This window comes from Salminus brasiliensis, chromosome 15, assembly GCF_030463535.1.
Source record: "Salminus brasiliensis chromosome 15, fSalBra1.hap2, whole genome shotgun sequence".
Classification (NCBI taxonomy): Eukaryota; Metazoa; Chordata; class Actinopteri; order Characiformes; family Bryconidae; genus Salminus; species Salminus brasiliensis.
The window spans coordinates 36,280,771-36,352,859 of record NC_132892.1 but is presented as its reverse complement, the minus strand read 5'-3'; the positions used below and the strand labels follow the sequence as shown (position 1 = coordinate 36,352,859).

At 43.1% G+C, this 72,089-nt stretch overlaps 1 protein-coding gene across 1 annotated transcript; it reads left to right on the top strand.

The window, feature by feature from the left end:
• Window positions 1-12,196: 12,196 nt before the first annotated feature.
• LOC140535620 (uncharacterized) lies at window positions 12,197-69,703 on the top strand. Its single transcript, XM_072657016.1, has 81 exons — window positions 12,197-12,252; window positions 12,768-12,837; window positions 13,138-13,284; window positions 13,442-13,579; window positions 13,726-13,775; window positions 14,009-14,141; window positions 14,414-14,496; window positions 14,646-14,769; window positions 15,385-15,537; window positions 16,474-16,594; window positions 16,687-16,868; window positions 16,966-17,121; window positions 17,330-17,463; window positions 17,623-17,756; window positions 18,044-18,138; window positions 18,225-18,331; window positions 30,682-30,765; window positions 30,850-31,006; window positions 31,089-31,297; window positions 31,389-31,489; window positions 31,682-31,800; window positions 31,922-32,077; window positions 32,576-32,781; window positions 32,920-33,005; window positions 33,118-33,245; window positions 33,455-33,580; window positions 33,777-33,970; window positions 34,068-34,162; window positions 34,302-34,432; window positions 34,542-34,666; window positions 35,747-35,864; window positions 37,278-37,490; window positions 37,717-37,887; window positions 38,025-38,162; window positions 38,309-38,358; window positions 38,592-38,724; window positions 39,000-39,082; window positions 39,264-39,387; window positions 39,560-39,750; window positions 40,954-41,044; window positions 41,387-41,596; window positions 41,700-41,855; window positions 42,064-42,197; window positions 42,357-42,490; window positions 43,286-43,380; window positions 43,467-43,653; window positions 43,963-44,034; window positions 49,549-49,662; window positions 52,300-52,415; window positions 53,750-53,820; window positions 53,904-54,060; window positions 54,143-54,351; window positions 54,444-54,544; window positions 54,734-54,852; window positions 54,974-55,129; window positions 55,630-55,844; window positions 55,968-56,053; window positions 56,166-56,293; window positions 56,503-56,628; window positions 56,825-57,018; window positions 57,116-57,210; window positions 57,350-57,480; window positions 57,582-57,706; window positions 59,400-59,517; window positions 59,614-59,826; window positions 60,409-60,579; window positions 60,701-60,838; window positions 60,968-61,017; window positions 61,198-61,330; window positions 62,043-62,125; window positions 62,391-62,517; window positions 63,154-63,344; window positions 63,483-63,573; window positions 64,673-64,682; window positions 65,135-65,316; window positions 65,511-65,666; window positions 65,894-66,027; window positions 66,224-66,357; window positions 66,717-66,811; window positions 69,137-69,365; window positions 69,624-69,703. Exons 1-81 carry the CDS (start codon window positions 12,197-12,199, stop codon window positions 69,701-69,703), a joined length of 10,578 nt encoding a protein of 3,525 aa, XP_072513117.1.
• Window positions 69,704-72,089: the final 2,386 nt, after the last annotated feature.

Below are 72,089 nucleotides of genomic sequence, written 5' to 3'. Positions count from 1 at the left end.
GATGTTGGCTAAGAGACACTTCCTCACACTGATTCACCATAGAGAAAGAATTTGTTCATGTGAGTCAGATACTTATCAAACTGATGACAGAAAAAAACTCACACTGGTGTTTTCAGATTCCAGGCCTGACAGCAGCACAGCATCATTTCAGACCACAGTGACGCACAGCACCATGTTTGCGTAGATGGAAGAGTTTCAGGCCCTGCAGTCTTTCCTTTTAAATTACAGTGATCTGGTAGACAGAACCAGAACAGAACCCCTCACAGGTCTGTCTACACTGGAATGAGATGTGGTTCCTCAGAGCCATGGTACAGCATAGAACAGCAGTGCTTTACACACAACCACATAATGCAGATATCGTCCTGCCCCTGGCAGACTACATCTTTCACCTGTAAAAGCTCTGGATGAGGGCATCAGATAAATATGGTGGATGTACACACATGGACAAAACTGTTGATACCTCTCGGTTAATGAAAGAAAAAACCACAATGGTCACAGAAATAACTTGAATCTGACAAAAGTAATAATAAATAAAAATTCTATAAAAAAAAACAAATGAAAGTCAACAGAATGCTTCAACAGAATTATTTTAAAAAGTAAACTCTAACAGGACTGGACAAAAATGATGGTACCCCTGAAAATAATGTGACCAAAGGGACATGTTAAATCAAGGTGTGTCCACTAATTAGCATCACAGGTGTCTATGGTGTATATGGTGTATATGGTGTATATGGTGTCTACAATCTTGTAATCAGTCAGTGGGTCTATATATAGGGCTACAGTTAGTCACTGTGCTGTTTGGTCACATGGTGTGTACCACACTCAACATGGACCAGAGGAAGTGAAGGAAAGAGTTGTCTCAGGAGATTAGAAAGAAAATTATAGACAAGCATGTTAAAGATAAAGGTTATAAGACCATCTCCAAGCAGCTTGGTGTTCCTGTGACTACAGCTGCACATATTATTCAGAAATTTAAGATCCATGGGACTGTAGCCAACCTCTATGGATGTGGCCGCAGGAGGAAAATTGATGACAAATCAAAGAGACGGATAATTGGATAATTGCACCATTTATCATTGTTTGAGCCAAAGTGGACTTCATTGGAGACGACCAAGGAGGACACCATTGTTTAAATCAAATCATAAAAAAGCCAGACTGAAATTTGCCAAACTACATGTTGACAAGCTCCAAAGCTTCTGGGAGAATGTCCGATGGACAGATGAAACTTTTTACCAAGGCACATTAGCTCTATGTTCTCAGACAGAAAAATGAAGCATATCAAGAAAAGAACACTGTCCCTACTGTGAAACATGGAGGAGGCTCTGTTATGTTCTGGGGCTGCTTTGCTGCATCTGGCACAGGGTGTCTTGAATCTGTGCAGGATACAATGACATTTCAAGACTATCAAAGGGTTTCTAGAGAGAAAGGTGCTGCCCAGTGTCAGAAAGCTTGGTCTCAGTTGCAGGTCATGGGTCCTGCAACAGGATAATGACCCAAAACACACAGCTAAAAACACCCAAGAATGTCTAAGAGGAAAAAATTGGACTATTCTGAAGTGGCCTTCTATGAGCCATGACCTAAATCTTATTGAGCATCTTTGGAAGGAGCAGAAACATGCCGTCTGGAAAAGGCACCCTTCAAACCTGAGACAACTGGAGCAGTTTGCTCATGAGGAGTGGACCAAAATACCTGCTGAGAGGTACAGAAGTCTTATTGACAGTTACAGGAATTGTTTGATTGCAGTGATTGCCTTAAAAGTTGTTCAACAAAATATTAGGTTAAGGGTACCATCATTTCTATCCAGGCCTGTTTCATGAGTTTATTATTTTTTAAAAAAAATCTGTTATGGTTCAAAATCAATGTCGGATTTTCATTTGTTCATTTTCATAGATTTTTTATTTATTATTACTTTTGTCAGATTCATGTTATTTCTGTGACCATTGTGGATTTTTCTTTCATTAACTGAGGGTTACCAACAATTTTGTCCATGTGTGTAAATATAGATGAGTTGGTGTATGTATGGATTGGTATAAAAGCAATTTCATAAAATTTTATTTGAATGATTACATTCAGGGTGACCCTTTTTAAGAGTGTAGCTGAGTTGATACCTAAAATGCAGATAAAACAAACTAAAAGAAGGAATTTATGTGATGTAAAACAAATATGAATAAATCATATTAGTCAAAAAAGGTATAACTATAAAAAAGACATAGAAAAACATAGATAATTTTTGCAAAGAGCAAAAACATAATAATAAAATAATAAATACAATAGTAAAAGTATACAATAAACAAAACAAACAGTAGTTAAGCAGTAGCTAAAATAAATGTTCAGATAAATAAAAGAATCGTAAAAAAAACAAGACCAAAATATTAAAGGTCAAATCAAAAAACAAAATCAAATAAAACAGTTGCCAGCTGATTGGGGTTGGGTAGAAAGCAACAAAAAATAATTTTAGTTTGTCTGTTTGTTGGTGTTGTGAGGGATGTAGGCTCTGGTCCTGCATGACTAGGATATACCATGCCATGACTTGCCATGACCTGCAACAGTCCCTGTCCCTGAAAAGGGGGGTGGTGTTGCGCCCTTGGTGTGGACCTGGGCTAAAAAACAACAACAACAATATCATGCAGCTAGCACCATGCTAATTGGTGGGGTATAAGCTTCCAGGACTTCATAGCTATATGAGCCTTGTTGCTTCGTTGTAAATCTAAAGAAGCAGCTAACATGAGATTGTCTTCATTTGGGGTAATTAGAGGAAACAACTAGTAAACTAGTTTAAATTAGAGTTTCTTTACCAGAATATTGCTTTACTCTCAGTTCTGCGGGCCTGGAGGGATATGTGTTTAGCTACATTCCTGTACAGGTGACAGGTGCAAGTCAGTGAAATTCCATCTAAGGTGCACGTAATTGTCACTGTACAGTGTGGACTGTACAGCGAAATGGGTCCTCCGCATTTAACCCATCTGGTAGTGACACACACTCACACACACACATATGTTAGGGGCAGTGAGTACACACACACCCAGAGCGGTGGGCAGCCAACTCCAGCGCCCGGGGAGGGTAAAGGGCCTTGCAGAGAGGGTAAAGGGCCTTGCTCAAGGGCCCAACAGTGGCAGCTTGCCGAGCCCGGGAATCGAACCCACAACCCTGTTATCGATATCCCGGCACTCTAACCGCTGAGCCACCACTGCCCCTACCACTGCATCTATTTAATTAATTGGTTTTATTTATTCATAAATTGAGAGTTTAGCAGATGTTTTTTTATCCAATTTTAACCTTCACTAATTAATAAGAAATCACTACTTATTAGTTATTATATTTAATAAGATTAAACATTTTTAATGTTATGTTACTTTTTTACTCTGTCAACTTTTTTATGTAGTTTCAGTGTGAATTTCATAATCAGGAATTGCAACATAATGACATGAAACAATCTGAGTCTCTGCCCTAAAATACTGGGCGTGTTCTAGCTTGTCAGTTTTAATTGCCTACCCCTCTGTCATAGTGTGCAAGTACAGAATTTGTATAAAAAGAGTAAGAAAGTGAGTGAATGTGAAACAGGCTATTTGATAGGGGTGAAATTAAAGCTGATGGACAGCATTTTTTTGCTCCTCATGAGGAACCTGTTTAGCCAGGAGCTTGAGGGGGGGGGGGGGGAGTGATGAGCAGGATATGGACATCATTTATTTTAATGATACATGATATTAGATCTCACAGTCATGCGGACACTCTGAAACACTAGCATCCATCTGCTCCACCGTCCACAAACCTGAATGATCGCATGCAAGCAGTGAGACGACAGATCCAGCATCTCAGTGTACTACAATTCCCTGTATCCGTGAACCCCTTTAGCTGCAACCTTTAAGAGTCCAGCCCCCTGAGATCTAAGTAGTCTTGATGGTTCATAATATGTAATAAGATCTGGCAGGTACTCAGGAGCGAGGCCATGTAGGGCTTTATATGTTAATAGAGGAATTTTATAATCAGTGCTGAACTGAACTGGGAGCAGTGCAGTGCTGACAGAACTGGACTGATATGGTCAGATGTTCTAGGTTTAGTAAGAACCCTGGCTGCAGTGTTCTGAACCAGCTGAAGTTTATTGAGGTTCCTGCTGGAACAACCTGACAGTAGTGCATTACAGTTTTTGTGCTGTGATTGGGTCTGAAGGGCTGTTTTTGTGCTGTGATTGGGTCTGAAGGGCTGTCTCTGGGCTGTGATTGGGTCTGAAGGGCTGTCTCTGGGCTGTGATTGGGTCTGAAGGGCTGTCTCTGTGCTGTGATTGGGTCTGAAGGGCTGTCTCTGTGCTGTGATTGGATCTGAAGGGCTGTCTCTGTGCTGTGATTGGGTCTGAAGGGCTGTCTCTGTGCTGTGATTGGGTCTAAAGGGCTGTCTCTGTGCTGTGATTGGGTCTGAAGGGCTGTCTCTGGGCTGTGATTGGGTCTAAAGGGCTGTCTCTGTGCTGTGATTGGGTCTGAAGAGCTGTCTCTGTAATGTGATTGGGTCTGAAGGGCTGTCTCTGTGCTGTGATTGGGTCTGAAGGGCTGTCTCTGTGCTGTGATTGGGTCTAAAGGACTGTCTCTGTGCTGTGATTGGGTCTGAAGGGCTGTCTCCGTGCTGTGATTGGGTCTGAAGGGCTGTCTCCGGGCTGTGATTGGGTCTGAATGGCTGTCTCTGTGCTGTGATTGGGTCTGAAGGGCTGTCTCCATGCTGTGATTGGGTCTGATTGGAGCTGTCTCTGTGCTGTGATTGGGTCTGAAGGGCTGTCTCTGTGCTGTGATTGGGTCTGAAGGGCTGTCTCCGTGCTGTGATTGGGTCTGAAGGACTGTCTCTGTGCTGTGATTGGGTCTGAATCCAGATTGAATTTCTCATACTTGTCATTTTTACTCAGGTATAAGTGAGTTGTTGAGTTGTTGGGCCACAGCTTTTTCCAATATATTGGATATAAATGTGAGGTTGGAGATGGGTCTGTAATTAAACAATACACTAAGATTTGGGTTCTAGATTGAAGGTTTCATGACTGCCAATTTGAGGGTTTTTGGTACATGCCCTAAGCTATGCGACAAATGTACTATTGTTAAAAGAGGTCTGATTATAATTGGGAGAAGTTATTTTAGTATTTTAGAGGGAATTGGGTCGAGTGGACAGGTTGTAGAATTTGCTGAGGAAATAATTTGTTCTAGTTCTGGCTGTGGAAGTGGGTAGAAGGCATCCAGCCTTTGTTCTACAACTTGTGTTGTAAGTACTCAAAACATAAATCAACTAAACCAGCAATAAGCAAGGTTGGATTTGTTGTAATATTTTCTAATTTATTATTAAAATAAAAACATGTTTAAAGTGGCTGGGATCTGGGGTTGAGTATCTGCCTGGCTTTTAGTAAGTTTAGAGATCTCAGTAAAAAGAACTCTGGGATTGTTTTAGTTTTTCTGGATCAGCAAGGCCAAATCCGCTGAGCAAGCTTTAATGAGTGCCTTTCTATACTGACTAAGGCTGTCCTTCCACACAGAGTGGAACTCCTCTAGTCTGGTTGTTCACTATTTTCACTCTAGTTTGTTTTAAGGAAAAAAAATAAGCTTAGAAAATCCTGCCACTTTGGCATCAATCGCAAGAACATTAACAACCCTAGAACTGTATGGATCTACATTATTAAATAGTTAAATGGTTTAAATAGTTATACATCTCTGTCTGGACACATCCTTACTACACAACTACACTTCTACAGTCAACTCAGAAGCATCTCGATTTTAAACGCCTGCAGTGGTGATTCACTTCACTCAGTCCTCCAGCTTCATCAACACAATGAAACCGTCCTTATAACACTACACTACAGCATAACCAGCTGAATATGGGTTCTGACACATATGCACATGTACATATAATAAGCTGGTGCCCCAAAGAGATGTGGTGGTCTGTTTCTCCTTTAATTAATACAAATCAGCCCATCAAAAAGTATTTTTACATTTTTATTTTCACTCAAACGTACATTGAAATGTTTAATGTAACCAATAATTTACAGTAAAATTACTAACTAACTAAACTAACTTACTAAAATAAAATATTAAAAAGAATAATATGAATGATAATTAATAAACAAATAAAAAGGTATATAATAAAACAACTAAAAAATGAAATAATCAATCAAAGTTAAAGGTATAATGGGAACACTGCAATTTCCTTCCACCTCTTTAAAACACACAAAGTGAGTGAAATGGCTGTGCTAAATTGCTCCTACAGGTGTGAGAGAAAGGGTGTGTGTCCAATATGTCCAATGACTATTAGTTCTATGAGTTGGTAAAGGTTCACATCTCATAGAACATCTAAAATTTTTTGCCTGGTTAAAGGGCAAAGAACTGCGTTGGAGGCTGTAAGGGCCAATGACATGATATTATTATTCTCTAAATGCTGGTGATTTGATACAGGTTAAGAGCAGACAAGAATAGATTGAAATAATTGAGTCCAAAATGTCATCAAACAGAATCCCAAAACCAGTCCAACGTTGTGAGGGATGGGTCAGCATTACCAGAACATCACCGCTGAGATAGTTGAGGTGGAAACACCACTAACAAGACTGCGCAAAGACTGACATGCAAACCACATTTTAAATGTTAAAGCAATTAATCAAGGTGCAACATGTGTGAGCATGACGTCAGTGCTGAAGCGAGAGTGACCTCCTGAGGAGGGGAGTGGAATCCCCAGATATTCCGGATAGATGTTTAGCCCCTCCTGCACACTCCACATTTTTACTCTGCCTCTTTTGTCTCTGTGACTTTTCTCCACCCACCAACCCCAGGGCCTTTGCTACTTCTTACTTTGCAGCAGATGCCATTTCTTTATAGTCTGCCTGAACAGATTTGTCAAAGCTGAATTAGAAACACACTATACATCCATCACTCATCAATAGAATTCAGCTTCTAAATTTAACCCAACCATGATGGTGAACAAACACAGACACTAGTGGATACACACATGGAGCGGTGGGCAGCCACCTTGACAGCCTTGGAACAATATAGGTACTTAGGGTTAGTTGCATTGCTCATTTAAATTTAGCAGATGAGTTGAGGGAGAACACTCTCAACCCCTCACATCCACACTCATAACTAAGCAGCAGTACTTTACAAATGTCACTCCATGTCAAACTGCTTTATCCAGATAATTCTGTCTGACATCATTTTTTTAGGAACTGACATACACAATTGCTACCTTCCAGAGCTTTTCCCTAAAAGACTAAGGAAGATCTAAGGAAGGTCCTCTCTGTCTTACATTCATGTACCCCTTACCTGTGCTTTCATATCCAAAACACTCTGTGGTGGGGTCACATCCTTTCAAGGAGTTGAAAGACAAGGGAAGATTAATTCCCCTATTGAGTGCTTAGTTCCTCTTATTGCCTCAGGGGGTTTCCACTGGTTCCACTGGTTTGCTCAATTTTTAGCAAGTTGATTGCAACATGGTTGAATTGGACCAATCCACTTCCATTGTAACCATCCTCTCTGATTTCACCAACCTTGCTTTTGAAAATTTGAAAAGTTCAGCTCTTTACCTGCTCAGGCCACTATAACGATGGTTGTCAAATGCTGCACATTTTAGCGTTTCTTCTGTCATGAATACACCACAACAATGGCTTAGTTGAATAAGGAGAGTAAAATGCCTATATAGAGCTCACATGGGTGGAACATGGGCTAGGTGGGTTGCAGGTAGGCATGGGCTCTGAATGGGTTTGTACAAATATTGTTAGGTACTCAGTTGGGCTTCCCAAATGTGCTCCATTGTTAAAGCTCAACCTATTACCCTAATCTCACGTGGATCCCATCTAGACCCCATGTATAGTGTACTACCCAGATGAGGCCCATCTCTGATACATATTTGGGGACAATGTGGAACCAGAGAAGAAAACTTTCTGCTGACCCCACATGGGTATACTAGCTGGGGTGGAACCATTGCTTTATAACTTCAGTACATATGGGCTAAAATAATGTCAACATACTGTACACTTGAAACAATTCATAACAATAATAAAAATATGTATAGAACTTTCTAAGGTTTTCTACTAATGTGAAGAACCCAGACAACAGAAGAAGAACCTTTTCTTTTAGAAGTATAATCTTAATATAAAGGACTATTCATCTGCATGTCAAGTGTGAGAGCAAAGATTCATGTAATACATCAGTGGAATGTAGTTGTTGGCGTATGGATCATCACTGCTCATGAACTTAAATTACGTGTTCATTTTTTAAAAAAATGTTACTGCCATAAATTACCTACGTTATTACAGGGCTGTATCGGGACTGTGGAACACAATGGCATGACAGAGGAAAACACCCTAATTAAGACAGGTTTTACCTGATCTACAGCCTCTGGCTTAAATTTTTGACATACTATGGATGTTTAGGTTAGACAGATATTTCAAAACTATATATATATATATATATATATATATATATATATATATATATATATATATAATATTTACTGAGCTCCTGTGGAGCAGAGGGTTAAATATCTGCTGAAATATCAGCAATTTGTTCATTGACCTGCAATTAGAAGTAATTAATGTTCTACTGCTCTGTAAAGCTGATCTAGATGGGTTCAGTCCCAATTTCTACACTTTAGAAGTGTTTAGGTATCTTCAGCTAAGGATATTTACATCAACAATTTCAGATATCAGCATCTGTTCACAATTATTTTTGTATCCATCACAGACACAGACGAACAGACAGTGGAAAAACACATAACTCAAGTGTCAGAATCACACCTGGTTGACAGAACTGAGCTCCTGAGCAGGTCTGGAGTGACGTATTAGAGATAATGGCCTGAGATCTTCATTCCTCTCACTTTTCATTGATTTTTTAATTTTGTTATTTTCAGTTTTAGTTTTAGAAGTTTTTTCAGCTCATGATCTGGGGTAGACACACTATCCCCTCACCTGTAGCCTTTTCTGAGCTCTGGAGACACATTTGTAATTTTGTTTTACAATATGCAGATTTAGAGTTTGTTATAAAATTCATATATTCATAAGATTTAAGAGCCGAATTGACCATGGTTGAATAGATTTGGGGTTCTCAGTAAAAATACTATTAGATTTAAGCAAATGTATTACTATTTTATGTAAATTATATATATATATATATATATATATATATATATATATATATATATATATATATATATATATATATATAGATAGATATAGATAGATAGATAGATAGATAGATAGCATGTTAACCTAAACATTCAGTCAGTTTTTATTTATTCATATTGTTTAAATGGGAAATAAATTCAGTATTTAAAACAATTTAAATGTGACCCCACAAATAATAAATATTGATATTGTATACTATAATTCAGTTCAGATTGAAATGACTTTAAATGTGTACAGAAATCAGAGCTGCAGCAGTAGCAGTGAGAATCTTCTGGGATTGTAAAACAGCTGTAAAAGTCAAAGTGGGCGGTGCTGTTGAGTGAGTACTGATAGGAAAGAGGGTGAGGAGATCCAGCAGGGCGGACTGACTGATACTGTCCCACTGCAGCCCTGCCCAGCCCCTCCCTGCACATACTACAGCATCAGATCCACAGCCTGCATCACACACACCTGTACCTTCACACAGGTAAGCACTGCATCTTCAAACTCTACACACACTCTGTATATGTAATATATTTGAGGTGCTCCCAATTTATAAACACAGTGTCTCTATACTGGAACCAGTGAGTGGAGCAGAGCTGAACCTGTAGGTGTGTGTTTTTAAAGTGTTTAGATACTGGGGTGAAATAATACTGATAGGAAACTGGGACTGTGTTAATGAAATGTTTTGAGAGAATCCGATATTTTTCTTTGATATTTAAATAACTTCATTATTATTAAAAATATTATGAAGGAAAGTTTACAGACACTCATAATGTCATAGCAATATTTGACTTTCAGTGTTTTTTTGTTTTTCTGGGGCAGAATGAGTGACACCAAACATCTATCATAGAAACAAACAAGAATTTGATCGCAAGTTGATTAGGATAAGTAAATTTAATAAATCTAATTGAATTTTGAGTGGGTTCTTAAAACATACACAGTGTCAAAAATATACAAACAACACATCTAATATTTGATCAATTATAGAAAATTGGATTTTGGGAACTTCTGCCAGGATTCTGGTTGGATATCTGACTCTTCTTGGCAGAACTGGTAAAGAATAAATGTTGGTTTTCTGGACAAAGCACAGTCCACATATTTCTTAATAGAGTTGAGGTCAGGACTTTGAGAAGGCCATTCCAAAAGTTTAATGCTAGCCTGTTTTATCCATTCCACACCACTTCTGAGTTTAGGGTCACTGTCATGTTGGAACACCCAACTATGTCCAAGTTTCAAAAGTCTAGCTGATGGTTTGAGGTTAGTGCCGAAGAAGTCTGAGGTACTCCTTCACTGTAGTCCATCTTGAAGGTGTTGATTTTTGGAGGCGGAGTAAATTTCTTGGTCTCTCCGTCTATGATCATGTAAAACTGGTTTGACTGTAGACAATGATGCTGGTGTTCCAGCATCTTCCAGCTCATGGCAGGCCTGTGTCTTGATGGTTTTTAGGTTGTTCCAGACCATCTAAACCTTTTCCTCTTATGAAAGATGAGGGGGATGAGTTTCCTTCCATACAAAAATAAAATCTTGTGACCACATTCTTGTTTGTGTCTATTTAAGATGTATGATGTCACTTCTGTCACAACATTCAAGCAGTATATGTAAATTTCTGACTAATGTTAGCTATGTTGATTGATAGCACTGATGTAAAAGGTGACTGCAGGTTCGACCACATCAATGCATGAATTTAGCTGTCATCTAGACTGTAATTGCTAAGGTAATGGAATTTAGAAGGGTTGTGTTTGTGACATTTGTGATAATTATGGGGTGAGCCTGCTGTCAATCCAGCATTGAACTGGTTTAATGTGAAATATGAGAGGCATGTAACCTCTCACACTTACAAAACATCTGAAGTCAAACCTGAATTCCTTTAATATACAAATATGGATTAATATAGAACTACACTGGATATAATTCTCTAAATTGTGAGGAAATTAGCACATGTTTCTTTTGTTTATTTTAAAGACTAAACCACTATAAACCTGTATAAATATATTTTATTGACCCTATGTTCTTCACAGATAACCAGGAGCTCCTCTCTACTCACTACTACATACACTAATTTCTATAGAATTGATGAATAAACAAGTCAAAACAAGCATTGTGTTCCTTAAGGTAACATGTATAGATACATGCATGCATTATTAATTATTATATTCATTATTAATAATAATATTTATTCTCATTATTATATAAACAATGCATTCTGGACCACATTCAGCTCATGTTGTGATCTGTGCATTGTGGGAGATTGTAGTGCCATCAAAATCACACATTTGAATTCCACTTTATGATTCAGAAACGATTAAGAAATATAACTGACACTCAATAGTGCTCTAAAATGGAAATAAGGAGCCATTTTGGTCACAGATCAGGGCATAAAGTACATTTTAAAAGTAAAAGCAATAAAACAATTTGTTTACCATTAGACTATTAGACTAAATGACTGGTTGGATAACGATCTTCCCAGTGGAAAACATCATGTTTTACTATCTGTGCTGGACTAAAGCTCAGTCTAAGCTGTAGAGCTCTTTTAGCTTGATCAGATGTTTTCTTGATCTCCTTCTGTTGAATCTCCTCCACTGTTTCCTTCAGGATTAGTGAACGATGAGCTGGTGAACAAACTCAAACCAAAATGAGAGGAACCATCATGAGCTGCAGAGCGCTCGTCCTTTCTGTTCTCTGGACAGGTGAGACATCCCAACACTTCATCAATCAAACAGAAATGAAGATGAAGATCTGCAGTAAACGTGTTCCAGACAGAACCAATCAGATCAGGAGATTTCTCACACATGTGAACATGAGGATGTAGAATCACAAACAGCTATCTAATGATGATGTCATTGTTCTGATTAGGATGCTGGACAGCTGTGGTCAGCACCCAGGTAAGAGCATCTCTCTGTGTTTCGGAATGTGTCCTGAAAATCTGACCAATTAACCCTTTTGTGTACAAGAACTAAATCTAGCATAATATGGAAAACCTTCACTTTCAGTCTGAGATTTAGTAATCACTGGTCAGGTTGACTACAGAGTGGCCAGCTAGTTAAATTCCAGTGATTTTCCTCAGTGGGGACTGAATGAAGTATGGAGGTGGTGGTGGTGCAGCATCATGCTGTGGAGGACAGAGTGGTCCTGGTGCCGTAATGTAAGAGCACATTGGTTTGCAGAAGAAATTAAAATCTGTGTTGTGTGAAATCCAGTTAATCTGATGTTTGAAGGGTGTGTACCTTACCCAGTACCTTCCCCACAAATATTACCCTACAGCATACAGGACATTTTCACATGTATTGAAATAATACTTCTACAAATAAAATTATATAAAGTAAAATTTTACCAACACAGCCTAAAACCAATTAGTTGAGCAGATCCACAACCTGTAGAACTAACATTGTTGATTTTCTTTCAGTGCAATTCAACCCAACTCAATGGTAAGAGTGGTTCATCATCTTGTAAAGCTGCTGATGCTGCTCTGACTCAAACACACTGTTTTTATTTTTATTTATGTTCTTTTTCCCCCCAGGTACATTGACAAAACCATGTTTAAAAAATGGGTAAGTTTTGTACCCCAAAATGTATTTAGATATCCTTCTGATATAACCATTACTGCTAGTGACACCATCACCACTCTCATTAACAGCACTTTGCCTATCCCTAGTACCATTAAAGGCTGGAACGAAGGTCTGGCCAATGCCCTCATCCAGAGCATCACTACTGCAGGCTTCAATGTGAGTGAACACAGCACACAGATTACCTGGATAAGTTATAACTGATCTAACCAGGGGACCTCTGCTACATTTGTTCTACATTACTACAGAAATGTGCATCAAACTTTTGCACAAACCTGCTGGTCTTCAGATTATTTTTTGCTGCTTCAGTAATTGGCTGTATCAACTGATGCTGTAATTGGCTGTATCAACTGATGCTGCTCTGTGGGCCAATAAAGACCTTTGACAGCAGGTTAACATGCTTCCTACTAGGTAATTTACATCATTACCAAATCTATTGTCTCATTGGATGATTGACAGATCAACAGTGCCTCTTCTCTGGGGACTCTGGGCACACTCGTCAGCGGTGTTTCTTCTGCAACCATCAACCGCATCCCAGCCTCTCAGCTTCTGACTGTATCCCAGAATCCAACATTCATCAACAACATTCTGACAGCACCAGTGATTGTACAACATTCATATGTTCAGAAGGTAATCACACACACACACACACACACACCAGAACCAGGTACATAGATAATCCCATATTACACCAGATTTCACTGTAAAACAAATGAACACAGCAGAGCAACATCAGAGGTTCTTCCTCTACTCTTTGTTCTAGATTGTCTCTGTGGACAAGACCAAAGTGGTGGAGAACGTTCCAGATAAGCTGGCAGCATATGTCCCACCTGTTCTACTGACGAACCTGACATCTGTTGATGTTTCGCTGATCAATAAGAAGAGCTGGACTCAGACACAGGTAACAGATGACTCACCTCCCCATTCAGTCCAACTACTAACCTGTAGAAACCACAAGTCTGTCCCTGACTGTCCCTGACTGAACCTGGTCATGCGGCTCTCTGACTGATTAGATTTGCTTTGTTTGTGTGTGTTTTTATTTACCAGGCTGGTGTGCTGTTTGGAGCAGTTTCTCGAGCCACAGGGGATACAGAAGAGTGAGTTCTCAGATAATATTAATCACAACAACATTTTTCACCGTGATAAAATTCCTACAATTTACATTTCTCTGACTAAATGATTTGGACTATCTTGACTAACTCTGACTAACTCAGCTCTGACTAACACTGACCCTGGCTAGTTTTCAAACAAGCTACACCAAACTCTGCTCTCCAGAACTGGATCTTTATAAGTGAATGACTAAAAATTACTGATGTGTCTCCCCCTGCAGGCTGTCAGAGTCAGTGCTGCAGGGATTCACATGCAGCTCGGTTAAATCTCTAACACTGCAGAAAGTCACTCAGCTGGTAAAAGCCTGTAGACCACGGGCAGACAGGAACAAGCTCATCCTGAAGGAGTCTCAGGTACACACTCTAATGCTCAGCTGATGTTAATTAGTGTGATAATTGATTAGTGTCTGGGCAGATGCTACACTTTACTCCATCAGCAGATTATCTACTAATATACTTATTAATGATTTTCTATAGATTATTATAGATTATTATAGATTATTATTGTATATTATTATAAATTATTCCATAGATATATTATTATTATTATTATTATTATTATTAAATGAAATGAAAGAGTAAAGCTGATGTAACTCTGGTGTAATGGTTGGTGTTCTGTGTTACAGCTGACCTGCATGTACAACTATGTGAAAGACGACTCAACTCTGAGCTTCACTGATGTACCTTCTGAAATGCTCCTCTACTACAGGTGTGTAACTAAAACACACACACACACACACACACACACACACACACACACACACACACACACACACATTTCCATAAAAACAATATGAATGACTCCCTCTAATTCCCTCTTTAAAGTGTTAAGCATGTGTGTGTGTGTGTGTGTTGCAGCTATGAGAAGGTGCAGAAGGACTGCAGGTCATACTTCAGTGCTCTGGGTGGAGCAGATTTCTCGGTTCTCTCCAGCGTTCTCAACAGACAGTCCATCTTGTTCAGGAACGCTCAGAACTGCCTGGTAACACACTTACATATTCACTCTCACTGATATGCATCCAAAAAACTATCCTAAATAAAGACTCACACACACACACACAAACACACAAACACACACACACACACAAACACACACGCCACCACCCATGGCTCACCCGCCAGCCGCTGCTGCCTGTTTGGTGGCCGTGCTGAAACCTAGATGGACTCGTGCCTGTCTGACACTATTAATATCACAACTATTAACTTTCTGTTGTACCTGGTTTGGTAATTTTTATCATTAATGTTTAAAACAGTCTGGCCAGAGGAGGATGGGTCCCCCTTGTGAGTCTTGGTTCCTCCCAAGGTTTCTTCCTCCAGCTCTGAGGGAGTTTTTCCTTGCCACTGTCGCCATTGGCTTGCTCACGGGGGTCTTTGACGCTTCATGTTATTTCTTCTTTCTTCTCTGTCTCTGTTCTTTATTAATTAATAATTATGTAAAGCTGCTTTGTGACGACAACAGTTGTAAAAAGCACTATACAAATAAATCTGACTTGACTTGACTTGACACACACACTGATACCTAGTAAAACACACTCTACACACTAACTCCCACTCTTTCACTCAGCCTCACACACATCCATGGTCTGTGTTCCTGTAGGGTATATCTGGTACGAGTCTGACTAAGGATCAGGTGGAGGTTCTGGGTAATATGGTCTGCACACTAAACTCCTCCTACATCCAGAACTCTGACCCACTCATCCTGGAGAAACTGAAGAACTGTGGAGACCTTTCTGACTCTCAGATCACCACTGTACAGGCACTGCTGTTCTCTGGAAATACTCAGTATGGGTGAGAAGGATGTTAAACAAAATGTACTTGTGGTATATTGCTGCAAAAAAAAAAACAATTTTTAATGTCAGCAGACATTTTGTTTTAAAGGGGTTACCGGTAACATTCAGCAGGAAGTGAAATGTTACTGTATTATTAGATAGGATACTAAACAAAACAGAACAACAAGAATTAATTCATTAAATCATTAATGCAAATTATCTGTGTTTCTTGAAAGAATTGCATTGCATTATAAAGATGTAGTCAAGAAGGCAAAGTAAAAGATCTGTGGCCAAAGAGCAGCCCAAAAAGCACAGGCTGTCAAAAACACAGGGTAAAAACAAAAGGCAAAAGTTCATACATGAAAAGGCAGCAACAGTCAATAAATGCAGTTTGGCATTTATTGTTAAACAGACCATAGAGCAACACTATATACTCATAGTAGCCAGAAGTGACATCTTCTTGTGTTTCTATGCTCTGTGTATTTAATTGATTTTTTTTATCTTAATTGTCTGTACAGAATCTGAAACCTCTGCCTTTCAATTTGGTTAGGTCTTGTAGATCCTTAAAAAGTGGACATCTGCAAAAAACATGAGCATGCTTTTCACCTTTATAGTAATGATTTCTTTAATAGATAAAGGATAGTCATTAAGATTAAGAACATTAAGATGCAAATTTTGGGTTTTAACAGAGATGATGCATTAACCAGGCAGAGAATCACAAAATAACATAACATGTTTTCTCCTCAGTTACCCCACAGCATGGAATCTAACGACTCTGCAGAAGCTGGGAACCCTACCCCTCTACTTCAAACAAAACGTCTGGGAAAAAATTAGTTTTGTAAGTTTCCTTCATTCTCTTTTCTTGTTTTCTATTGTTGCTGTTTTACTGTTATAAATGAACTTGTGTGTTGTTTTAGGCTGTAAGGAAAACGTATCTCAAGACATTCTTGCCATTCCTGAAGAAGACGAAAATCCCAAAGTGGAAGTTGAGGAGATTGATCAGAGCATTCACAATGGCCAGATACAGACGTTCTGCAGGTATCCAGAAACACCTGTGTAACTATGTTGTGAATGGGCTTGTGAACATAGTGTATGGGTGTGTGTAATGCATGCATGTGTGTGTTCATCAGACTGTACTGTTGGCAACATCACATCCGTGACGATCATGGATGAATTATTTCCTTATGACTACGACTCCACCCAGTTTGACTTGTGTCTGGACATCACAGTCCTGAGTGATAACCTGGCAGCTGTCACTGACAAAGTGGTGGACACCAGCATGCAGATGGTCATTCTGGACAAACTGAACCAGGTCAGTGAGTATTTGTGTGTTACTGGAACATCTCCTGGTATTGTAGATGATGTCCACATTGTTTTATCAGGAGTTTGAACTGTTTGTGTGTTTTTAGCTGTACCCATCCGGCCTTCCAGAGAGAGTAGTACAGCTACTGGGCTCCACATCCCGTGTAGCCAATATTAGTGACATCAACAAGTGGAGCATCACCACAACTGACACACTGTCCTTTTTGATGGACGCATATAATGGAGAGTGGACTTCAGAGCAGGTAATGTGTCTAAGAATGTTTATGTGAAGTACTGCAATTTAAGTATTTTACTGTGGACTAAAATATAACCAATAATATCAGCTGACGATATTTGCTGACTGACTTCACAAAAAACACAAGGTGGTGCTAGTAGCATGGAGGAAGTATCTGAAATGTGTGTTTCTCATACACTCTGTTTGCATCATCTGTGAATGTGTGTGTGTTGTAGAGTAAAGCAGTGATTATGAAGTATCTCAGTGTGGAGGGAAACACTCTGGGAACCACTGAACTAAATGCAATTGGACCCAATGTCTGTTCTTTGGACGTCAGTGTCCTCGAGAACATCGCTGCTGCTAGTCTGGAGTAAGTACACAAGCATGCACTCACTTAAAGACACCTGCAGATATACATACCAAAAGCACAGGATTTAGCTGGGTATGCCAGTACGCTGTATACGGAGTGTGGTCTAGTCCATGTTGTTTAGGTGGAGAACTCATGCAGTGTTTGTTTGTCTTTGTGCAGAACCGCAGATCCTTTGAGTATATCCTCATGCTCTATTGCTCAGAAATCAGCTCTGTACAACGTCGCCAAATCCTCATACAGCAGCAAGCGCAGCAACCCCATAGCATTCTACCTACTCATGAGAACTTACCTGGGTAACACACACATCTATAAACACACACACATAGTGATATACCTTTACTAGTGTTGTACTCTAGGCCATTAGAGGTGAGTTTGTGTCAAGACCAAGACTTTCAATAGCTGAGCCAATACTGAGCCCAGATGTGGCTAAAACCCTTAATAACACTTAATGTATCTTAATTGCAACTGAACTCTAAGCTGAATGTAAATGATTGTCTGTTGAATGTAACCCTTCTTCTAACCCTAACCCTAACCCTACCTTTTAGGGTTAATCATGTTACTGGTTTATGTGTGTGTATAGGTGGAGCTCCACTGGAAGATATAAGAGCTCTCTCTACTCAGAACATCAGCATGGACATCAGCACCTTCCTCAGTCTGAACACTGATGTTATCATGGTATGAAATTTTTTTTTTACTAAAATTGAATCGGAAATAAAATCTCCTGATATGGGAGTTTTGAGCCGAAAGTGTTTGTGTTCCAGAACCTGAGTGTGAGTGAAGTGCAGGATCTGATGGGGGTGAACATTGCAGATCTGAAGCTGTTTCAGGACTCTACAGTAGTTCAGGACTGGGAGACTCAGCAGAAACAGTCTGAACTGAACACCCTGAATATCGGCCTGGTTCGGGGTATAAACGACATCACCAGCTCTACATCTGCTCCGATCACCAGCAGTTTCATTACCGACACTGACACCACCCTTACACCAAGTGACACCACCACCACTCCTACTGACACCACCACCACTCCTACTGACAACACCACTCCTACTGAAAACAACACCACTCCTAGTGACACCACCACTCCTAATGACACCACCACTGCAGTCGACACCACCACCACTGCTATTGAAACAGAAACCACCACTATTGACACCACCACCACTGCTATTGAAACAGACACCACCACTGCTATTGAAACAGAAACCACCACTATTGACACCACCACCACTGCTATTGAAACAGACACCACCACTGCTATTGAAACAGAAACCACCACTATTGACACCACCACCACTGTAACTGAAACAGACACCACCACTATTGACACCACCACCACCACTGCTATTGAAACAGTTACCACCACTATTGACACCACCACCACCACTGCTATTGAAACAGACACCACAACTATTGACACCACCACCACCACCACTGCTATTGAAACAGACACCACCACTATTGACACCACCACCACTGCTATTGAAACAGACACCACAACTATTGACACCACCACCACCACTGCTATTAAAACAGACACCACCACTATTGACACCACCACCACCACTGCTATTGAAACAGACACCACCACTGCTATTAAAACAGACACCATCACTGTTGACACCACCACCATTGCTATTGAAACAGACACCACCACTGCTATTGAAACAGACACCACCACTATTGACACCACCACCACTGCTATTGAAACAGACACCACCACTATTGACACGACCACCACTGCTATTGAAACAGACACCACCACCATTGACACCACCACCACTGCTATTGAAAGAGACACCACCACTATTGACACCACCACCACTGCTATTGAAACAGACACCACCACTATTGACACCACCACCACTGCTATTGAAACAGACACCACCACTATTGACACCATCACCATTGCTATTAAAACAGACACCACCACTATTGACACCACCACCACTGCTATTGAAACACACACCACAACTATTGACACCACAACCACTGCTAATAAAACAGACACCACCACCACTGCTATTGAAATAGACACCTCCACTATTGACACCACCACCACTTCTATTGAAACAGACACAACTACTGACACCACCACCACTGCTATTGAAACAGACACCACAACTATTGTCACCACCACCACAGCAGCTGAAACCACAACCACTGCTGATGAAACCACCACCATTGCTGCTGAAACCACCACCACTGCTGCTGAAACCACCACAACAGCAGTTGAAACCACAATCACTGCTGCTGAAACCACCACCACAGCAGTTGAACCCACATCCACTGCTCCTGAAACCACCAGCACAGCAGTCGAAACCACCACCACAGCAGTTGAAACCACAACAACTGCTCCTGAAACCACCAGCACAGCAGTTGAAACCACCACCACTGCTGCTGAAACCACCACTACAGCTCCTGAAACCACCAACACAGCAGTTGAAACCACAACCACTGCTTCTGAAACCACCAGCACAGCCGTTGAAACCACCACCACTGCTACTGAAACCACCAGCACAGCCGTTGAAACCACCACCACTGCTACTGAAACCACCAGCACAGCAGTTGAAACCATCACCACAGCAGTTGAAACCACCACCATTGTTGCTGAAACCACCAGCACAGCAGTTGAAACCACAATCACTGCTGCTGAAACCACCACCACAGCAGTTGAACCCACATCCACTGCTCCTGAAACCACCAGCACAGCAGTCGAAACCACCACCACAGCAGTTGAAACCACAACAACTGCTCCTGAAACCACCAGCACAGCAGTTGAAACCACCACCACTGCTGCTGAAACCACCACTACAGCTCCTGAAACCACCAACACAGCAGTTGAAACCACAACCACTGCTTCTGAAACCACCAGCACAGCCGTTGAAACCACCACCACTGCTACTGAAACCACCAGCACAGCCGTTGAAACCACCACCACTGCTGCTGAAACCACCACAACAGCAGTTGAAACCATCACCACAGCAGTTGAAACCACCAAAACTGTTGCTGAAACCACCAGCACAGCAGTTGAAACCACCACCACTGCTGCTGAAACCACCACCACAGCTGCTGAAACCACCACCACAGCAGCTGAAACCACCACCACTGCTACTGAAACCACCAGCACAGCAGTTGAAACCACCACCACTGCTGCTGAAACCACCACCACTGCTGCTGAAACCACCACAACAGCAGTTGAAACCACCACAACAGCAGTTAAAACCACCACCACTGCTGCTGAAACCACCACCACTGCTGCTGAAACCACCAGCACACTAGTTGAAACCACCACCACTGCTGCTGAAACCACCACCACAGCAGTTGAAACCACCACCACTGCTGCTGAAACCACCACCACAGCAGTTGAAACCACAACCACTGCTGCTGAAACCACCACCACTGCTGTTGAAACCACCACTACTGCTCCTGAAACCATCACCACAGCAGTTGAAACCACCACCACTGCTGTTGAAACCACTACCACTGCTGCTGAAACAACCACTACTGCTCCTGAAACCACCACCACAGCAGTTGAAAACACAACCACTGCTGCTGAAACCACCACCACAGCACTTGAAACCACCACCACAGCAGTTGAAAACACAACCACTGCTGCTGAAACCACCACCACAGCAGTTGAAACCACCACCACTGCTGCTGAAACCACCACCACTGCTGTTGAAACCACGACTACTGCTCCTGAAACCACCACCACAGCAGTTGAAACCACCACCACTGCTGTTGAAACCACTACCACTGCTGCTGAAACCACCACCACTGCTCCTGAAAAAGCCACCACAGCAGTTGAAAACACAACCACTGCTGCTGAAACCACCACCACAGCACTTGAAACCACCACCACTGCTGTTGAAACCACCACCACTGCTGCTGAAACCACCACCACAGCAGTTGAAACCACAACCACTGCGGCTGAAACCACCAGCACAGCAGTTGAAACCACCACCACTGCTGCTGAAACCACCACCACTGCTGTTGAAACCACCACTACTGCTCCTGAAACCACCACCACAGCAGTTGAAACCACCACCACTGCTGCTGAAACCACCAACACAGCAGTTGAAACCACAACCACTGCTGCTGAAACCACCACCACAGCAGTTGAAACCACCACCACTGTTGCTGAAACCACCAGCACAGCAGTTGAAACCACAATCACTGCTGCTGAAACCACCACCACAGCAGTTGAACCCACATCCACTGCTCCTGAAACCACCAGCACAGCAGTTGAAACCACCACCACTGCTGCTGAAACCACCAACACAGCAGTTGAAACCACAACCACTGCTGCTGAAACCACCACCACAGCAGTTGAAACCACAACAACTGCTCCTGAAACCACCAGCACAGCAGTTGAAACCACCACCACTGCTGCTGAAACCACCACTACAGCTCCTGAAACCACCAACACAGCAGTTGAAACCACAACCACTGCTTCTGAAACCACCAGCACAGCCGTTGAAACCACCACCACTGCTACTGAAACCACCAGCACAGCCGTTGAAACCACCACCACTGCTGCTGAAACCACCACAACAGCAGTTGAAACCATCACCACAGCAGTTGAAACCACCACCACTGTTGCTGAAACCACCAGCACAGCAGTTGAAACCACCACCACTGCTGCTGAAACCACCACCACTGCTGCTGAAACCACCACCACAGCAGCTGAAACCACCACCACTGCTACTGAAACCACCAGCACAGCAGTTGAAACCACCACCACTGCTGCTGAAACCACCACCACTGCTGCTGAAACCACCACAACAGCAGTTAAAACCACCACCACTGCTGCTGAAACCACCACCACTGCTGCTGAAACCACCAGCACACTAGTTGAAACCACCACCACTGCTGCTGAAACCACCACCACAGCAGTTGAAACCACCACCACTGCTGCTGAAACCACCACCACAGCAGTTGAAACCACAACCACTGGTTCTGAAACCACCACCACTGCTGTTGAAACCACCACTACTGCTCCTGAAACCATCACCACAGCAGTTGAAACCACCACCACTGCTGTTGAAACCACTACCACTGCTGCTGAAATCACCACTACTGCTCCTGAAACCACCACCACAGCAGTTGAAAACACAACCACTGCTGCTGAAACCACCACCACAGCACTTGAAACCACCACCACAGCAGTTGAAAACACAACCACTGCTGCTGAAACCACCACCACAGCAGTTGAAACCACCACCACTGCTGCTGAAACCACCACCACAGCAGTTGAAACCACAACCACTGCTGCTGAAACCACCACCACTGCTGTTGAAACCACGACTACTGCTCCTGAAACCACCACCACAGCAGTTGAAACCACCACCACTGCTGTTGAAACCACTACAACTGCTGCTGAAACCACCACCACTGCTCCTGAAAAAGCCACCACAGCAGTTGAAAACACAACCACTGCTGCTGAAACCACCACCACAGCACTTGAAACCACCACCACTGCTGTTGAAACCACCACCACTGCTGCTGAAACCACCAGCACAGCAGTTGAAACCACAACCACTGCGGCTGAAACCACCAGCACAGCAGTTGAAACCACCACCACTGCTGCTGAAACCACCACCACTGCTGTTGAAACCACTACTACTGCTGTTGAAACCACTACCACTGCTGCTGAAACCACCACCACTGCTGCTGGAACCACCATCACTGCTGTTGAAACCACCACTACTGCTCCTGAAACCACCACCACAGCACTTGAAACCACAACCACTGCTCCTGAAACCACCACCACAGCAGTTGAAACCACAACCACTGCTGCTGAAACCACCAACACAGCAGTTGAAACTACCACTACTGCTCCTGAAACCACCACCACAGCAGTTGAAACCACCACCACTGCTGCTGAAACCACCACCACTGCTGTTGAAACCACTACTACTGCTGTTGAAACCACTACCACTGCTGCTGAAACCACCACCACTGCTGCTGGAACCACCATCACTGCTGTTGAAACCACCACTACTGCTCCTGAAACCACCACCACAGCAGTTGAAAACACAATTACTGCTGCTGAAACCACCACCACAGCACTTGAAACCACAACCACTGCTGCTGAAACCACCAACACAGCAGTTGAAACTACCACTACTGCTCCTGAAACCACCACCACAGCAGTTGAAACCACAACCACTGCTGGTGAAACCACCAACACTGCTGATGACACAACCACATCTGCAGCTGACACCACCACAACTACTATTAACACCACCACAACTGCAGCTGACACAACCACAACGTCAGCTGACACAACCTCAACTGCTGTTGATACCACCACAACTACTATTGATACAACCATAACTGCTGTTGGCACCACCACAACTACTGTTGACACAACCACAACGTCAGCTGACACAACCTCAACTGCTGTTGATACCATCACAACTACTATTGATACAACCATAACTGCTGTTGGCACCACCACAACTACTATTGACACAACCACAACTGTAGCTGACACAACCACAACTGCTGATGACACCACCACAACTGCAGCTGACACAACCACAACTGCTGTTGACACCACCACAACTGCAGCTGACACAACCACAACTGCTGTTGACACCACCACAACTTCAGCTGACACAACCACAACTGCTGTTGAAACCACCACAACTGCAGCTGACACCACCACAACCGCTGTTAACTTGACGACAACTGCAGCTGATAAAACCACAACTATTATTGACACAACCACAACTGCAGCTGACACAAACACAACTGCTGTTGACACAACCACAACTACTATTGAAACAACCACAACTTCAGCTGACACAATCACAACTGCTGATGACACCACCACAACTGCAGCTGACACAACCACAACTGCTGTTGACACCACCACAACTGCAGCTGACACCACCACAATTTCAGCTGACACAACCACAACTACTGTTGACACCACCACAACTGCATTTTACACCAACAAAACTGCAGCTGACACCACCACAACTTCAGCTTACACCACCACAACTGCTGTTGATTTGACCACAACTACTATTGAGACAACCACAACTTCAGCTGACACAACCACAACTACTGTTGACACCACCACAACTACTATTGACACCACCACAACTGCAGTTGACACCACCACAACTGCAGCTGAAACAACCACAACTACTATTGACACAACCACAACTACTATTGACACAACCACAACTGCAGCTGACACAAACAAAACTGCTGTTGACTTGACCACAACTACTATTGACACAACCAAAACTGCAGCTGACACAACCACAACTGCTGTTGACACAACCACAACTACTATTGACACAACCACAACTTCAGCTGACACAACCACAACTGCTGATGACACCACCACAACTGCAGCTGACACAACCACAACTGCTGTTGACTTGACCACAACTGCAGCTGACACAACCACAACTGCTGTTGACACCACCACAACTGCAGCTGACACAATCACAACTGCTGATGACACCACCACAACTGCAGCTGACACAATCACAACTGCTGTTGACACCACCACAACTACAGCTGACACAACCACAATTGCTGTTGACACCACCACAACAACTACTGACACAACCACAACTGCAGCTGACACAATCACAACTGCTGATGACACCACCACAACTACAGCTGACACCACCACAACTGCAGCTGACACAACCACAACTACTATTGACGCAACCACAACTGTTGTTGACACCACCACAACTTCAGCTCACACCACCACAACTGTTGTTGACACCACCACAACTGCAGCTGAAACAACCACAACTACTATTGACACAACCACAATTACTATTGACACAACCACAACTTCAGCTGACACAACCACAACTGCTGATGACACCACCACAACTGCAGCTGACACAACCACAACTACTATTGACACAACCACAACTACTATTGACACAACCACAACTGCAGCTGACACAACCACAACTGCTGTTGACACAACCACAACTACTATTGAAACAAACACAACTTCAGATGACACAACCACAACTGCTGATGACACCACCACAACTGCAGCTGACACTACCACAACTGCTGATGACACCACCACAACTACTATTGACACCACCACAACTACTATTGACACCACCACAACTGCAGCTGACAAAACCACAACTACTATTGACACAACCACAACTTTAGCTGACACAACCACAAATGCAGCTGACACAACCACAACTGCTGTTGACACAAACACAACTGCTGATGACACCACCACAACTACAGCTGACACCACCACAACTGCTGTTGACACCACCACAACTGCTGTTGACACCACCACAACTACTATTGAAGCAACCACAACTGCTGTTGACACCACCACAACTGCAGCTGACAAAGCCACAACTGCTGTTGACACCACCACAACTGCAGCTGATACAACCACAACTGCAGCTGACACCACCACAACTGCTGTTGACACAAACACAACTGTTGTTGACACCACCACAACTTCAGCTGACACAACCACAACTGCTGTTGACACCACCACAACTGCAGCTGAGACCACCACAACCGCTGTTAACTTGATGACAACTGCAGCTGATAAAACCACAACTATTATTGACACAACCACAACTGCAGCTGACACAATCACAACTGCTGATGACACCACCACAACTGCAGCTGACACAACCACAACTGCTGTTGACACCACCACAACTGCAGCTGACACCACCACAACTTCAGCTGACACAACCACATCTGCTTTTGACACCACCACAACTGCAGCTGACACCACCACAACTGCTGTTGACTTGACCACAACTACTATTGAGACAACCACAACATCAGCTGACACAACCACAACTACTGTTGACACCACCACAACTACTATTGACACCACCACAACTGCAGTTGACACCACCACAACTGCAGCTGAAACAACCACAACTTCAGCTGACACAACCACAACTGCTGATGACACCACCACAACTGCAGCTGACACAACCACAACCGCTGTTGACACCACCACAACTACTATTTACACCACCACAACTGCAGCTGACACAACCACATCTACTATTGACACAACCACAACTCCAGCTGACACCAGCACTACAGCAGCCTACACCAGCACAACTGCAGCTGACATCACCACAACTACAGCTGACACAACCACAACTGCTTTTGACACTACCACAACTGCAGCTGACACGACAACTGCAGCTGAAACCACCACAACTGCAGTTGGCACCACCACAACTGCTGTTGACACCACCACAACTGCAGCTGACACAACCACAACTGCTGTTAACACCACCACAACTACTATTGACACCACCACAAGTGCAGCTGACACAACCTCAATTGCTGTTGACACCACCACAACTGCTGTTGAAACCACCACAACTGCAGCTGACACAACCACAAATGCTGTTGACACCAACACAACTACTATTGAGACAAACAAAACCGCTGTTGACACCACCACAACTACTATTGACACCACCACAACTGCAGCTGACACAACCACATCTACTATTGACACAACCACAACTTCAGCTGACACCACCACAACTGCTGTTGACACCACCACAACTGCTGTTGACACCACCACAAGTGCAGCTGACACAACCACAACTGCTGTTGACACCACCACAACTACTATTGACACAACCACAACTGCAGCTGACACAACCACAACTGCCGTTGACACAACCAGAACTACTATTGACACAACCACAACTTCAGCTGACACAACCACAACTGCTGATGACACATCCACAACTACAGCTGACACAACCACAATTGCTGTTGACACCACCACAACTACAGCTGACACAACCACAACTGCTGATGACACCACCACAACTGCAGCTGACACAACCACAACTGCTGTTGACACCACCACAACTTCAGCTGACACAACCACAACTGCTGATGACACCACCACAACTGCAGCTGACACAACCACAACTGCTGTTGACAGCACCACAACTTCAGCTGACACCACCACAACTACAGCTGACACCACCACAACTGCAGCTGACACAACCACAACTACTATTGATGCAACCACAACTGTTGTTGACACCACCACAACTTCAGCTCACACCACCACAACTGCTGTTGACACCACCACAAATTCAGCTGACACCACCACAACCGCTGTTGACTTGACCACAACTGCAGCTGAAACAACCACAACTACTATTGACACAACCACAACTTCAGCTGACACAACCACAACTGCTGATGACACCACCAAAACTGCAGCTGACACAACCACAACTACTATTGACACAACCACAACTTCAGCTGACACAACCACAACTGCTGATGACACCACCAAAACTGCAGCTGACACAACCACAACTACTATTGACACCACCACAACTACTATTGACACCACCACAACTGCAGCTGAAAAAAACACAAATACTATTCACACAACCACAACTACTATTGACACAACCACAAATGCAGCTGACACAACCACAACTGCTGTTGACACAACCACAACTACTATTGACACAACCACAACTTCAGCTGACACAACCACAACTGCTGATGACACCACCACAACTGCAGCTGACACAACCACAACTGCTGATGACACCACCAGAACTGCAGCTGACACAACCACAACTACTATTGACACCACCACAACTACTATTGACACAACCACAACTGCTGTTGACACCACCACAACTACTATTGACACAACCACAACTTTAACTGACACAACCACAACTGCAGCTGACACAACCACAACTGCTGTTGAAACAAACACAACTGCTGATGACACCACCACAACTACAGCTGACACCACCACAACTGCTGTTGACACCACCACAACTGCTGTTGACACCACCACAACTACTATTGAAGCAACCACAACTGCTGATGACACCACCACAACTGCAGCTGCCACCACCACAACTGCTGTTGACTTGACCACAACTGCAGCTGACACAACCTCAACTACTATTGACACAACCACAACTTCTATTGACACAACCACAACTGCAGCTGACACAATCACAACTGCTGTGGACACAACCACAACTACTATTGACACCACCACAACTGCATTTTACACCAACAAAACTGCAGCTGACACCACCACAACTTCAGCTTACACCACCACAACTGCTTTTGACACCACCACAACTGCATTTGACACCACCACAACTTCAACTGACACAACCACAACTACTATTGACACAACCACAACTACTATTGACACAACCACAACTGCAGCTGACACAACCACAACTGCAGCTGACACAACCTCAACTGCTGTTTACACCACCACAACTACTATTGACACAACCACAACTACTTTTGACACAACCACAACTTCAACTGACACAACCACAACTACTATTGACACAACCACAACTACTATTGACACAACCACAAGTTTAGCTGACACAACCACAACTGCAGCTGACACCACCATAAATTCAGCTTACACCACCACAACTGCTGGTGACACCAACACAACTGCTGTTGACTTGACCACAGCTGCAGCTGACACAACCACAACTACTAATGACAGAACCACAACTGCAGCAGACACCACCACAACTACAGCTGACACAACCACAACTGCTGTTGAAACAAACACAACTGCTGATGACACCACCACAACTACAGCTGACACCACCACAACTGCTGTTGACACCACCACAACTGCTGTTGACACCACCACAACTACTATTGAAGCAACCACAACTGCTGATGACACCACCACAACTGCAGCTGCCACCACCACAACTGCTGTTGACTTGACCACAACTGCAGCTGACACAACCTCAACTACTATTGACACAACCACAACTTCTATTGACACAACCACAACTGCAGCTGACACAATCACAACTGCTGTGGACACAACCACAACTACTATTGACACCACCACAACTGCATTTTACACCAACAAAACTGCAGCTGACACCACCACAACTTCAGCTTACACCACCACAACTGCTTTTGACACCACCACAACTGCATTTGACACCACCACAACTTCAACTGACACAACCACAACTACTATTGACACAACCACAACTACTATTGACACAACCACAACTGCAGCTGACACAACCACAACTGCAGCTGACACAACCTCAACTGCTGTTTACACCACCACAACTACTATTGACACCACCACAACTGCGGCTGACACAACCACAAATGCTGTTGACACAACCACAACTACTATTGACACAACCACAAGTTTAGCTGACACAACCACAACTGCAGCTGACACCACCACAACTGCGGCTGACACAACCACAAATGCTGTTGACACAACCACAACTACTATTGACACAACCACAACTTCAACTGACACAACCACAACTACTATTGACACAACCACAACTACTATTGACACAACCACAAGTTTAGCTGACACAACCACAACTGCAGCTGACACCACCATAAATTCAGCTTACACCACCACAACTGCTGGTGACACCAACACAACTGCTGTTGACTTGACCACAGCTGCAGCTGACACAACCACAACTACTAATGACACAACCACAACTGCAGCAGACACCACCACAACTACAGCTTACACCAACACAACTGCTGTTGACACCACCACAACTGCAGCTGACACAACCACAACTGCTGTTGACACCACCACAACTACTATTGACACCACCACAACTGCAGCTTACACAACCTCAACAGCAGCTGACACAACCACAACTGCTGTTGACACCACCACGACTACTATTGACACAACCACAACTTCAGCTGACACAACCACAACTGCAGCTGACACCACCACAACTGCTGATGACACCACCACAACTACAGCTGACACCACCACAAATGCTGTTGAAACCACCACAACTGCTGTTGACACCACAACAAATACTATTGACACCACCACAAATACTATTGACACATCCACAACTTCAGCTGACACCACCACAACTGCAGCTGACACCACCACAACTACTATTGATATCACCACAACTGCTTTTGACACCAGCACAACTTCTATCGATACCACCACAAATGCAGCTGACTCCAGCACAACTGCTGTTGACAGAACAACAAGTGATGTTCACACCACCACAGTTTCTGCTACTACCACCATGACTATAGACACACCTAGTTCTTGCCAAGGTGTAGACAGGTGAGGTTTGGTTTTTGAAAATTAAAAATAATACTTAATGAAAGACATTTGAGATGTTTAATGTTACATTATTTCCCCAACAGTCGTCCACTTGAGACTCAGCTCCTGTCTGGAGATACCTCAGCAGTGCTCTGTAACTTCCCTATCTCTGATTATGCCTGTTCATCAGTAAGTCTTTCATTAGCCAGATGTAAAATATCTCAAATGTAGGGATTTTTCTACTTCATCAACTTTTTTCTACTTGTTTTTCTTTCTTTCAAGGCTGCAGTCCTGTCTTCCAGAGATCTGACCACTCTTCTATCATGTAAATTATCAAGCAACATCAGTGAATCCAAAGCAACTTGGACCCTTTTCTTCCAAAGATTTTCAGCACCTCTGGGGGAAGCTCTGGATGCATACTTCAACATGGTAGATAACTCTGAGTAACAGATTAATACCAGCTCAACATTTGATTGATACTGAACATTGAAACACCCACTTTCTCTCACAGACCCTCAACTTCAGTGTGCCTGACCCTCATGTTCTTGATGCCATTGGTGAGGTGAAGGTCAACAACTTCAGCGCTGCACAGCTTACGGATGTTACATTCATTACCAAGTGGTTCCAGATCAGGCTCAGACCATTTTTGTCATCAGTGTCTTCAGACTTCCTCTCCAGTCTCAGTTCCAAGAGCTTCAGCTGCCAGTCCTACCAGGCTGTGTAAGTATGGAGACTGAAATGTATGAAATGATGTTTATGAGGAAAAGCAAAAAATAAATCACCACTTCTGATCTCGTCCCTTCAAAATTAGGGTGGAGGCTTTTAGTTCACAAGACCCTCTTATGGAAGAGAAGAAACTGTCCATCGTCTCAGATTTCATCCTTCCCTTCCTCTCCAGAGCTGACCTGTCAGGTATGTAAAGCAGTGTTACTCTAACTGAGCAGTCCTACCTTTAGAAGAATGTGTGTTAGCTTGTTAAATAAGTCACACTGACTTAATGCAGAGATTCGGTTCCTGGCTGTCCTGTTATTGTTTAGGATCCTGGGTGTGTTTTTGTTTGTGTGTATGAGTTAGTGGTCTGTGTAACACACCCTGTGGTTTTAGGTCAGTCCTGTGTGCAGTCAGTGAGCAATGACTCTGACTGGCTGGTGAAGAATTTTGGCCGATTCAGAAGTGTGGCCTCATTCTCTGATTTCATCAGGCTGAAGAGAGACTTCAATGGAGTGAGTTCCCCAACACTTACCTCAGCACCTTCTGATGACTGTTCTGTTGAGACACAGTAGATTAGAAAAGCGTGACTGTCTTGTGTTCAGGGGTTGGTTTAATAGTAACTCTCTCTCTCAGGTGAATGCAGCAGAAGTTCTAACTCCAGCCCAGTTGGCAGAACTGTGCTCCGAACCCTCTCGACTCCGAGGTCCTCAGGATGTTAACACTGTGATGGCAGCAATTAATCCAAACCAGTTTGCCTCCTTCTTCAACATCCTCACTCCCAACATCCTGGTACTTACCCCTTCTCTGCTTCATTGCTGTCATAGATCTTCTGATATAATGAACAGCAGATGCTCATTCAAAACTCATCCATTTCTTACAGTTAATGAATTCAGTCTGTCCTTTTCTGTTAAATGTAGATGTTTTATTATTCTCTCTAATGAGTGGATGAGTGGAGCACACTGGTGGGGTGTAAGGGCTCAGCTGGTGGGCCATGCAGGACTCTACAAGACTGTGATATTAGTCAATAGCCTGGGTGAAAATAGAGTCAGATAGAAGCACAAACATGAAGGTTCCCAGAGAAATCAGTGCCCCTCCGCCCTACCATCAACAAACCTGAGTGAACAAGTTCATAAGCAATCTGGGATTTGATAGAAACAAACAAACAAACATGAATAAAAACTGAAATGGAGAATAAAGTCTGTAAAGCTGCCTTTAAACAGGAAACTAAGATCTTGCAGTGCATGTTATTTTAACCTCTTGTTAACCTCTAAATCTCTCTGTGTTAAGAAAAACGAGTCCCTGTACTCCACTGAGGTGAAGGGAGCGTTCCTTCAGGCCGTTCTGCTGAGAGGCACTGCAGCAGTGTCTGATTCAGAGGTTCTACAGTGGGTGGATGTTCGGCTCGGACCCTTCCTCTCCAGCCTCTCCTCTGCAGATGTAAGACCATACTTCAACATTATCAGAAACCGGACCTGCAACACCAGCCAGACAGCGTAAGAGACACTTCTAGTGTTGCTGAGTGTTTAATGTGGGATAATATAAAGAGGGGAAGAGAGGGAGGAAGTGTGGAGTCTTGTGTGTTGAGCTTTGTGTAGCACGGCTGTGATTAACTATTTCCTGTGCTGTAACAGAGTCAGCAAGTTGGACTCTCTGAGATCAGCTTTCAGCAACGACATACAGGTTCAGATCTACAGCAACATCCAGCAGCTCCTCACAGGTATAACACACACTCCCTCATGCTCACTATTAAATAAATAAATAAATAAATAAATAAATAGAAACATTGTTTTGTTTGTTTGATTTGTTTATTTGTTGTTTTTGCTCTACAGAACCGAATGGTCTGCGTTGCTACAGCGGCGGGAGCTTCTTTGTCTTCCTCAGGACCTCCTTCCTCAGTTTTGGATTTCCTGACCTGAGCGGCCTTCTGTCCATCATCCCAGCCAGCCGACAGCAAGAGGTACTGCTGCTTTAAACCTGAGAGGAAAAAGCAAGTTTCAGAGTCAGCCAGTCACACAGTCACTGAGCCAGTCATTAATCCAGCCTACAGTCCTTCAGTAGCACTGTTCCTAACCAGCCCATGAGTAAACCAGTCAGTCCAATAGTGAGCGTTTATCCACACACCCCTCTCTCTATAGTGAGTGTGTTGATCTCCTCTCTGTTCTGTAGCTGTTGGGCTCCATCTCTCCAGGAGAACTGAGGGAGTTTCTGAAAGGGTCCAACACAGTCAGGAACGGGTCAGATCTCTGCACGCTCCTCAACAACTACAACAGCACCAACCAGTACCTGCAGACGGTACACCTGTGCTCATCTCACCTTTCTCCCTCTACCTTCACTCTCAGTCTTCTCCATCCATTCAGTCCTGCTGTTTCTCCCTCAGTTTGACTCTTTCAGATGGATTTAATGCAGTAATCCATGTTTAAAGCTCTCTTTTCTGTCTCTCTCCATTCCTCTCTGGACCTCTGCTTCCTCCCTCTGGATCTCTGTGCAGGAGCCGGTTGTGTCTGCAGCTGTGGGCAGGCAGACGTTGGGGTGTGTGTGGTCTGGTGCTCTCAGTGTGTCGTCTCAGGATGAGGTGGATCAGTGGTTTAATGTCAGACTGGTTCAGTACCTGCCCTTCCTCAGCTCTCAGCTCATCAGCTCCACTCAGCTCAGCGGCGCCTCCTGCCTGTCATTCAGGAAAATGTGAGTCTCTGTTTGGAGTGGAGATAAACTGTTGGGTCATGGTTAATAATGATCTTTCTGTTGTAAAATAATTGATTGTTATTATTTTTATGATCAGGGTTTCAGTCCTGGGGAAGAACTATAATTTCTCAGCCACTGATTTCACCCCAGCTGATGTCTACAGCTCTATAAAGGCGTATCTGAACAGCAGTGGTAAGCACAGCTACGTTGATCTTGTTCTGTCTCTCCCTCTGTATGTTCATCTGTGCTCTGGAGACTCTACACATTTAGTAAGTGTGTATACATGTGTGTGTTTCTGTGGTTTATGTGTGTGTATGTGTGAACCTTGTAGATGGATCTCCTCGCTGCTATAACTCCTCCGATCCCCTTCTGAACTCCACTGCCTGGTTCGCCGACAACATTGGAGTCTTCATCACCTTCATCACCCTCACTGACCTCCAGTCCTTTGTACCAGAGAGCAAGGTAACACTCACCCAAACACACTTATACACACACATACACATATGTACACACAAACACACTCACACACATCTGATCTCCCAGTTTACTGAGGTTTGATTGTGTTGTGTAGATCGGTGTGTTCCTGGAAAACTCTCAGAATATCCAGCTGTTTAACAACACAGGAATTCCAGCCAACGTCACCAAATACTACAGCTCACAGCTCTACATCCAGAAACCTGACTACAACCCCCTCAGGTAACACACTACACACTACACACTAAATACTACAGCTCACAGCTCTACATCCAGAATCCTGACTACAACCCCCTCAGGTAACACACTACACACTAAATACTACAGCTCACAGCTCTACATCCAGAATCCTGACTACAACCCCCTCAGGTAACACACTACACACTAAATACTACAGCTCACAGCTCTACATCCAGAATCCTGACTACAACCCCCTCAGGTAACACACTACACACTAAATACTACAGCTCACAGCTCTACATCCAGAATCCTGACTACAACCTCCTCAGGTAACACACTACACACTAAATACTACAGCTCACAGCTCTACATCTAGAAACCTGACTACAACCCCCTCAGGTAACACACTACACACTAAATACTACAGCACTACATCCAGAATCCTGACTACAACCCCCTCAGGTAACACACTACACACTACACACTAAATACTACAGCTCACAGCTCTACATCCAGAATCCTGACTACAACCCCCTCAGGTAACACACTACACACTAAATACTACAGCTCACAGCTCTACATCCAGAATCCTGACTACAACCCCCTCAGGTAACACACTACACACTAAATACTACAAACATACTGCAGTTATACATCCAGATTTCTATTTTCAGAGCTAAACGTTTTAAGCAGTTTTTCACATGAACCTTCTTGCAAGACTTTACATATTGCTTAATCACAACATCTTGCATTTGAGTCTGAACATGTTATAGTCATTTTGGGTAACAGTTACGAGTGCAGGAGACGGTGGTTTTGAGAATAATGAGAGTTATTTACCAGGTCTTCCAGGGCATTTTAGTAAATTGTATATTTTGGTGGAGATCAGAAAATGGAGCACCTACCACTGCACATATGTAGATTCTGTGACTCTACTGTGGCTTGGAGTGGATCAAGCCAGTATCCATTGGGTCTTGCTCCTAGTTATTTCTAAAGATCTTTAGTCATTGATGAAACAGTATTCACTTTTATACTGCTGTTCCATCCAAATAAAATTTACTGTCACATTTATTACACAGTTATAGCCTTTCGTTCCCCTCATTGCTATTGTTTTTCTGTGTGTAGGTTGCTCGGTGTGCTCTTGTGTGGGGCTCCTGGTTCTGCATTTGTTTCTCTTGGAGCTGAAAACAGCAAGACCATCCTGGAGAGCCTCAATAAATTCTGCAGTGCAATTGATCCAGAGGTACTTTTTTGACCAATATATATTAATCAACAAATAAGATTAAAAATATGGTTTAGGAATTGTTAACTTCTGTGTTCCTAAGTAGCACAACCATCATTGCTACTTACAATGGCAAGAAAAAGGTATGTGAACCCTTAAGAATTGAATGATTTATGCATTCATTTGTCATCCAAGTGTACTGACAAATATGTACCTAAAATATTAACCCAAAAACTGATCATTCACTACTTCATTGAGGACAACATAAAAGCCTCACTGTGCTAGTGGATAAAGGATGTGAACCTTGAGTTAATGATCTAAAAAAGCCAATTGGAGTCAGGTGTTATTGTACCTGAAGTCTTCTTAAGAAACTAAGTGTGCTACTCTGCCAAGAAGTGGACGCCCAGTCAAAATGACCCCTGGGGCACAATAGACTCTCATCTGTGAGATAAAGAAACAACCCAGAGTGACGGCTAAAGATCTGAAGGCATCATTGGTCCAGGCTAACATCTGTGTTCATGAGTCTACAGTCCGTAAAACCTTGAACAAGCTGGGTGTCTATGGCAGGGCACCACAAAGAAAGCCGCAGCTTACAAAAAAAGCATTGCTACATGCCTGAAGTTTGAGAAAGAGCACATTGACACTCCTCAATGGTTTTAAAAATGTTGAGGACAAATAAAGATTGAGCTAATTGGAATGAACATGCAGCACCTCTGGCATAAAAAAGGCACTGCAGATCAGCATGAAAACATTATCCCAACCATAAAGCTTACAATCAATGAGGAAAAAATAAATTCATAAAAATATTCTACAGGATAATGTGGGAGTGTCTGTATGTCAGCTGCAAGTCTGTAGCAGTTGGGTAATGCAACAGGACAATGACCCAAAACACCAGACCAAGTTCACAGCAGAATGGCATACGAATGACATGGACTGACTTGAAGAGCGCTGTACACTTGAGGCGTCCAAGGAACCTGACAGAGCTAATGCAGTTCTTCCAGGAAAAATGGGCTGTAGTTCCTTCAGACAGATGTGCTGATGTCCACAGATACAGGAAACACCTGGTTGAGGTTATTGCTGATGGCACGGGGCACTTTATTCCAGGAATCTTAGAGCATAACGGGTAGGATGCTTCTCCCCAATGCAAGCAAGTGCAGGTGTCTGCTACCTGTTGTAACAGAACTTACTGGCAGTTAGTGCTTCCCAGCTGTCCAATAGCGTTGCATTAGTAGAAGACATTTTAGTGTGATGAGGAGAGTCCTCACAGGTAGATGGGAATAGGAAGTTACTAAACTGGGGAGAAAAAAATGTTAACCAGCCAATTAAAGACAGATTACATTAGTGGATCAGTGGGAAAAACATTTGTCTACACATATCTCCCTATATAAATTTATATTTGTACATTTATAATTTACCATCTTCCTTTTCTCACAGGTCTCAGCAGGACTAGCTTCAAACTTCCGCACGTTATCTACATCCACCATCCAGACACTCGGAAACCAAAGCATTGGTCTGACAGAGGGTCAAATTAGCACTGCTATCCCCAGTGTCATTAACAGCACTCTGCCCATCCTCAGCACCGTCACAGGCTGGAACCAGGGTCAGGCCAATGCCCTCATCCAGAGCATCACTACTGCAGGCTTCAATGTGAGTGTACGCAGCACACAGATTACCTGGATAATTTATAACTGATCTAGCCAAGAGAACTTCTACTACATTTGTATTACATTACTACAGAAACGTTGCTCCGGTACTCTGGTAATGTTTAAACATCTACACAAACCTGCTGGTCTTTGAGGATGATGCATCAGTGTAATCAAATATATGAATGGTTATAATTACCAAATCTATCGTCTCATTGGATGATTGACAGATCAACAGTGCCTCTTCTCTGGTGACTCTGGGCACAGTTATCAGCGGTGTTTCCTCTGCAACCATCAACCGCATCCCAGCCTCTCAGCTTCTGACTGTATCCCAGAATCCAACATTCATCAACAACATTCAGACAGCACCAGTGATTGTACAACATTCATATGTTCAGAAGGTAATCACACACACACACACACACACACACACCAGAACCAGGTACATAGATAATCCCATATTACACCAGATTTCACTGTAAAACAAATGAACACAGCAGAGCAACATCAGAGGTTCTTCCTCTACTCTTTGTTCTAGATTGTCTCTGTGGACAAGACCAAAGTGGTGGAGAACGTTCCAGATAAGCTGGCAGCATATATCCCACCTGTTCTACTGACGAACCTGACATCTGTTGATGTTTCGCTGATCAATAAGAAGAGCTGGAGTCAGCCACAGGTAACAGATGACTCACCTCCCCATTCAGTCCAACTACTAACCTGTAGAAACCACAAGTCTGTCCCTGACTGTCCCTGACTGAACCTGGTCATGCGGCTCTCTGACTGATTAGATTTGCTTTGTTTGTGTGTGTTTTTATTTACCAGGCTGTTGTGCTGTTTGGAGCAGTTTCTCGAGCCACAGGGGATACAGAAGAGTGAGTTCTCAGATAATATTAATCACAACAACATTTTTCACCATGATAACATTCCTAAAATTTACATTTCTCTGACTAAATGGTTTGGACTATCTTGACTAACTCTGACTAACTCAGCTCTGACAAACACTGACCCTGGCTAGTTTTCAAACAAGCTACACCAAACTCTGCTCTCCAGAACTGGATCTTTATAAGTGAATGACTAAAAATTACTGATGTGTCTCCCCCTGCAGGCTGTCAGAGTCAGTGCTGCAGGGATTCACCTGCAGCTCGGTTAAATCTCTAACACTGCAGAAAGTCACTCAGGTGGTGAAAGCCTGTAGACCACGGGCAGACAGGAACAAGCTCATCCTGAAGGAGTCTCAGGTACACACTCTAATGCTCAGCTGATGTTAATTAGTGTGATAATTGATTTGTGTCTGGGCAGATGCTACACTTTACTCCATCAGCAGATTATCTACTAATACACTTATTAATGATTTTCTATAGATTATTATAGATTATTATTATATATTATTATAGATTATTCCATGGATATATTATTATTATTATTATTATTATTAGTAGTAGTAGTATTATTGTGAAATGAAAGAGAAAGGCTAATGTAACTCTGGTGTAATGGTTGGTGTTCTGTGTTACAGCTGACCTGCATGTACAACTATGTGAAAGACGACTCAACTCTGAGCTTCACTGATGTACCTTCTGAAATGCTCCTCTACTACAGGTGTGTAACTAAAACACACACACACACACACACACACATTTCCATAAAAACAATAATACTCCCTCTAATTCCCTCTTTAAAGTGTTAAGCATGTGTGTGTGTGTGTGTGTGTGTGTGTGTGTGTGTGTGTGTGTGTGTGTTGGTGTATGTGTGTGTGTATGTGTGTGTGTGTGTGTTGTAGCTATGAGAAGGTGCAGAAGGACTGCAGGTCGTACTTCAGTGCTCTGGGTGGAGCAGATTTCTCGGTTCTCTCCAGCGTTCTCAACAGACAGTCCATCTTGTTCAGGAATGCTCAGAACTGCCTGGTAACACACTTACATATTCACTCTCACTGATATGCATCCAAAAAACTATCCTAAATAAAGACTCACACACACACACACACACACACACTGATACCTAGTAAAACACACTCTACACACTAACTCCCACTCTTTCACTCAGCCTCACACACATCCATGGTCTGTGTTCTTGTAGGGTATATCTGGTACGAGTCTGACTGAGGATCAGGTGGAGGTTCTGGGTAACATGGTCTGCACTCTGGACTCCTCCTACATCCAGAACTCTGACCCACTCATCCTGGAGAAACTGAAGAACTGTGGAGACCTTTCTGACTCTCAGATCACCGCTGTACAGACACTGCTGTTCTCTGGAAACACTTCTTATGGGTGAGAACGATGTTAATCGAGAGGTATTTGTGATATGTAGCTAAAGAAAATGGATTTTATGCAAGGTGTCAGAATCATTACTTTAAAAGAGGTTACATATAACATGCAGCACACTGAAATGTTATTACACAGTGGCGGCAGTGGTGCTCAGTGGTTAGAGCCCGGTTTGATTCCCGGGCTCGGCAAGCTGCCACTGTTGGGCCCTTGAGCAAGGCCCTTTACCCTCTCTGCTCCCCGGGCGCTAGAGTTGGCTGCCCACCACTCTGGGTGTGTGTGTGCGCTCACTGCCCCTAGTGGTCAAATGTACAGTGACAGGTACTTGCACCTTCAAATGCTGCTTGGTATTTAAGAAAACATGAACTGTATGGATGGATGAATGAAAAAGCAATGTTTGCCAGATGGAGCAGACAGAAACCTCCTCACTATATTGTCATCTTAGCCAGAAGTAAAGAGTCCTTGTGTTTTAAACACTTTTAAGGTTCAGTTTGGTGTAAACCTACGGTGTGTGTACTTGCTCCAGTTAATTGCCCACATCTTTCTTATGCAGAATCTACAACATTTGAAACATCTAGTAGATTTGTGGAAAGTGAACAGTCTAAAAACCCTGTGAATGCTTTCCTCCTTTATAGTCACGGTTTCCTTAATAGATAAAAAATAGTCTTTGGAACATTAAGACATACGTATGCATGATGGTGCTTTGACCAGACCATAGAGGCTCACTATATACATGTAATAACCAGAAGTAACATCTTCCATTTTAAAATCATACAAGGATTTAGAACAGATACTTACACACTACTGAGCATTATCCCTGTTCTCAGAATTATAACATTCCTCAGTATGGTGCCGTTCAAAGAGGTGTGATAGTCTGATTAATTCCAGTTTGCAGAGAGTATATAAGACATACGCAGGGATAGCAACACTCAGTTTACAAAAAGAGGTAGATCAATAACCAGGATATATGTAAATAATAAAAGTCTGAAACACTATATTATTACCAGATTATTTACAGATAATTGCACATTGACCCTTAATTGCTCATGGGAGTGGAAATTGTCTGTAAGTGTGTAGAGTTGAATTGTGTGTGTATGTGTTCTGTTGGGATCAGTGCTGAGTGTAGAGTCTGACCCTCGTAAAAAAGATGTAGGGTCTAAATGCATTATGTAAATTGCCATGTGGTTCACTGGCCTTGTTTCTCCTCAGTTATCCCACAGCATGGAATCTGAAAACTCTGCAGAAGCTGGGAACCCTACCCCTCTACTTCAAACAAGATTTCTGGAAAAAATTTAGTTTTGTATGTTTCTTTCATTTTCTTTTATATATATGTATTTATATATTATATATGCTTGTTTATTGCCATAGCATATGTTAATGAGATGGGTTGGTGTATTTTTAAATATTTTTTAAATATTTCTGTGTGTGTTTCAGTCCATAAGGAAAATATATCTCAGGTCATTCTTGCCATTCCTGAGGATGAAGAAGACCCCAAAGAGAAAGCTGAGAAGTCTACACCTAGCGTCCACATTTGGAAGATACAGACGTTCTGCAGGTATCCAGAATTAGCTGTGTAACTATGCTGTGGTCATGTGTTTTTAGTGTATGGGTGTGTATAACACATGCATAATTATTTTATTAGATTATTAATTACGTTATGGGTTCTTCAGAGTGTACATTTGGCAACATCACATCCGTGACGATCGAGGATGAATCATTTCCTTATGACTACGACTCCACCCAGTTTGACTTGTGTCTGGACATCACAGTCCTGAGTGATAACCTGGCAGCTGTCACTGACAAAGTGGTGGACACCAGCATGCAGATGGTCATTCTGGACAAACTGAACCAGGTCAGTGAATATGTGTGTTACTGGAACATCTCCTGGTATTGTAGATGATGTCCACATTGTTTTATCAGATGTTTGAACTGATTATATGTTTGTGTGTTTTTAGCTGTACCCATCCGGCCTTCCAGAGAGAGTAGTACAGCTACTGGGCTCCACATCCCGTGTAGCCAATATTAGTGACATCAACAAGTGGAGCATCACCACAACTGACACACTGTCCTTTTTGATGGACGCATATAATGGAGAGTGGACTTCAGAGCAGGTAATGTGTCTAAGAATGTTTATGTGAAGTACTGCAATTTAAGTATTTTACTGTGGACTAAAATATAACCAATAATATCAGCTGAACATTACTGCTGACTGACTTCACAAAAAACACAAGGTGGCGCTAGTGGCATGGAGGACGTGTCTGAAATGTGTGTTTCTCATACACTCTGTTTGCATCATCTGTGAATGTGTGTGTGTTGTAGAGTAAAGCAGTGATTATGAAGTATCTCAGTGTGGAGGGAAACACTCTGGGAACCACTGAACTAAATGCAATTGGACCCAATGTCTGTTCTTTGGACGTCAGTGTCCTCGAGAACATCGCTGCTGCTAGTCTGGAGTAAGTACACAAGCATGCACTCACTTAAAGACACCTGCAGATATACATACCAAAAGCACAGGATTTAGCTGGGTATGCCAGTACGCTGTATACGGAGTGTGGTCTAGTCCATGTTGTTTAGGTGGAGAACTCATGCAGTGTTTGTTTGTCTTTGTGCAGAACCGCAGATCCTTTGAGTATATCCTCATGCTCTATTGCTCAGAAATCAGCTCTGTACAACGTCGCCAAATCCTCATACAGCAGCAAGCGCAGCAACCCCATAGCATTCTACCTACTCATGAGAACTTACCTGGGTAACACACACATCTATAAACACACACACATAGTGATATACCTTTACTAGTGTTGTACTCTAGGCCATTAGAGGTGAGTTTGTGTCAAGACCAAGACTTTCAATAGCTGAGCCAATACTGAGCCCAGATGTGGCTAAAACCCTTAATAACACTTAATGTATCTTAATTGCAACTGAACTCTAAGCTGAATGTAAATGATTGTCTGTTGAATGTAACCCTTCTCCTAACCCTTACCCTAACCCTAACCCTACCTTTAATGTTTAGGTTCAGGTAAGGGTTTAGGGTTGATTTAAGAGTAAGGTTACATCATAGTACAGTGACTATTTTATTGCTTCTATGGTGGCTTAAAAGGAAACAATAGAGAGTTCAACTGTTCAGCTCATTGATTATTTAGCCTTAAACCTGACTTATTCAAAGATCACAGAAAAATGTATTTCAGTTAACTAATAATTCATTACTAATTTTTAACTAACCATTTCTGAGTGCACCTCACCCCGAGACAGAGACCGGGTGTTAATGATCTCTAGCCCAAGACCAGACTCGAGAACTACAACATTGACCCTATACCTTTATACACCTCTATTAACCCAAAAGCAGAAGAACTATCTTGGCTCAAATCCAGATACATATATACACCAGTGGGGGTTAAATTTTGTTTATTGCACAGATCAGATCTATCTAACTGTGTTTAAGGCAGGTGGGCTAGATTCCAAGCTGGAACAGCAGGTCTTTTGAGTTTCTCTTAATGTTTGAAAACCCAGTTTCATCATGTTACTGGTTTGTGTGTGTGTATAGGTGGAGCTCCACTGGAAGATATAAGAGCTCTCTCTACTCAGAACATCAGCATGGACATCAGCACCTTCCTCAGTCTGAACACTGATGTTATCATGGTATGAAATTTTTTTTTTACTAAAATTGAATCGGAAATAAAATCTCCTGATATGGGAGTTTTGAGCCGAAAGTGTTTGTGTTCCAGAACCTGAGTGTGAGTGAAGTGCAGGATCTGATGGGGGTGAACATTGCAGATCTGAAGCTGTTTCAGGACTCTACAGTAGTTCAGGACTGGGAGACTCAGCAGAAACAGTCTGAACTGAACACCCTGAATATCGGCCTGGTTCGGGGTATAAACGACATCACCAGCTCTACATCTGCTCCGATCACCAGCAGTTTCATTACCGACACTGACACCACCCTTACACCAAGTGACACCACCACCACTCCTACTGACACCACCACCACTCCTACTGACTACACCACTCCTACTGAAAACACCACTCCTAGTGACACCACCACTCCTAATGACACCACCACTGCAGTCGACACCACCACCACTGCTATTGAAACAGACACCACCACTATTGACACCACCACCACTGCTATTGAAACAGACACCACCACTATTGACACCACCACCACTGCTATTGAAACAGACACCACCACTATTGACACCACCACCACTGCTACTGAAACAGACACCACCACTATTGACACCACCACCACTGCTACTGAAACAGACACCACCACTATTGACACCACCACCACTGCTATTGAAACAGACACCACAACTATTGACACCACCACCACTGCTATTGAAACAGACACCACCACTATTGACACCACCACCACTGCAATTGAAACAGACACCACCACTATTGACACCACCACCACTGCTATTGAAACAGACACCACCACTATTGACACCACCACCACTGCTATTGAAACAGACACCACAACTATTGACACCACCACCACCACTGCTATTGAAACAGACACCACCACTATTGACACCACCACCACTGCTATTGAAACAGACACCACCACTATTGACACCACCACCACTGCTATTGAAACAGACACCACCACTATTGACACCACCACTGCTATTGAAACAGACACCACCACTATTGACACGACTACCACCACTGCTATTGAAACAGACACCACCACTATTGACACCACCACCACTGCTATTGAAAAAGACACCATCACTATTGACACCACCACGACTTCTATTGAAAGAGACACCACCACTATTGACACCACCACCACCACTGCTATTGAAACAGACACCGCCACTATTGACACCACCACCACTATTGTAATAGACACCACCGATATTGACACCACCACCACTGCTATTGAAACAGACACCACCACTATTGACACCACCACCACTGCTATTGAAAAAGACACCATCACTATTGACACCACCACGACTTCTATTGAAAGAGACACCACCACTATTGACACCACCACCACCACTGCTATTGAAACAGACACCGCCACTATTGACACCACCACCACTATTGTAACAGACACCACCAATATTGACACCACCACCACTACTATTGAAACAGACACCACCACTATTGACACCACCACCACTGCTATTGTCACAGACACCACCAATATTGACACCACCACCATTGCTATTGAAACAGACACCACCATTATTGACACCACCACCACTGCTATTAAAACAGACACCACCACTATTGACACCACCACCACTGCTATTGAAACAGACACCACCACTGCTATTGAAACAGACACCACCACCATTGCTATTGAAACAGACACCACCACCATTGCTATTGAAACAGACACCACCACTATTGACACCACCACCCCTGCTATTGAAACAGACACCACCACTATTGACACCACCACCACTGCTATTGAAACAGACACCACCACTATTGACACCACCACCACTTGTATTGAAACAGACACCACCACTGCTATTAAAACAGACACCACCACTATTGACACCACCACCCCTGGTATTGAAACAGACACCACCACTATTGACACGACCACCACCACTGCTATTGAAACAGACACCACCACTATTAACACCACAACCACTGCTACTGAAACAGACAACACCACTATTGACACCACCACAACTGCTGCTAAAACTACCACCACAGTAGTTGAAAACACCACCACTGCTGCTGAAACCACAACCACAGCAGTTGAAACGACCGCCACTGTTGCTGGAACCACCACCACAGCAGTTGAAACCACCACCACTGCTGCTGAAACCACCACCATTGCTGTTGAAACCACAACAGCAACTGACACCACACCTACAGCAATTGAAACCATCACCACGGCAGTTGACATCACTACTACTGCTTTTGAAACCACCACTACTGCTGCTGAAACCACCACCACTGCAGTTTACACCAACAGCACAACCACCACAGCAATTGACACCACCACCACTGCTGCTGAAACCAGCACCACAACAGTTTACACAAACAGCACTGCAGTTGACACCACCACCACAGCAATTGACACCACCACCACTGCAGTTGACACCACCACCACTGCCGTTGACACCACAAAGACTGCTGCTGAAACCACCTCCACTGCTGCTGTAAACACTACCACAGCAGTTGACACCACCACCACACCAGTTGACACCACCACCACTGCTGCTGAATCCACCACCACTGCAGTTGACAACACCACAACTGCTGCTGAAACCACCACCACTTCTATTAAAACAGACAACACCACTATTGACACCACCACCACTTCTATTGAAACAGACAACACCACTATTGACACCACCACCACTGCTATTGAAACAGACACCACCACTGCTATTGAAACAGACACCACCACTATTGACACCACCACTGCTATTGAAACAGACACCACAACTATTGACACCACCACCACCACTGCTATTGAAACAGACACCACCACTATTGACACCACCACCACTGCTATTGAAACAGACACCACCACTGCTGCTGAATCCACCACCACTGCAGTTGACAACACCACAACTGCTGCTGAAACCACCACCACTTCTATTGAAACAGACACCACCACTATTGACACCACCACCTCTGCTATTGAAACAGACACCACCACTGCTGCTGAATCCACCACCACTGCAGTTGACAACACCACAACTGCTGCTGAAACCACCACCACTTCTATTGAAACAGACACCACCACTATTGACACCACCACCACTGCTATTGAAACAGACACCACAACTATTGACACCACCACCACTGCTATTGAAACAGACACCACCACTATTGACACCACCACTGCTATTGAAACAGACACCACAACTATTGACACCACCACCACCACTGCTATTGAAACAGACACCACCACTATTGACACCACCACCACTGCTATTAAAACAGACACCACAACTATTGACACCACCACCACCACTGCTATTGAAACAGACACCACCACTATTGACATCACCACCACCACCACTGCTATTGAAACAGACACCACCACTATTGACACCATCACCACTGCTATTGAAACAGACACCACCACTACTGACACCACCACTGCTATTGAAACAGACACCACCACTATTGACACCACCACCACTGCTATGAAAACAGACACCACCACTATTGACACCACCACCACTGCTATTGAAACAGACACCACCACTATTGACACCACCACCACTGCTATGAAAACAGACACCACCACTATTGACACCACCACCACTGCTATTGAAACAGACACCACCACTATTGACACCACCACCACTGCTATTGAAACAGACACCACCACTGCTGCTGAATCCACCACCACTGCAGTTGACAACACCACAACTGCTGCTGAAACCACCACCACTTCTATTGAAACAGACACCACCACTATTGACACCACCACCACTGCTATTGAAACAGACACCACCACTGCTGCTGAATCCACCACCACTGCAGTTGACAACACCACAACTGCTGCTGAAACCACCACCACTTCTATTGAAACAGACACCACCACTATTGACACCACCACCACTGCTATTGAAACAGACACCACAACTATTGACACCACCACCACTGCTATTGAAACAGACACCACCACTATTGACACCACCACTGCTATTGAAACAGACACCACAACTATTGACACCACCACCACCACTGCTATTGAAACAGACACCACCACTATTGACACCACCACCACTGCTATTAAAACAGACACCACAACTATTGACACCACCACCACCACTGCTATTGAAACAGACACCACCACTATTGACATCACCACCACCACCACTGCTATTGAAACAGACACCACCACTATTGACACCATCACCACTGCTATTGAAACAGACACCACCACTACTGACACCACCACTGCTATTGAAACAGACACCACCACTATTGACACCACCACCACTGCTATGAAAACAGACACCACCACTATTGACACCACCACCACTGCTATTGAAACAGACACCACCACTATTGACACCACCACCACTGCTATGAAAACAGACACCACCACTATTGACACCACCACCACTGCTATTGAAACAGACACCACCACTATTGACACCACCACCACTGCTATGAAAACAGACACCACCACTATTGACACCACCACCACTGCTATTGAAACAGACACCACCACTATTGACACCACCACTGCTATTGAAACAGGCACCACCACTATTGACACCACCACCACTGCTATTAAAACAGACACCACCACTATTGACACCACCACCACTGCTATTGAAACAGACACCACCACTACTGACACCACCTCTGCTATTGAAACAGACACCACCACTATTGACACCACCACTGCTATTGAAACAGACACCACCACTATTGACACCACCACTGCTATTGAAACAGACACCACCACTATTGACACGACCACCACTGATATTGAAACAGACACCACCACTATTGACACCACCACTGCTATTGAAAAAGACACCACCACTATTGACACCACCACTGCTATTGAAACAGACACCATCACTATTGACACGACCACCACTGATATTGAAACAGACACCACAACTATTGACACCACCACCACTGCAGCTGAAACCAGCACCACAACAGTTTACACAAACAGCACCGTAGTTGACACCACCACCACAACAATTGACACCACCACCACTGCAGTTGACACCACCACTGCAGTTGAAACCACCACCACTGCCGTTGACACCACAAAGACTGCTGCTGAAACCACCTCCACTGCTGCTGTAAACACTACCACAGCAGTTGACACCACCACCACACCAGTTGACACCACCACCACTGCTGCTGAATCCACCACCACTGCAGTTGACAACACCACAACTGCTGCTGAAACCACCACCACAGCAGTTTACGCCACCACCACTGCAGTTGAAACCTCCACCACTGCTGCTGAACCCAACAACACAGCAGTTGACACCACCACCACACCAGTTGACACCACCACCACTGCTGCTGAACCCACCACCACTGCAGTTGACACCACCACCACAACAGTTTACACAAACAGCACTGCAGTTGACACCACCACCACTGCAGTTGACATCACCACTGCTGCTGAAGCCACCACAGCAGTTTACACCACCACCACAGCAGTTGAAACCACAACCACTGTCGTTGACACCACAAAGACTGCTGCTGAAACCACCACCACTGCTGCTGAAAACACCACCACACCAGTTGACACCACCACCACTGCTGCTGAATCCACCTGCATTGCAGCTGACACCACCACACCTGCTCTTGACACAACCACAACTGCTAATGACACCACCACAACTTCAGCTGAAACAACCTCAACTGCTGTTGACACCACCACAACTACTATTGACACCACCACGACTGCAGCTGACACAACCACAACTGTTGTTGACACCAACACAACTACTAATGACACCACCACAACTGCAGCTGACACAACCACAACTGCAGCTGACACAACCACAACTGTTGTTGACACCAACACAACTACTATTGACACCACCACAACTGCGGCTGACACAACCACAAATGCTGTTTACAACACCACAACTGCTTTTGACACCACCACAACTGCAGCTAACACCAACACAACTACTATTGACACAACCACAACCACTGTTCACACCACCACAACTACTATTGATATAACCAAAACTGCAGCTGACACCAACACAACTACTATTGACACAACCACAACTGCTGTTGACACCACCACAACTACTATTGACACAACCACAAGTACAGCTGACACCACCACAACTGCTGTTGACACCACCACAACTGCAGCTGACACAACCACAACTGCTGTTGACACCACCACAACTGCAGCTAACACAACCACAACTGCTGTTGACACAACCACAACTGCAGCTGACATCACCACAGCTTCAGCTGACACAACCATATCTACTATTGACACAACCACAACTTCAGCTGACACAACCACAACTGCTGATGACACAACCACAACTGCTGTTGACACCACCACAACTACTATTGACACAACCAGAACTGCAGCTGACATCACCACAGCTTCAGCTGACACCACCACAACTGCTGTTGACACCACCACAACTACTATTGACACAACCACAACTGCAGCTGACATCACCACAGCTTCAGCTGACACCACCACAACTGCTGTTGACACCACCACAACTACTACTGACACAACCACAACTGCAGCTGACACAACCACAACTGCAGCTGACACCACCACAACTGCTGTTGACACCACAAAAACTTCAGCTGACACCACCACAACTGCTGTTGACACCACCACAACTACTACTGACACAACCACAACTGCTGATGACACCACCACAACTGCAGCTGACACAACCACATCTGATGTTGACACCACCACAACTAGTATTGACACAACCACAACTGCAGCTGACACCGCCACAACTGCAGCTGAAACAACCACAACTGCAGCTTACACCACCACAACTACTGTTGACACAACCACAACTGCTGTTGACATTACCACAACTGCAGCTGACATCACCACAACTACTGTTGACACAACCACAACTGCTGTAGACACTACCACAACTGCAGCTGACACCACCACAACTGCAGCTGACACAACCTCAACTACTGTTGACACCAACACAACTACTATTGACACCACCACAACTGCAGCTGACACAACCACAACTGCTGTTGATACCAACACAACTACTATTGACACAACCACAACCGCTGTTGACACCACCACAACTACTATTGACACAAGCAAAACTGCAGCTGACACAACCACAACTGCTGTTGACACAACCACAAGTACAGCTGACACCACCACAACTGCTGTTGACACCACCACAACTGCAGCTAACACAACCACAACTACTGTTGACACCACCACAACTACTATTGACACCACCACAACTGCAGCTGACACAACCATATCTACTATTGACACAACCACAACTTCAGCTGACACCACCACAACTGCAGCTGACACAATATCAACTGCTGATGACACAACCACAACTGCTGTTGACACCACCACAACTACTATTGACACAACCAGAACTGCAGCTGACATCACCACAGCTTCAGCTGACACCACCACAACTGCTGTTGACACCACCACAACTACTATTGACACAACCACAACTGCAGCTGACATCACCACAGCTTCAGCTGACACCACCACAACTGCTGTTGACACCACCACAACTACTATTGACACAACCACAACTGCAGCTGACACAACCACAACTGCAGCTGACACCACCACAACTGCTGTTGACACCACAACAACTTCAGCTGACACAACCACAACTGCTGATGACACCACCACAACTGCAGCTGACACAACCACATCTGATGTTGACACCACCACAACTAGTATTGACACAACCACAACTGCAGCTGACACCGCCACAACTGCAGCTGAAACAACCACAACTGCAGCTTACACCACCACAACTGTCGTTGACACCACCACAACTACTGTTGACACAACCACAACTGCTGTTGACATTACCACAACTGCAGCTGACATCACCACAACTACTGTTGACACAACCACAACTGCTGTAGACACTACCACAACTGCAGCTGACACCACCACAACTGCAGCTGACACAACCTCAACTACTGTTGACACCAACACAACTACTATTGACACCACCACAACTGCAGCTGACACAACCACAACTGCTGTTGATACCAACACAACTACTATTGACACAACCACAACCGCTGTTGACACCACCACAACTACTATTGACACAAGCAAAACTGCAGCTGACACAACCACAACTGCTGTTGACACCACCACAACTGCAGCTAACACAACCACAACTGCTGTTGACACCATCACAACTACTACTGACACCACCACAACTGCAGCTGACACAACCATATCTACTATTGACACAACCACAACTTCAGCTGACACCACCACAACTGCAGCTGACACAATATCAACTGCTGATGACACAACCACAACTACTATTGACACAACCAGAACTGCAGCCGACACCACCACAACTGCAGCTGACATCACCACAGCTTCAGCTGACACCACCACAATTGCAGCTGACACCACCACAACTACAGCTGACACCACCAAAACTGCTCTTGACACCACCACAACTACTATTGACACAACCACAACTGCAGCTGACACCACCACAACTGCAGCTGACACCACCACAACTGCTGTTGACACCACCACAACTTCAGCTGAGACAACCTCAACTGCTGTTGACACCATCACAACTGCAGTTGACACCACCACAACTGCTGTTGACACTACCACAATTGCAGCTGACACCACCACAACTACAGCTGACACCACCATAACTTCAGCTGACACAGCCACAACTGCAGCTGACACAACCATAACTGCAGCTGACACCACCACAACTGCAGCTGACACAACCACAACTGCAGCTGACACCACCACAACTACTATTGACACAACCACAACTGCAGCTTACACCAGCACAACTGCAGCTTACACCACCACAACTACTGTTGACACAACCACAACTGCAGTTGACATTACCACAACTGCAGCTGACATCACCACAACTACTGTTGACACAACCACAACTGCTGTTGACACTACCACAACTGTAGCTGACACCACCACAACTACTATTGACACAACCACAACTGCTGTTGACAACATCACAATTGCAGATGACACCACCACAACTGCTGTTGACACCACCACAACTACTTTTGAGAGAACTACAACTGCAGCTGACATCACCACTACTACAGCGGACACCACCACAACTGCTGTTGACATCACCACAACTACTATTGACACCACCACAACTACTGTTGACACAACCACAACTGCTGTTGACAGTACCACAACTGCAGCTGACACCACCACAACTTCAGCTGACACCACCACAACTTCTGTTGACACCCCCACAACTGCAGCTGACACAACCACAACTGCTGTTGACACAACCACAACTTCAGCTGACACAACCACAACTGTTGTTGACACCACCACAACTACTTTTGAGAGAACTACAACTGCTGTTGACACTACCACAACTTCAGCTGACACCACCACAACTGCTGTTGACACCACCACAACTACTGTTGACACAACCACAACTGCTGTTGACACCACCACAACTGCAGCTGACACCACCACAACTGCAGCTGACACAACCACAACTGCTGTTGACACCACCTCAAGTACTATTGACAGAACCACAACTTCAGCTGACACAACCACAACTGTTGTTGACACCACCACAACTACTTTTGAGAGAACTACAACTGCAGCTGACATCACCACTACTACAGCTGACTCCACCACAACTGCTGTTGACATCACCACAACTACTATTGACACAACCACAACATCAGCTGACACAACCACAACTACTTTTGATACCACCACAACTTCAGCTTACACCACCACAACTGCAGTTGACACCACCGTAACTACTATTGACAGAACCACAACTGCTGTTGACACCACCACAACTTCAGCTTACACCACCACAACTGCAGTTGACACCACCGCAACTACTTTTGAGAGAACTACAACTGCAGCTGATACCACCACAACTTCAGCTTACACTACCACAACTGCTGTTGACACGACCACAATTGCAGGTGACACAACCACAACTCCAGCTGACATCACCAGAACTACCATTGACACAACCACAACTGCTGCTGATTCCACCACAAGTGCAGCTGACACTACCACAACTACTATTGATATCACCACAACTGCTTTTGACACCAGCACAACTTCTATCAATACCATTACAAATGCAGTTGACTCCACCACAACTGCTGTTGACAGAACAACAAGTGATGTTCACACCACCACAGTTTCTGCTACTACCACCATGACTATAGACACACCTAGTTCTTGCCAAGGTGTGGAAAGGTGAGGTTTGGTTTTTGAAAATTAAAAATAATACTTAATGAAAGACATTTGAGATGTTTAATGTTACATTATTTCCCCAACAGTCGTCCACTTGAGACTCAGCTCCTGTCTGGAGATACCTCAGCAGTGCTCTGTAACTTCCCTATCTCTGATTATGCCTGTTCATCAGTAAGTCTTTCTTTAGCCAGATGTAAAATATCTCAAATGTAGGGATTCTTCTACTTCATCAACTTTTTCTACTTGTTTTTCTTTCTTTCAAGGCTGCAGTCCTGTCTTCCAGAGATCTGACCACTCTTCTATCATGTAAATTATCAAGCAACATCAGTGAATCCAAAGCAACTTGGACCCTTTTCTTCCAAAGATTTTCAGCACCTTTGGAGGAAGCTCTGGATGCATACTTCAACATGGTAGATAACTCTAAGTAACAGATTAATACCAGCTCAACATTTGATTGATACTGAACATTGAAACACCCACTTTCTCTCACAGACCCTCAACTTCAGTGTGCCTGACCCTCATGTTCTTGATGCCATTGGTGAGGTGAAGGTCAACAACTTCAGTGCTGCTCAGCTTACAGATGTTGCATTCATCACCAAGTGGTTCCAGATCAGGCTCAGACCATTTTTGTCATCAGTGTCTTCAGACTTCCTCTCCAGTCTCAGTTCCAAGAGCTTCAGCTGCCAGTCCTACCAGGCTGTGTAAGTATGGAGACTGAAATGTATGAAATGATGCTTATGATGAAAAAGCAAACAATATATCACCACTTCTGATCTCGTCCCTTCAAAATTAGGGTGGAGGCTTTTAGTTCTCAAGAACCTCTTATGGAAGAGAAGAAACTGTCCATCGTCTCAGATTTCATCCTTCCCTTCCTCTCCAGAGCTGACCTGTCAGGTATGTAAAGCAGTGTTACTCTAACTGAGCAGTCCTACCTTTAGAAGAATGTGTGTTAGCTTGTTAAATAAGTCACACTGACTTAATGCAGAGATTCGGTTCCTGGCTGTCCTGTTATTGTTTATCCTGGGTGTGTTTTTGTTTGTGTGTATGAGTTAGTGGTCTGTGTAACACACCCTGTGGTTTTAGGTCAGTCCTGTGTGCAGTCAGTGAGCAATGACTCTGACTGGCTGGTGAAGAATTTTGGCCGATTCAGAAGTGTGGCCTCATTCTCTGATTTCATCAGGCTGAAGAGAGACTTCAATGGAGTGAGTTCCCCAACACTTACCTCAGCACCTTCTGATGACTGTTCTGTTGAGACACAGTAGATTAGAAAAGCGTGACTGTCTTGTGTTCAGGGGTTGGTTTAATAGTAAGTCTCTCTCTCAGGTGAATGCAGCAGAAGTTCTAACTCCAGCCCAGTTGGCAGAACTGTGCTCCGAACCCTCTCGACTTCGAGATCCTCAGGATGTTAACACTGTGATGGCAGCAATTAATCCAAACCAGTTTGCCTCCTTCTTCAACATCCTCACTCCCAACATCCTGGTACTTACCCCTTCTCTGCTTCATTGCTGTCATAGATCTTCTGATATACTGAACAGCAGATGCTCATTCAAAACTCATCTATTTTTTACAGTTAATGAATTCAGTCTGTCCTTTTCTGTTAAATGTAGATGTTTTATTATTCTCTCTAATAAGTGGATGAGTGGAGCACACTGGTGGGGTGTAAGGGCTCAGCTGGTGGGCCATGCAGGACTCTACATGACTGTAATATTAGTCAAAAGCCTGGCTGAAAATAGAGTCAGATAGAAGCACAAACATGAAGGTTCCCAGAGAAATCAGTGCCCCTCCGCCCTACCATCAACAAACCTGAGTGAACAAGTTCATAAGCAATCTGGGATTTGATAGAAACAAACAAACATGAATAAAAAACTGAAATGGAGAATAAAGTCTGTAAATCTGCCTTTAAACAGGAAACTGAGATCCTTTATATGCAGTGCATGTTATTTTAACCTCTTGTTACCTCTAAATCTCTCTGTGTTAAGAAAAACGAGTCCCTGTACTCCACTGAGGTGAAGGGAGCGTTCCTCCAGGCCGTTCTGCTGAGAGGGGGTCTGTCCTCTGCAGCAGTGTCTGATTCAGAGGTTCTACAGTGGGTGGATGTTCGGCTCGGACCCTTCCTCTCCAGCCTCTCCTCTGCAGATGTAACACCGTACTTCAACATTATCAGAAACCGGACCTGCAACACCAGCCAGACAGCGTAAGAGACACTTCTAGTGTTGCTGAGTGTTTAATGTAGGATAATATAAAGAGGGGAAGAGAGGGAGGAGGTGTGGAGTCTTGTGTGTTGAGCTGTGATTAACTATTTCCTGTGCTGTAACAGAGTCAGCAAGTTGGACTCTCTGAGATCAGCTTTCAGCAACGACATACAGGTTCAGATCTACAGCAACATCCAGCAGCTCCTCACAGGTATAACACACACTCCCTCATGCTCACTAATAAATAAATAAATAAATAAATAAATAAAAAGAAACATTGTTTTGTTTGGTTGATTTGTTTATTTGCTGTTTTTGCTCTACAGAACCGAATGGTCTGCGTTGCTACAGCGGCGGGAGCTTCTTTGTCTTCCTCAGGACCTCCTTCCTCAGGTTTGGATTTCCTGACCTGAGCGGACTTCTGTCCATCATCCCAGCCAGCCGACAGCAAGAGGTACTGCTGCTTTAAACCTGAGAGGAAAAAGCAAGTTTCAGAGTCAGCCAGTCACACAGTCACTGAGCCAGTCATTAATCCAGCCTACAGTCCTTCAGTAGCACTGTTCCTAACCAGCCCATGAGTAAACCAGTCAGTCCAATAGTGAGCGTATATCCACACACCCCTCTCTCTATAGTGAGTGTGTTGATCTCCTCTCTGTTCTGTAGCTGTTGGGCTCCATCTCTCCAGGAGAACTGAGGGAGTTTCTGAAAGGGTCCAACACAGTCAGGAACGGGTCAGATCTCTGCACGCTCCTCAACAACTACAACAGCACCAACCAGTACCTGCAGACGGTACACCTGTGCTCATCTCACCTTTCTCCCTCTACCTTCACTCTCAGTCTTCTCCATCCATTCAGTCCTGCTGTTTCTCCCTCAGTTTGACTCTTTCAGATGGATTTAATGCAGTAATCCATGTTTAAAGCTCTCTTTTCTGTCTCTCTCCATTCCTCTCTGGACCTCTGCTTCCTCCCTCTGGATCTCTGTGCAGGAGCCGGTTGTGTCTGCAGCTGTGGGCAGGCAGACGTTGGGGTGTGTGTGGTCTGGTGCTCTCAGTGTGTCGTCTCAGGATGAGGTGGATCAGTGGTTTAATGTCAGACTGGTTCAGTACCTGCCCTTCCTCAGCTCTCAGCTCATCAGCTCCACTCAGCTCAGCGGCGCCTCCTGCCTGTCATTCAGGAAAATGTGAGTCTCTGTTTGGAGTAGTGATAAACTGTTGGGTTATGGTTAATAATGATCTTTCTGTTGTAAAATAATTGATTGTTATTATTTTTATGATCAGGGTTTCAGTCCTGGGGAAGAACTATAATTTCTCAGCCACTGATTTCACCCCAGCTGATGTCTACAGCTCTATAAAGACATATCTGAACAGCAGTGGTAAGCACAGCTATGTTGATCTCGTTCTGTCTCTCCCTCTGTATGTTCTTCTGTGCTTTGGAGACTCTACACATTTAGTAAGTGTGTATACATGTGTGTGTTTCTGTGGTTTATGTGTGTGTATGTGTGAACCTTGTAGATGGATCTCCTCGCTGCTATAACTCCTCTGATCCCCTTCTGAACTCCACTGCCTGGTTCGCCGACAACATTGGAGTCTTCATCACCTTCATCACCCTCACTGACCTCCAGTCCTTTGTATCAGAGAGCAAGGTAACACTCACCCAAACACACTTATACACACACATGTACACACAAACACACTCACACACATCTTATCTCCCTGTTTACTGAGGTTTGATTGTGTTGTGTAGATCGGTGTGTTCCTGGAAAACTCTCAGAATCTCCAGCTGTTTAACAACACAGGAATTCCAGCCAACGTCATCAAATACTACAGCTCACAGCTCTACATCCAGAAACCTGACTACAACCCCCTCAGGTAACACACTACACACTACACACTAAATACTACAGCTCACAGCTCTACATCCAGAATCCTGACTACAACCCCCTCAGGTAACACACTACACACTAAATACTACAGCACACAGCTTTACATCCAGAATCCTGACTACAACCCCCTCAGGTAACACACTACACACTAAATACTACAGCTCACAGCTCTACATCCAGAATCCTGACTACAACCCCCTCAGGTAACTCACTACACACTAAATACTACAGCTCACAGTTATACATCCAGAATCCTGACTACAACCCCCTCAGGTAACACACTACACACTACACACTAAATACTACAGCTCACAGCTCTACATCCAGAATACTGACTACAACCCCCTCAGATAACACACTACACACTAAATACTACAGCTCACAGCTCTACATCCAGAATCCTGACCTCACAGTTATTGCCTTTCAGTGATGATTGCAGTTTCAGAATATTTCAACCCCTTAATGAGAAGCGGCTCTAGTACTTAGTCGAGTACCCTTTTGCTGTTATGACCGGCTGCAAACGTGATGCAGAGCCAGACATCACCATCTGTTAGCATCCCTGAGGAATCTTAGCTCTTGGCACTGGCCCCAAGTTTACTTACATTCTTGGGTTTGCTTCTGCAACCACTTTCTTCAAATCCCACCAAAGATTTTCAGTGGGATTTACGTCAGCCTCATCAGAACCTTATGAATCCAAGCTATGGTGAGGTATGTTTAGGATCAGTGTCCTCTTGGAAGATCCAAACTTCAGCTTCTTCACAGAAGTTCAGAGTTCAGGGTCAGAGGCTTTCTGCTAGGATTCTCAGATACTTGATTCAAGCTCTCCACACACTGCAGATTTCCAGATTGCCAGAGGAAGCTGCCCGAAGCAACCCTAGAGCATCACAAGCATCTGCCATGCTTTCCTGTAGGCAGGGTGTTCTTTTCAGTTTATACAGTGTCAATTTGAGCTGTCTGTTCTTTTGCTTTTGGGTCAGTAGAGGTGTACAAGCATGGAGACCTCCAGCGTTTAAAAGGCTCCTTACTGTGTAATCTGATACCTTAGTGCTGGCTGCCACCAAAAATGTCTGCAGGTCTTTTGCATCTGCTTGAGGGTTTCTGCCCACCTAGCCCTTAAGGAATCTGATAGCAGCTGGTAATAAGTTCCTCAATAGGTAATGTCCAACTCTGACCTTGTGATCTTTGCTTTCAGCTGGACCTCAAGGCTTTCAAGGCACAATCAAGGCTTTGCCTCTTTCTGTGTTCTTTTCCTTGTTTGTTAAGGCAGTGATCTCTTCTTTGAACTTTCTGATAAATGTTCTTGATTTAGCCATATTTCTAACATGCAGTCAAATATCATAGTCAACAGCTCCGTGTCAGTCCAGGTATCTGATGTGTTTTATCTAAAACACACCTGATGCAACTAATGAAGCCTGCAAGACATCTGATTTGTTATTAAGTGTATTATGAGGCATTATTATATGAGGGATGATTATTCCGAGACTGCTGTTGTCAATAAAAGTGGTGTTTGAATTTGTGTTGAAATTTAAATGGGTCTTGTTTGATTGGTTTTCTTGCAAACAGCTGAAAGTTTGTACATTTTGCTAATAAACATCCTTTTTTTGAATAGTGGCTGAATAATTATGATTGCAACTGTACTATCTATCTTCATATGTTTGTTGCTGTTTAAATGTGTATAGGTTGTCAGCTGTGCTCTTATGTGGAGCTCCTGGATCTGCGTTTGTTTCTCTTGGAGCTACAGAAAGCCAGAACATCCTGTCGAGCATGAACCAGTTCTGCCCGCAAATTAGTCCAGAGGTAAATGACCACTTGGTCCAATCATCTAAGTGATCAGTCTTTTCTCTGTCCAGTCACTGTTTAAGTGAGTTAACTATCATCCTCCTCTTCAACCAGGTGAGAGCAGCTCTAGTGTCAAACTTCCCCGCTTTATCAACAAGCTCTGTCCAGACACTTGGAAACCAGAGCATTGGACTGACTGAGGGCCAGTTAACCGCTGCTACACCCAGTATCATCAACAGCACCGTGACCACACTCAGCACCGTCACAGGCTGGAACCAGGGTCAGACCAATGCCATCATCCAGAGCATCACTAGTGCAGGCTTCAATGTGAGTGTATACTGCACACAACACAGAACATTTTGTCTTATGTTCGGACTAGACATTTATTTGAAAGATCTATTCTGGGTTCATCACTTCAGAAGACATGATTATTTTTATTTTTATTTTATTTTTAGCAATTTATGTGTTATTCCTATGTATGTTTTGTTGCAGGTTTGTAAGATGGATATGACCTTGCTTTACATTAAAACATGTAAACTGTTTTCTGTTTTCTAAAACATGTAAACTTTTCTGCAAAAAAACATAACTGTATTAAAGTCATTTATAAAAGCTCAGGACATTTGCCTTGATGAGCAAGCCTATTTTTAGCCAATTTAGATAAATGAGTTACAATTCGACCCTGTTTTGGTACCTGAACTGTACTTGCTGTTCTGTGCCCCTGCTAAAGAATGTGCGTTCCTTTACATTAAAGCTGACTTCAAAATTTTTACTTTTTTCAGTTACTGTTTGGCCATTTACAATTTCAACAAAACTAACTTTCATGTGTCTTCTTACTTTCAAATCTATTTACAATGTATTTTCTGAACAGAAAACTGAATAATGAATCTGAAATGATATACTGATTGACAGATCAACAGTGCCTCCTCTCTGGTGACTCTGGGCACACTCATCGGAGGAGTTCCTTCATCAACTATCTCCAACATTGCATCCACTGAGCTTCTGACTGTATCCCAGAATCCAACATTCATCAACAACATTCTGACAGCACCAGTGATTGTACAAGAGACATACGTCCAGCAGGTAATCACACACACACAGTTATAAATTTACTGAAGCATCGACAGAACCTGCAGTAATTCACAGAAGTTTAGTCGAAACCAAAATCCAACTTCAGTCAGTTCGGTTCTCCTCTGTTCTCCAGCTGGTCTCTGTAGATCAGACCAAAGTGGTGGAGAACGTTCCGGATGCGCTGGCAGCGTATATCCCACCTGTACTGCTGTCATCTCCAACCTCTGTTAATGTTTCACTCATCAACAAGAAGAGCTGGGGACAAGAACAGGTAACAGAACACACACACACACACACACACACACACATATACACACACACTGCTTCACTGTATTATCAGGTTCAATATTAAAATCCATTAAATCTGTAAATGCCTTTTTGGTCTTTGCTTTTTCACCAGGCTGTGGTGTTGTTCGGTCCAGTAGCCAGTGCCAGTGACAACACAGAGGAGTGAGTTGAACACACACCCTCTCTTACACACACATAACATGTGTAAAAAGACAACATATGATCAAAGTGCATTAGATTCTTCTAAAGTTCAGGAAATATAGTCACATCATTCAAATGCATTCCTGTTTTAATACTGGAAACAACAGTGTTCAACAAGTGTGTATTTGTCTCCCCCTGCAGGCTTTCAGAATCACTTCTGCAGGGATTCACCTGCACCTCAGTTAAGACTCTACCTCGGCAGAAAATTAAACAGCTGGTGAAAGCCTGTAGACCGCGTGCAGACAGGAGCAAGGTCACCCTAAAAGAGTCTCAGGTACACACCCTAATACTCATCCAGCTAACATTCAGCCTTAATCAGTAAGAATTCAATTAATATCTATGGATTCTACTTCTTGTCACCGGTACCTTCACTGATGCTGAGCTGGGAAAGATGTGCTCTGTCCATTTCAGCTAGGGTAAAAATGTAGGTTCATCTGGCAGCAACATGAGTGTTCTATAATAGATGCTCTGATGTGATCAACCCTCTCTTGATGCGTTGGATGAATGGCTCTGGCTTGTGATTGTGATCTCCTGAAACTCTTGTTGATAAGGCCAGCGTGTCACTCCAGAGCCTGTCTGTGGCTCCTTTCTGCACAAAACATCTCTCTTGTACCACTGTAAGAAAGCGTATTGCTCTGCCAAGATGAGATAAAGGTTGGTCTCTAGGACTGTGTTCTCCAGAATCAGCAGCAGGTGAACAGCCACTATGCTATGCTGGGAGCTTCACTCGAATGAGTTAGTAGGTATGGTGCGGAAGCTTGAATGTCATCTTGAGCAGGCACTGCTAGCTGGATCTCTTATTCCAATGAGTAGTGACAAGTCACACTGCAATGAAAAGAGCTGGTATTAGTTATCAGTTAATACTTTAGTCTCGCACATGAAATGTTATCCCAAACCTCTTATTATGAAAATGTGGAGGTGGTAAAAGTATGTATCTGATAAAAAGGGATGTAATTTCCAATTTTTTGTGTTTTTTTGTTTTACAGCTGATCTGCATGTACAACTATGTAAAAGAAGACGTAACTCTGAACTTCACTGATTTACATTCTGACATGCTTCTGTACTTCAGGTGTGTATCAAAAGCACAAATACTGTATTCAAAACTGGTAACTAAATGTAATTAGGTTAGCTGTACTAAAGTAGACATAAACAAGATTGTATTTGTTTATTATCAGTTATCAATTCAACAATTTATCCTTTTAGGAATTATTTGAGAGAAATTTCAAAGATGCAGCATCCCATGTAGTCAAATTAAGGGGCGTAGACATCCTAGCTCTGGTTGATGTTTTCTGTCTCTTCTGTCCTGTTTATTTATGTGTATTTGTGTGTTTTAGTTATGATAAGGTGCCAAAGGAGAACTGCAGGTTGTATTTCAGTGCTCTGGGTGCAGCAGATTTCTCAATTCCTTCCAGCGTCCTCAAACGGCCGTCCATCTTGTTCAAGAGCGCAACGGATTGTCTGGTAAAGCACACATCTGCATACACAAGATGAAGAACATTTACAAAACTCTTCCTCCGGCAGCAACAGCTAAACCGTTCAGGCAAATAACAATATTGTAAGGGCATGAGCATCCGACATTATGTAATGTAAAGATAAACTGTGTAATACAAGGAATGTATGAAGTACTTTACATAACACTAAGTTATAGTAAGGCTTATTTATAAGTGTAATAAATGTTGCATTACAGCTAAACTAACACATTTACATATATGGCATTTAGCAGACGCTCTTCTCCAGAGTGACTTACAAAAGTTCTTTGCTGTTTACTCAAGAAAAACCTCAGCTAGTTTTTGTAGACCAGGATCCAAAGATACATCCAAAGATACATCTTAAGCCTAGATACTACTAAACACAAAAGTCATCATGGAGACCATAAAATTTGACACTATGCTTCGATCAAGTACTCTTGAAAGAGGAGGGTCTTCAGTCTGGGTTTGAAGACAGTGATCGTCTCCCAGGGAAAGTTTGTTCCACCACTTCGGTGCAGGACAGAAAAAGTCATGACTAAATGCAGGAACTCTTGTTACTGGTTTGTGTTACCGATTTTCTTAAAAACACTCTCTTAATCTGTCCCACACATGGTCTGTGTTCCTGTAGGGTATATCTGGTACGAGTCTGACTAAGGATCAGGTGGAGGTTCTGGGTAATATGGTCTGCACTCTGGACACCTCATACATTCAGAACTCTGACCCACTCATCCTGGAGAAACTGAAGAACTGTGGAGACCTTTCTGACTCCCAGATCACCGCTGTACAGACACTGCTGTTCTCTGGAAACACTCAGTATGGGTGAGAACGATGTTCTATTTTATGTGTGTTGTACTTTTAATACATAGCTGTAGAACAAAACATGTAAAATATGACTCTCTAATGTCTGTAATTTATCTAATTGGAATCCAGCAATAAAAAATGTTGTTTATTCCTCAGTAATCGTTCAGCATGGAATCTAAACACTCTGGGACAGCTGGGCATCCTTCCCCTCTACCTGAAACGAGACTTTTGGGCCACTTTCAGCTCTGTATGCAAATGTTATTATTCAATTTATTTCCTTTCCTTTTTCTTTAGAATTTGTTTATCTTGTTTATTGTTTTTCTGTAGAAATTGCTTTTTAAGGGTTTATCCCCCAGTGGTAGAGTGTGTTGTATAATTTCTTGCATTGTGTGTGTGTTTGTGTGTGTGTGTTTTAAAGACCACAAAGACAACGTTTTTGAAGTCCTTCATTCCAGACTTCAAGATTCAGAAGATGGATATTTTGAAACAAAAGAAATTCTTTACAGAATTCAACTTCAATTTAAAAATCAAAGGACGTGCAAAAGCAGGTATCAGTGCACTTCAGTATAAACACACAGACACAGGGTTGTAGAGTTTAACTGTGTTAATGGGTTCATTGTTGTTAGACTGTTGCTCCAAAATTAAATTCAAACCCAAAGTTCTGAAGTCTTCCTGCCCTGACAAATGAGCTCAGTGAAATGTCTGGATTTTATAATTGCCAACCAGGTATTGCAGCACAACTTACATGATCCCAAATCTTAGGAATTGTGCTTGAAGTCGATGATGTTTGGATCAATGGCCAGGAATGGCGCTCTGGCTACACTCCTCCTAGTCCACTAGATAATAACAGAAGCATCGGTTGTTCCTTAGGTCAAAGTAGTAGTAGAGGTCCTGCCAAAGTAATTTAAGTTTGAATGAATCTCTGCCAGGCATTGGAGAACTCAATGATGCAATGAACTGTCTCTCACTGGTCTAATGAGACTCATGAGAAGCCATCTGGATGCTCACGAGACTTTGAAACACAAAAAGACACAGAATCCACGTTTTTCATGTTTTACAGTGAGGTTGTTCTTGAGCAGCTGCTGTAAAAGACATGCTGGACCTGCTCTCTGAGAAAAAATTGTCATGTCTTTTGGACAAAGACATTGTGCTTATCTTTTGTAAAAAAAACAAAACAAAAAAACATTTACCATCATCAGCATTCATCAAACCAAATGGAAGTTTTTTTGTAATGGCCAGGTGTCCTCTCGCCTCTCTCCCAAATGCAGACTAGATTGTAAGGATAGTGCACGTACAGTTTGATACATGGTTCTTAACTGTGATTTTGTATATCTGTCTTTAATCAGTGCATCACAAGTGTGCTTGTCCATAATGGCTTTTTTTGCAAATCAGAAGTAGAAGCATTACCTACAAGGAATATATCACAATTCAGCCAATTTCTTGCTAAAGATGTCATAATATGTCATACATCATACATTTTGCCCCAAACCTAATAAGAGACCCATAAAACATTCTTTTTGAGGGTTGTGAAAAATCCAGCCAAGTGGAACCTAAAATAAATCTCTACTGGACTGGACTGGACTGGAAGTTTTGACAAGTTTTGTTCTTATATTGATCTTCTAAAGTACGGATTGATTCTAGATGTGTTTTAATGCAGGTTTTTAGTGTAGACAGCTATATCTGCTGGCCACCTGGAGCATTTTACCTGACCTCCAGTGTCAGAACCAGTGTGTAGTACATCAGTGGAACTGTGTATGTTTTTTGTCACTTCTATAAGTGAGTTCCTGTCCTGTTTCTGTGTCTGACAGCATGCACAATAGGCAACATCACTGAGGCTACAATTGCAGATCCCTCATTTCCCTTTGGCTATGACTCTTCTGAGTTTGATTCCTGTCTGGAGATCGCTGTCCTCAGGGACAATGTGGCAGCCATCACTGATAAAGTGGTGGATACCAGCTTCCAGACCATCATTCTGAACAAGTTTAAACAGGTCAGTGTTCCTGAATACGTTCTGTATCAACAGTGTATGGTGGATGAGGATGTTAGTGTGTGTTTGGGTGTGTATTTGAGGCATTGCTCTCTAAACATACACCTCTTAGCATCAGTTTGTATATGGCTTGTTTTGTAGTTTTCCACGTTTCTGTTCCAGGTTTTCAAATTTCACTGTTGTTGTGTGTGTTTCAGCTGTACCCATCAGGACTTCCAAAAGGTGTGGTGCAACTGCTGGGCTCCACATCTCGTGTAGCCAGTGCTACTGACATTAACAATTGGGAATTCACTAATATTGACACTCTGTCCTCTTTGATGGACCAGACTAAGGGAGTCTGGACTTCAGACCAGGTAATATGTCTGGAAGACTGTATGTGTGCAGTACATTTTTGTTTTAATATTGCACCAGGAATCAGTCAATGATTACTCTTGACTGTGATGAAACAGAATATCACTATGTAGATCCAGGAACAAGGATAAAATGTCCCAAAGCTCATATTTTCAGAGCTGCTGATTTGTTGTATAAGTTTGTTGAAATGAATAATGTGTGTGTGTGTGTGTGTGTGTGTGTATTGTAGAGTAAAGCAGTGATCATGAAGTATCTCAGTGTGGAGGGAAACACTCTGGGAACTGCTGAACTAAATGCAATCAGCTCCTACGTCTGTTCTTTGGACGTCAGTGTCCTCAAGACCATCACTGTGAACAGCCTGCGGTAAGTAAACAGATCCAAATCACACACACATAGTGAGGCTAAATCTTTTCAAGGTAAACTCCTTTACTGGGAAGTTGGCTGCTAACATTAACCATAAACACTGCCATGTGCTCACAAAATTGTTCTGCTCTGATTTTCATTTTTGTCTATATGGAGTTTGAGGCTTGTCTGAGGTTTTCTTTTTTACTTTCTGCAGGAAAACAAAACATTTGAATATATCCTCATGTTCAATCGATCAGAAATCAGCTCTGTACAACACCGCCAAATCCTCATTCAGCAGCAAACGCAGCGACTCCACAACATACTACCAACTCATCTACACTTACCTGGGTAACACACACTTTATTATTATATCATTAATTATATCATGTGTTTCTACAAATGTTCCAAGATGTTCTATGGGATTGAGGGCTGATTACTGTTTTCTCAACATGTAATGAGTGGCCTCCTGTTTTTAAACAAGGGACCAACTGAGGTGCATGATTGTTTTATTAATAAAATGCCACTTTGTTTTGATGAATAATAATGTAATAAAATAGGTCTTGGTAGTGGACTTTTAAAGCCTTCTGTATTAAAAACTAAACAGTCCCACGTGTATTTATAACAGACTGTTTAACACACAGTCCAGGTTGTCTTTCCTTGTATTAATGACTTTATGGCTGTCTGTGTTCATTTGCTTCTGTGTTTAGGGGGAGCACCTGTGGAGGATATCCGAGATCTTGCTACTCAGAACATCAGCATGGACATCACCACCTTTAGGAGTCTGAACCCTGATGTGCTCATGGTATGAAACAGTGATTCAGTGACTACAACTGAAGCAGAATCTTCTCAAAGTCAGAAAATTCAACTACAGCACTCATGATCAACTTTGAGTGATGCACACCTTCAGAGCAATCAGTGGTTCTACTACTTTGGGAGAACCATTGATAAACCTTCTGTAATGACTGACTTGGGCAAGACACAGCCTTACATGTTTGACTGTGCAATTCATGAGGGATTTCTTAATTGGCTTTGTGTACTTTTTGTTTTGTTTTCTTACAACCAGGTCCTTAACATCTTCTGAAAATAGTAAAGCCCACAACAAATGTCATCAGGCCTAAACATGTTAATATGGCATTTAAAGTGCAAACTTTCATGACTTTCATTAGATGAGACAGTGTTGATTAATTGTTAAATGAGGGACATTTGTTCTAGTTTCCAAATTGTAGGAGAACTCGTCATGTGTAGTCTTTGCTGCTTTTACTTCATAAAGTAGTTGCTGTATAAGGACTGCACAGGTTAAGTCAGGAATTACATTGATATGGACCTATATAAAAAATACAGTAAAATTATATGCATGTTGCGGTAAGTGGTAGAAAAACATGTGGGGGAGATGCATGGAGGAATTCAGATTCTGTGTGTTTTCTACTTTGGAGGAGATGAACATTTGAGGTTATAAAAGAGAATGAGTGAGCCATGCCTCTGTTAGAGCCAGAAAGTTGAGTGAAATCAAAGCAACAGCTTGAATGAAGAATGCATCCTGTTCTGCAGACATGCAATTCCAGAACCCTTCAGCCACCAAAGTATTAGATTGGTACATAATTGTGTGGTTGTAGATGAGTTTACAGGTATTTAGTTGTCTGTAGAATATTCATGGATCAAGAAGCCCATCTAAACTAACCTGAGCAGATGTGCACTTCATTTATCTTGCCTTGAAGCTGCTACTCCCACACCTGCACCAAGCGTGACGATAACAAAGACAGGCAAGAGATTTTAACATAATGGTTAAGAGTATATTCAAAACAAACAAGCAGAGATTTAACCCTAAAATGTTTTTTGCAGCAGATGCACATAGTTTAGCCTTAAAGCTGTTAGTCTGGCTCTGGCAAATCACACTTACCAAAAACCACTCCTAAACCATGTCATTCGCATCAAGCCCTAAGCTAACCAAACAAAGTTAAATGTGTTAAATTAGAATAATATTTTAAATAAAAGTCCTCAAAAGCTGCACAGTTGCATTTGTCCTGGTGTATCAGAGGGACGCTTCAATGCAACTTTGTGGTACAGAGGAAAAGTCTGACTTTTGTGTGCTCATATGTACCCAACAGCAGTTCAAAGTTCTAAGCCTTCTTGGAGAAAGTGGGTGGGATTCTGGACAGAGTCCCATAAAGGTAAAGGTGCACGTATTCGTCACTGTACAGTGTGGACTGTACAGCGAAATGTGTCCTCCGCATTTAACCCATCTGGTAGTGAACACACACTCACACACACACACACACACACACGTGTTAGGGGCAGTGAGTACACACACACACACCCAGAGCGGTGGGCAGCCAACTCCAGCGCCCGGGGAGCAGAGAGGGTAAAGGGCCTTGCTCAAGGGCCCAACAGTGGCAGCTTGCCGAGCCCGGGAATCGAACCCACAACCCTGTTATCGATATCCCGGCGCTCTAACCGCTGAGCCACCACTGCCCCAGCACTGCCACAGCACTGACGCTATTGTCCTGTTGAGTATTGAGAAAGCCCAGCAGAAGACTCCATCAGAAATGACTATGGGTTGTTGGAGTCAGTCATGTAAGCCGTGCAGTCCTTCTCTCACACCTCTCTGTGTGTAGCGCTGCCATTGGAGGGCTTCTGGCGGGGCTACTACTCAGCTGTTGTCAGATGGTTGTCATGCTGGCTTCCACATGGGGGCCTCCAGCACACACTTGAACTGTTTGCAGCCGAGTTGAAAGTGGTCGGAGTCAGCACCTCCATATCTGAGGCCATGATAGTGGTAGTGTCCCAGAATAGAATGGCATGCACTTCACAGCTTAGGTACAGAAGCAACAGTAATGCAGTCACTGTACTTGACTGCAGAGGTGAAGAAAGAGCTGAGCCATAAAGAAAAATTCTCAATGCTGAGGAAGACCCAGGACCCACTGGAGTAATGATATCTCTTAGCTGGCCTGGGATTAGCTGGGGATCCCCCAACAGTAACTGGTGGAGGGGACATTGACATCTTGGCCCCTTGTCCTATTGCTATCACGACCATGAACTGGAGCAAGTGGGAAATTATTTAAATAGTTTTTAGCATTTGCAGTTTGGAATGTTAGTGAATTGATGCCTGTGTGTTCTCTGTGTGTTTCAGGCTCTGAATGTGAGCACAGTGCGTGATCTACTGGGGGTGAATCTGCCAGATCTGAAGCTGTTTGAGAACTCCACAGAGGTTAGGTCCTGGGTGGATCAGCAGTACAAGTCTGAATTGGCGACCCTGAACCTCGGACTGATCTGGGGCAAAGACGACCCCACCACCTCTGCAGCCGTCACTGGCATCACATCCACACAGAGCAGCCAAACAGTCGCCACCACATCAAAGGGTAAGACCCTGTCCATCTAAAGAGTCCGTCTGAGAAGCTGATGACTGAGATTACTGGATCCACACTGTTCTCTCTGCTCATCATTATTACTGGAACAGTTATTATATTCCTCCTATCAGAACCATAACACTGCTTAACTTCAGCACTTTACTACAGCACACACCATCTCTGTATTACTACTGTAATGACTGCAGTCCATTCAACTGACATGATGCAAATGTGTGTGTGTGTGTGTGTGTGTGTGTGTTTCAGGATCAGGTGTTCATCGTGGTTCAGGACTGTGGTTCATCTCTGTGTGTGTAGGACTGCTGACCATCACACTGCACTTGCAACGATAACCATCACACACAAACACACACACACACACATACACACACACACACACACACACACACACACACACACACACAGCACCGGTTCTTGCTGTGATTACTTATACTGGATGCTGTAAACACTTGAATATTACAATTAATCATAATGTATCTCTTTAAGTATTAATATATTGCACTCTAATTTAACTTTAATTATCCACACTTAAATTTTAATGACCTAATTATGTTTTCTGTGTGTTCATAATTATTTAATCAACACTGACTAGTAATATTTATGTATTTGTAATTATATTTATTTTATCATGATGTTTATGAATATTTAAGCACTGTAGGACTGTTCTGTACTGATTGTGAATACTGGAATGGGACTATCTTAAGACCAATATATAAATGATTGAATAATCTACATATTTAATGTTAAATCCTGATTACTCCACACTTTATTATCAGAATCCACATACATTCTGAATAAAATCATTATGCAACTGCTTTCTCAAGACTATTTATTTTAAGCAGCACTTTATATTTCTTCCTTTTTGAACATCTCTCTATCGCCCAACATTTCCCCAATATCTCTTCAACATCTCTACCTCAATATGTGTTCTAAGAAATAACCAAACCAGGCTCATCATGTCATGTCTGCCCCTGTTCTGTCACATCTGCCTCAGTTTTGTGTCTAACAAGGGGGCGTGACTAGAGAGGAGGCACAGGTGAAAACACTAATGAAAAGGTGGGGCTTGAACTGACAAGACACAAACAGAGCCATGTGCTCTCAAGTCCCAGGTGTTTCTCGTGTGTCCCTTGTTAGTCTCTGTATAAGTGTCCCTTTGTTTCAGCCTTTCTTTGTCTGGCCTTATGCATGTTCACACGTATATGATTCTGTGTTGGTGGTGCTGCCAGGTCTGTTTCAGTCCGTTTATCTTCTTTTTTAGTGTCTCCAAGCTCAACGCACTGTGACACATTAATTATTTACACTTATTAGTGTGCTTATTTTTTATTAGTTTATAATTATACTATTTAATACAATTAATTTAATACAAGAAATAATGGCAAAGATATTATTTGGATCAATGTTTTGTTTTAAACCACAGTGAAATGACCTCTATACTGTAAACAAATGGCCAGATTATAACTGTGGTAAATGGAACATCTGGAGTGAAGGAATCTCAGTCCACTCTTGCATCTGTACTATATCAGCCAGCAGCATCAGCTTCTAAACACTCTCCACTGTTGCTTTTGACTGATGATAAAAAAGTGCTTAATAGAAATGACTAACTGTTGGTAAAGATGAGCAATAGTGGCTGCTGTAAAACGTGGATACGTGTAATAATCTCAGGGTTCCAGACGAGGTACAGGTGGAGAAAGTGCCAGTGCTGCAGGATGATCTTTTAAAGCTATGAAAAATGTTTTTGTTCTACAGCTTGATGTCATAATGAACATGTGGGAGCAACTATTTCAGTGAGGTTAATAAATAAGGAGACATTGTATTAAACATAAATAAAACATGCATTTTTCTAGAAACAGTTTCTGATTTGTAGTGCTTTTACAATGAAGGTTTTCACAAAGCAGCTTTATCTGAGATCCTGGTCTGATCAGTGGCAAGGAAAAACTCTCTGAGATTAAGAGAAAGAACAACTCTATTCAACAGAAGCTAAAGTGGGGTGAATGAAACAATGGGAAGATCCCTACACCCTGGGAAATATGCAGTCGTATGCAAATATGTGAGCAACCCGTCAAATAAAACATGTTGTTGATGTTCTGAGCATAAATGATTAAAAACATCTACAAGAAACTGATTTATTTACTGAATTGGGTTTGAAAAAAACAAAAACAAATATTGATAGTGTAATCAATTTTGCACATGGAACATTTATTATTATTTTTCCAATCTGTTAAATTCAGTAAATAAATGGCACTTTTATGTATTAAAATATGTAGAAGCATGTTTCAGTAGAGGATGTGATTTATTTTTACTTATAAAATCAAAAACATGCCATTTGGCTGGGGTGCCCAAACTTTTGCATTATAGTGTTTAGAGTAAGCAGCACCTGTGTTTGTGAATTTTCATTTGCCCTACCTTTTTGATTTATTATATATCATGTTCATTTTGAAGATCAAAGCACTGAACACTGGAGTCCTTAAATAGACTTCTGTAAAATATATATTAAACTGTCTATTTTTATGAAACCACTAGTGCCCTCCAGTGGCTTTGGAAACTCACTAAACATAAACAATTTCAGACTGTCACCTTTTTAACAATGTCAATGTAAAAAGATTTTATTCAGAGTCATTTTGAAGCTTTTTTATTGGTTTATTCATCATGAAATTCTGATCCAATTTAAAGAACAACTGGCAGATTCATAATTTTAGTAGGTGCTGCTTTACATGTTCT

Bases quoted from the DNA above. Each gene is read 5' to 3' on its own strand.
- LOC140535620 (XM_072657016.1), top strand. From the start codon at position 12,197: ATGGAGGTGGTGGTGGTGCAGCATCATGCTGTGGAGGACAGAGTGGTC. The intron at 38,163-38,308 runs GTAACAGATGAC...TTTATTTACCAG, and splicing joins AGAGCTGGAGTCAGCCACAG to GCTGTTGTGCTGTTTGGAGC. The intron at 61,018-61,197 runs GTGAGTTGAACA...CTCCCCCTGCAG, and splicing joins GCCAGTGACAACACAGAGGA to GCTTTCAGAATCACTTCTGC.